At 46.4% G+C, this 71,398-nt stretch overlaps 3 protein-coding genes and 3 non-coding genes across 6 annotated transcripts; all 6 read left to right on the forward strand.

Moving 5' to 3' along the window:
• The first annotated feature begins 10,258 nt into the window (after positions 1-10,258).
• On the forward strand, positions 10,259-12,841 carry LOC123187859 (transcription factor BHLH062). Its single transcript, XM_044599823.1, has 5 exons — positions 10,259-10,438; positions 10,518-10,607; positions 11,129-11,244; positions 11,644-11,771; positions 12,206-12,841. Exons 2-5 carry the CDS (start codon positions 10,555-10,557, stop codon positions 12,671-12,673), a joined length of 765 nt encoding a protein of 254 aa, XP_044455758.1. The 5' UTR covers positions 10,259-10,438; positions 10,518-10,554; the 3' UTR covers positions 12,674-12,841.
• Positions 12,842-14,873: 2,032 nt separating this feature from the next.
• Positions 14,874-18,446, forward strand: LOC123187860 (40S ribosomal protein S9-2). Its single transcript, XM_044599824.1, has 3 exons — positions 14,874-15,038; positions 15,598-15,979; positions 17,975-18,446. Exons 1-3 carry the CDS (start codon positions 15,011-15,013, stop codon positions 18,150-18,152), a joined length of 588 nt encoding a protein of 195 aa, XP_044455759.1. The 5' UTR covers positions 14,874-15,010; the 3' UTR covers positions 18,153-18,446.
• LOC123038506 (small nucleolar RNA Z161/Z228) lies at positions 16,299-16,388 on the forward strand. Its single transcript, XR_006417894.1, has one exon. It is a non-coding gene; the product is annotated as a small nucleolar RNA Z161/Z228 (small nucleolar RNA).
• On the forward strand, positions 17,189-17,276 carry LOC123038505 (small nucleolar RNA Z161/Z228). The gene has a single exon (XR_006417893.1). It is a non-coding gene; the product is annotated as a small nucleolar RNA Z161/Z228 (small nucleolar RNA).
• Positions 17,510-17,592, forward strand: LOC123038507 (small nucleolar RNA Z162). Its single transcript, XR_006417895.1, has one exon. It is a non-coding gene; the product is annotated as a small nucleolar RNA Z162 (small nucleolar RNA).
• Positions 18,447-62,223: 43,777 nt separating the features above from the next.
• LOC123191575 (UDP-glycosyltransferase 89B2-like) lies at positions 62,224-63,720 on the forward strand. Its single transcript, XM_044604255.1, has 2 exons — positions 62,224-62,743; positions 62,833-63,720. Exons 1-2 carry the CDS (start codon positions 62,232-62,234, stop codon positions 63,686-63,688), a joined length of 1,368 nt encoding a protein of 455 aa, XP_044460190.1. The 5' UTR covers positions 62,224-62,231; the 3' UTR covers positions 63,689-63,720.
• Positions 63,721-71,398: the final 7,678 nt, after the last annotated feature.

Below are 71,398 nucleotides of genomic sequence, written 5' to 3' on the forward strand. Positions count from 1 at the left end.
TTCATGTACAAAGTTTTTCCATCCGAGCTACGGTTTATTTTATATTAATTTTAAAAGATTTAATTCATTTTTAGGATTTATTTAATTATTTAAATTCAACATTATCCAGAACAGTGCATGCTGACGTCAGCATGACATCAGCATGACGTCAGCGGGTCAACTGGTCGGTTGACTAGTCAAACAGACAGGTGGGTCCAGTGGGACCCACATGTCATTGTCTGATAACTAATTAACCAGGTTAATTAGTTTAGTTAACAGATTAGTTATGTTAATTAACAGTAGTTAATTAGTTTAATTAGTTACTAGGTTAATTAAACACAATTAATTTAATTAATTAATTAATAATTTTATTTATTATTATTTTTATTCTTTTACTTATTTATCTTCTTTAATCCTTTTTTTTAAACGTTCAGGGGGCGTGGGGCCCCTCTTGTCAGTGGCTCAGAGATCGGGCGCGGGTTAACGGGGGCGAAGCAGGGAGGCCGATCGGGCACAGCCACGGGCGAGTGTGAGCACGGCCGGAGAGGGAGGCGATGCGCGGGTGCGCGCGTCGGGCGTGGCCGGCGCGGCACGAGCGCAGCTAGGCCGTGGCCATGGTGGGGGGGGGAGCCGCGGGATGCGGTGGCTGCTTCACGGAGAGAGGAGGACGACCGGGGGTTGCTCACCCGCGTTGAAGGGAAGGCCCGATGCAGGGGGTACGCGATGGCGGGGTGAGGTGGCAGCGACGGCGAACGGCGTTGGCGTCGGGGCGTCGTTGGGGAGGAGGACGGGGACGGTTGCATCCCGGCGGTGAGGCGGCGTCAGCGCGGTCGACGAGCGACGGGCGCAGCGTCAGCAGGCGTTGGCCTACGAGGAGGACGTGGCGGGGGCTTGACGGATGAGCTGCGAGGCGTAGGTGGCAGCCCACAGGCGCGAGCGTGCTCGCCGGGGTCGCGGGGAGCCGCGGTGGACGCGACCGAGACGGCGAGGCACCGGCACGGCAGTGGTGGCGGAGGCGGGCACCGGTCGACGAGGGGACTCCGACGTGGGGAGCAAGGCGAGGGGAGGCCGGATCCGCGACGGGGCCTCCGGGATCCGTCCATCTCCAGCGAGGAGGCGGCTTGGCGCGGTCGACGCGGGCTCCGGGCGACGACGGACGGCATCGGGCGGGTGCAGGGCGAGTGGCGGTGTCGAGGGACGAGCGGGGCGATGGGGCGATGGGATCGGGGGGTTGCCCCGATCCAGATCGGGGAAGGGCGAGAGGGAGGAGTGGGACGAGTGGGGGGATCGGGGGAGCAGTGGGGGTTAGGGTTTCGGTCAGTGGACCGAGGGGGTTAAGTGGGGTGGCCGGCTGGGCCTGGTGGGTTGGCCCAGTGGGGTTGATGGCCTGCTGGGCCAGAGCCCCGGGGGGTTCTTTTCTTGTTGTTAGTTTTCTTTTCTGTTTTGTCTTTGTTTCCTATTGTTTTATTTTTTGTGTAAAATATATATACTTGGCATCTAATTTAGTAATTCAATTTAGGCCATTGTCACAAAAAGTCAAGTCCTCGAATAATTTAGTTTGACATTTATTAATTAGAAAAGGTATTTAAATAACTATTTATGCGGCTGTTTTATTCATCTGATAGTATTTAAACATTTTATAAAAGTGGGGTTTCTTCACCACAATTATCTATGCAATATTTGGTTCACTCCGAACATTTTAGTTTTAATATTTGAAAACTTTTATTGTTTGCCTATTTTTGAATTTGAATTTGAATCGGTTTCGAACTAACTCGAGATTAGCAACTATAAACGAGGTGACGTGGCACCATTAGCAGAGGATCACTGTAGCTTAATTACCCGGGCGTCACAATGATATTCCTGAACTGATTTTGAGACAGACATGAGCAGATGACGTCCTTCGCCGTGAGGTTGTGAAGAGTGTACTTGCGAATGTCATCTGCTTCCGCCATCTTGCACAGATCGGTCAGACCAATCTCAGTGACGGTCCACAGCTCGCTGTTCATCGCCATGAGGCGCTTCTTCATCATGGCCTTCCACTTGGGATACTCATGACCGTCAAAGATGGGGCATGTCACTTTCTTCATACCTGCGGTCGACATAACTAAAACTCCAGGTGGTTAAACCAAAATCACACAGAACAAGGGAGTACCTCGCTCTGATACCAATTGAAAGTGCGTTATATCGACTAGTGGGGGGTGAATAGGTGATTTTTATGTAATTCTTCACCGAGGAATTTGCCGGTGAGGAAATTCCTTAGCGAAGAACTACTAGCAGTGGAATAAGTACTCAAAAGTAAACATAACAAAATACAAGCATAGTCATCATGATGAAATTAAGACAGGCACAGAGTACAGGAAGCGTAAGCACAGGATAACACAGGATGAAGACAAACAGACTGAAGAAATTGAACTGAGGAAATTGAGAAAGTCTTCAGTCAAAGTCTTCAAACACAGATATGAACAAACACACAACACAGTTATGAGGAAATGAAAGAGTTGAGGGAATAGAACCAGTAAGCTTGGTGAAGACAATGATTTGGTAGACCAGTTCCAACTGCTGTCTCAGTTGTACGTCCGGTTGGAGCGGCTGAGTATCTAAACTCAAGGACACACAGTCCCGGACACCCAGTCCTGAACACGCAGCTCAGGACACCAAGTCCTCACCGTATTCTCCTTGAACTAAGGTCACACAGACCTCGTCCGATCACTCGTGGTAAGTCTTCAGGTGACTTCCGAACCTTCACAAACTTGGTCACTCGGCGATCCACAATTCCTCTTGGATGCTCTTGACCATGACGCCTAACCGTCTGAAAGAAGCACAGTCTTCAAAGGTAACAAGCATCGGATCCACGCAGGATCAATCTCTTCAGTGATGCTCAATCACTTGGGGTTTGTAGGTGTTTGGGTTTGGGTCTTTCCTCACTTGATGATTTTCGCTCAAAGTCCTCGGAGGATGGGCTGCTCTCAAATGACAAGTGTCCATTTCTCTCGGAGCAGCCAACCAGCTAGTGGTTGTAGGGGGCGGCTATTTATAGCCTAGGAAGCAGCCCGACATGATAAGACATAAATGTCCTTCAATGATATGACCGTTAGGTGGATAGATATTTTGGGACAGTTGGCGCATAGCACAACAACGGTCGGAATTTTGAGTAGCAAAATCCTCAGGGCTATCATTTTCCTCACTGTGTAGGCAATCCGCACTGGCGAATTCCTAACTCCTCAGTCAGAACAAATTCCTCAGAGACCAGAAGAACTTCATCTCTGTCACTTAAGAATATGACTGGACTGTATGAGATTTCCAATGGCTTCACTCGAAGGGATTGGTAGGTGTAGGATTTTGAGTTGAGCATCACATGGAAATTTTTCCTTAGTATTTCCTCGACCCCCTTTAACAGTACGGTGTTTCCTATGACTCAAGAAAGAGAAAATTAAACTACGAAAACAAAAGTCTTCACGCTTCATGTTCCTCGAATGAATACCAAGTCTTCAAGGTCACACCAATTTCTTCACTTTCAAATTCTTCAGAAAGTCTTCAGAGATCCAAAGTCTTCAGTCGAAGAACTTCATTTTTGGACTCTAACTTGCATGATTTGAATGGAACTAACCCGGGCTAACGCTGTTTTCAGCAGAATTGCCATGGTGTTATTTATGTGCAGAAACAAAAGTTCTCGGAATGACCTAAAACTCCACGGAGCGTCTTTTTGGAAATAATAAAAAATACTGGAAAAAGATCAAGACCAGGGGGCCCACACCCTAGCCACGAGGGTGGGGGGCGCGCCCCCTACCTCATGGGCCCCCCGGAGCTCCTCCGACCTCAACTCCAACTCTATATATTTGCTTTCGGGGAGAAAAAAATCAGAGAGAAGGATTCATCGTGTTTTACGATACGGAGCCGCCACCAAGCCCTAAAACCTCTCGGGAGGGCTGATCTGGAGTCCATTCGGGGCTCCGGAGAGGGGAATCCGTCGCCATCGTCATCATCAACCATCCTCCATCATCAATTTCTTGATGCTCACTGCCGTGCGTGAGTAATTCCATCGTAGGCTTGCTGGACGGTGATGGGTTGGATGCGATTTATCATGTAATCGAGTTAGTTTTGTTAGGGTTTGATCCCTAGTATCCACTATGTTCTGAGATTGATGTTGCTATGACTTTGCTATGCTTAATGCTTGTCACTAGGGCCCGAGTGCCATGATTTCAGATCTGAACCTATTATGTTTTCATCAATGTATGAGAGTTCTTGATCCTATCTCGCAAGTCTATAGTCACCTACTATGTGTTATGATCCGGCAACCCCGAAGTGACAATAATCGGGACCACTCCCAGTGATGATCGTAGTTTGAGGAGTTCATGTATTCACTATGTGTTAATGATTTGGCCCGGTACTCTATTAAAAGGAGGCCTTAATATCCCTTAGTTTCCAATTGGACCCCGCTGCCACGGGAGGGTAGGACAAAAGATGTCATGCAAGTTCTTTCCATAAGCACGTATGACTATATTCAGAATACATGCCTACATTACATTGATGAATTGGAGCCAGTTCTGTGTCACCCTAGGTTATGACTGTTACATGATCGATCGCATCCGGCATAATTCTCTATCACCGATCCATTGCCTACGAGCTTTTCATATATCGTTCTTTGCTTATTTACTTTTTAGTTGCTATTGTTATCATCACTATAAAACACCAGAAATATTACTTCTGCTACCGTTACCTTTTACCACCGTTACCACTACTATCATATTACTTTGCTACTAAACACTTTGTTGCAGATATTGAGTTTCCAGGTGTGGTTGAATTGACAACTCAGCTGCTAATACTTGAGAATATTCTTTGGCTCCCCTTGTGTCGAATCAATAAATTTGGGTTGAATACTCTACCCTCGAAAACTGTTGCAATCCCCTATACTTGTGGGTTATCATCCACCCAAGGTGATATTTGGAACGCACCTTGGTGTGCTTCCAATATTTTGTTGCCAATTAGTCTTTCCCGGTGATCGCATCAAGAGAGATATCTTGTCATGTTAGGACAAGCGAAACATCCTCATCGTGCTTAAAGTTGCTTGCGTGAATTGCCTTCTTCTTCGAGCAGCCAACGACCTCCAATTGATCGAAATCGGTATCTTGGCCGGACTGATGATTAAAAAGCAAAAACAATGTGCCAGCTAAATCAACATCACGTGTCCCAGACTAATACATAATCGCATTAAGAAATGATTCTTCATTGAAGGCCAACCCTCCAAATTCATAAAATCTTCGCTATATCACACACATTGCGCATTTTCCAACTATTTTCCATGTTCACCTCACATTTATGTTGGGTAACGTAGCAGAAATTCAAAATTTTCCTACGTATCACCAAGATCTATCTATGGAGAGACCAGCAACGAGTAGAAGGAGAGGAGAGTTTGCATCTACATACCCTTGTAGATCGCTAAGCGGAAGCGTTCAAGTGAACGGGGTTGATGGAGTCGTACTCGTCGTGATTCAGATCACCGATGATCCTAGTGCCGAACGGACGGCACCTCCGCGTTCAACACACGTACAGCCCGGTGACGTCTCCCACGCCTTGATCCAGCAAGGAGAGAGGGAGAGGTTGAGGAAGACTCCATCCAACAGCAGCACAACGGCGTGGTGGTGGTGGTGGAGGAGCGTGGCAATCCCGCAGGGCTTCGCCAAGCACCTACCGGAGAGGAGATGTGTCACGGGAGGGAGAGGGAGGCAACCAAAGGCCTTAGGTATGATTGCTCCTCCTTTTCCCCACTATATATAGGGCCAAGGGAGAGGGGGGAGGCGCAGCCTTGCCCCCTCCTCCAAGGAAGGGGTGCGGCTAAGGATGGGGAGGAGTCCATCCTCCCCAAGGCACCTCGGAGGTGCCTTCCCCCTTTAGGACTCTTCCCTTTTTCCTTTATCTTGGCGCATGGGCCTCTAGGGGCTGGTGCCCTTGGCCCATGTAGGCCAAGGTGCACCCCCTACAGCCCATGTGGCCCCCCGGGGCAGGTGGCCCCACCCGGTGGGCCCCCGGGACCCTTCCGGTGGTCCCGGTACAATACCGATGACCCCGAAACTTGTCCCGATTGCCGAAACAGGACTTCCTATATATAAATCTTTACCTCCGGACCATTCCGGAACTCCTCGTGACGTCCGGGATCTTATCCGGGACTCCGAACAACATTCGGTAACCACATACAAGCTTCCTTTATAACCCTAGCGTCATCGAACCTTAAGTGTGTAGACCCTACGGGTTCGGGAGACATGCAGACATGACCGAGACGTTCTCCGGTCAATAACCAACAGCGGGATATGGATACCCATGTTGGCTCCCACATGTTCCACGATGATCTCATCGGATGAACCACGATGTCAAGGACTCAATCGATCCCGTATACAATTCCCTTTGTCTAGCGGTATTTTACTTGCCCGAGATTCGATCGTCGGTATCCAATACCTTGTTCAATCTCGTTACCGGCAAGTCACTTTACTCGTTCCGTAACACATCATCCCGTGATCAACTCCTTGGTCACATTGCGCATATGATGATGTCCTACCGAGTGGGCCCAGAGATACCTCTCCGTTTACACGGAGTGACAAATCCCAGTCTTGATCCGCATAAAACAATAGATACTTTCGGAGATACCTGTAGTGCACCTTTATAGTCACCCAGTTACGTTGTGACGTTTGATACACCCAAGGCACTCCTACGGTATCCAGGAGTTACACGATCTCATGGTCAAAAGGAAGAGATACTTGACATTGGCAAAGCTCTAGCAAACGAACTACACGATCTTTGTGCTAGTCTTAGGATTGGGTCTTGTCCATCACATCATTCTCCTAATGATGTGATCCCGTTTATCAACGACATCCAATGTCCATAGCCAGGAAACCATGACTATCTGTTGATCACAACGAGCTAGTCAACTAGAGGCTCACTAGGGACATATTGTGGTCTATGTATTCACACGTGTATTACGTTTTCCGGATAATACAGTTATAGCATGAATAAAAGACAATTATCATGAACAAGGAAATATAATAATAATACTTTTATTATTGCCTCTAGGGCATATTTCCAACAATTTAATCAAACAAAAACCGAATACAAGGAAAATGATTGATCTTTATACCTCATCATTGTATCTTGTGCGGCATATGACTGTAAAGGTGACCCAATTTTGCCTCTGGAGCGAAGCGAGGTGGGGGAGGGTCGCGGGCACCTACTTTCCCCGTCTTCTTCCTCTACCCCTTTTGGCACATGTGGGGGGATGCCGCCGCCTTCATGCAACATCATATGCATTGTCACCACTTTGCCAAACTCTTCAGCGGTAATGTGGACGAGGTGTTGGCCTAGGCGGAGGCGGCCGGCCGTCAAAGGCACATGAGCTTCCGGAGGAATGGAATCCTGCTCGAAAACAATGGAATCATACGCGAGGGTCGAGGTGCCATCCAAGCCATCACCGACCATGACTAGGGAAGGTCGAAAGCGGTGCTATGACGTGGGAGTGGAGGCAGCACAAGCGGGAAGAGTAGCGGGAGGGGAAGATGTGATTTGCGTCAAGCCGTATTCTGGATGGAGCGCGCTCCAACCCTCCCCCCTCAATGCCAAATACGGAGGCTTGCAGGCTCATCTTGGAGCGTGATTCAAACATTATGATGATCGAGGGCGGAATGGCGACTCTGCTAGTGTCCTTTTCGATCAAAATCATGATAGTGGTGGTTATAATGGTGATTGACCAATATGGAGGCTCTACTAGAGTTGCTCTAAGCCCACCATAGCCCCTTGTAAAAAACTGAGAACAAATTATGTAGTACCAAAAGGCGCATTTTCTTGCATTGTATATTTCATTCTATCTCTCGCTCTCTCTAGGTTTTTTTCCATTTTCAAGATTGAATAAGTGAAGTCATACTTTGGCGGTGCGGCGAGGAAATGAACATGGCTTGGAACTTCTAAAAAAGGTATCATTTGACGTGTTGGCAATGGTACATGTATCAGAGTTTAGAGGGACCCGTGGATTCCTAGGGGACCTTTGTTTGGTTCTATCATGCTAAAAATGACGATGCAAACTTAATAGAGTCTCCGATTTTCTGGACATTAATGGAACTTGGAGAGTGGAATTATTGAACCAACACTTTATTGCCGTGGGTGTGTTGGCTATCCGTAAAATTCGCACGTCCACTTATTAGCAAGAGATTTTATTGCTTGGCAGCCAGATTCCAGAGGTTGCTTCAGCGTCCGCAGTGCCTATAAGCTCGCAATGGAACAACATGAAGAGACCTTCTCGGTGGGGTTTTTTCTAGTTCTAATCCCAATGGTGATAGAAGTTTTTGGAACTTAATCTGGCGTGCCACAGTTCCACATCGCATGCGATCACATGCATGAAAAAGGTTGGGGCAGGTGCACTGTCGACCATGCAATGTAAATGGGCGCGACATATACCCCGGCAGGCCTCCTGCTTGTTGTGTGGCGCTGCTATTGATGACACATCTCATGCATTGCTTACATGTGACATGGCGACTGCACTTTGAGATTCCACGGGCGAGATTTTGCCAATACCACCGAAGGAACATGTGGCGAATACAAGTCCGGAATGTCTGCTGCATCTGTTAGCCATGCAAGATAGCACTGCTAGAGATATGATTCTGATGTTGCTATGGAGAGTGTGGAATCCTCCGAATGACCTTACACATGGAAAATCTATTCCGCCGACCGAAGTTTCAGGTGACTCTTTGAACAATTATTTGAACTCCATACGAGATGTGAAGGTCCCGAGTGTCGAGGACATGTTAAAGGGCAAGACCCTTATGGATGCTCCCGTTCTGGTGCGGGTAGGGATACCGAAGCCGACTGAGCCGTTTTGGTCTTTGCCTTCGCCCAGCTGGCTCGCCCTCTCAGTGGATGGCTCCTTCTCCTTGGAGGATGGGTTCGCTCGAGCGGGTAAGATCCTTCGTGAAAACAATGGTGGTGTTATCCCTGCAGCTCATCACGTGCTCTTCTTTAGGAACAATGCACTGGAGGCAGAAATGCTAGCAATGCAAGATGGAATGGCCTTGGCAATTCAATGCTCTAATCTCCCTATTTTGGTGCAGTCCGACTTGGTGGGCTCTGTCTCTCTCTTTATTGTCAAAATATCCCTTGTCAAATCGTCTTGTGGTCACTTGTTAGAGGAGATTAAGTTGCTCATGTTGAAGCATGAGTTTGTTTCAGTTAAGATAGCCCGCTACAAAATAGAGTTTCTCTCTGTCTTGATAATTAGGCTCGCATGGCTCTCAGTACCGCTTGTTGGTTATAGTGAGGACCGCCTTTTATTCTAGATCTTGTCTCAGCGGACTGTAATCTCAGTGCTTTGGGATAAAATTCTTTTACCCTCGCAGAAAGAAAGTCATACTAAATTTCTTATGGTAATTCTACCGAGCGAACGTGCTCCAGTGATTCTGTGTGCACCCCTTGATTCAACAAGCGGTCGCACGCGTGCCATGATCACAACGATGCATGATATCATCAAAAATCGATCGCATTGCACATGCGGATGAGTCATGCAAAATTTGAAAGATCGAGAAATGGTTGGGATGGTTGGCAAGGGAGAACATGGAGTTTCTTAGCTCGGGTTCAGTAAAAAAAACATTAAAAAATATTTCAAGTGCTTGCAAAGCTTTATCATGGAATTACATCCGCGGAAGTCATGGCAAAAAATAAAATAATTGATGCTCCGAAGATGCTATTTTCAAAAGCATTTTGAAGCACTGATTTTATCTTTTTTGTCGGGACTTCCACAAATGTGATATGCCGATGAAAATTTGCAAGCACTCGAAACATTTATTGATGTTTGCCCACAAAAAAAAAATCAGAATTGTATTTTTTTGATTTTACTGTTCATGCCAAGAGCATTTGAGCGTAGATTAGGACTTTCGTAGTAATTCCTTTCTGTTTTCTTTCTTTAACCTTCGGTATATAAAATTCGCACGGGATCACGAGGCCGGATGCCACCGGGCACGCGCGAGCACGTGGCGGGATCCAGGTCGGACCGGATAAACTAGGCGCGGGGCCAGCGGCGCCACGCCGCCCACCCGCCGCTGGGTCCGGAGGCTCGTGCCCACCACGGCACCGCGCCCTCGCCCTCGCCCGCCACGGCGCCAAGGTGCGAAGTCCACGCAGCAGCACGCGCGGCCGAACGGTGCCGTCCACGCGCCCCGCCCCATCGCCATCCTCCTTTCCCCGCCCCACGGTTCGGCTACGCTACACGACGTCCCCAATCACACGGCGGGTCGCTTTCTCCCTCCGCCCCCGGCTTCTCCCCCCCGTTGGACGATCCGCCCGTCGTCCTCCCCCTACTTAGCTTCCCCTCCCCGTCTCTCCCCCTCTTCCTCCCCCTTTCACCTCGAGCGATCACGGAGAGGAGAACCACAGGTAGACGAGCCCCTCGCGCCCCCAAATCCTCGGCCCTTCCCCGCTTCAATTGGAGGTAATCGTCGTGATTGATCGTTTTGGCGCTGGGTCGGGCCGTGTGGAGGAACTGACGGAGCTCGTGCTTGGTTTTACAGTCGCAGGGGAGGTACCGGATCGAGCTTCCCGGTCGGCATGGTGCCCAGGGACATGGTGAATGCCCCCGCCGAGAGGCTGCACGACCAAGGGTGAGTTCTGGGGCCTGTAAATTTTTTTTTCAGTCTCGGGGAGAGGAACAAGAAAATGAACTGGCCCGCAGATGGAATTCCAGAGCAAAAGGAATTCTAGAGCGATTTTTACCCTGTAGAATTGGTTCGAGCACCATCTTTTTCAATAAAGTCTTGGCGAGTGATATGGAAATACTGAAACCCACATGACTTCATATTCAACCTTGAAGTAGAGGAACCAAGCACTGGATTTTTGCCCTGAACAATCATTGTTTCTGAGATTATAAACTGCTTGCAAGTTGTAGCATCCATTCCATTGGTAATCACGTGGCCGCGGAAGAAGTAATTCGGTGTGGCTTCTTGTGTTTCTGATTTCGTGAGCTACAAATTTGATGTGTGCAATAGCGCTCACCGTGGTTGGTGCCTTATGATCCTGAAAACTCCTACCACTTCATGGTGAACCACCGCAAAGATAAAACTGCCCCGTACAATTCTGATACCACCTGACTGTGTTCTTCCACTGATGTTTGAATATTGTGCAGGTCTGTCGTGAACAGGAAGTGTGAGAAGGTGCCAAAGAAAATCCATAAGTCGGAGAGGGAGAAACGGAAGCGAGGCACGCAGAATGACCTCTTTAATGAGCTGGGAGCCATGCTAGGTATGTGTATATATATCTTACTAGTACAAAGCAGCAAGCTGCAACAACATGATTTCTGGTGCCACTACCGCGTTTGGAAGTTTCTTTATATGAGCTTGTGGGGTGGTTATCTCTATGTAAAACTTAGCATGCTGGTAGAGCTCTTGGGTCATCCAAATGCTAGGCTGATTTTATTAGGATAATAAAGCAAGATCACAGATTCAACATCTAGCAAATAGCTTGTATTCACACAATAGCCTGAGTTTTGACCTTTCACTATGCAAGGCAAATTTACATCTGAGTGCATATATGTCACGACTTTCTCCCCATGTGTCTGATTAGTTTGTATCAAATCTACAGCCCCATCCTTTTGGATATGCATTAATACTTTCTAAAACAATGCAAACATCTCCTTTTCAGAACCAGACAGGCAGAACAACGGGAAGGCATGTGTATTGGGTGACACTACACGGATACTGAAGGATTTAGTTTCACAAGTGGAATCTCTTCGGAAGGAGAATAGCACACTGAAGAATGAATCTCATTATGTAAGACCTTTTGAATAGAGCAACTCTATTCAGCAATTTGATGATTTGTGTCTATTATATCATGGATATGAAAATGTTAGTACATATTCTTGTGCTGAGATTCCTTTAGAATAGGAAACCAATCCCATCCTTTAACATTTATGGCTTCATGCCCAGTAACATTATTTATGAACAAATAAGAACTACTCCCTCTGTTCCTAAATATAAGCCTTTTTAGAGATTCCAACACGGACTATGTATACGGAGCAAAATGAGTGAATCTACACTCTAAAATACGTCTATATATATACGTACATAGTCTGTATTGAAATTCTAAAAAGGCTTATATTTAGAAATGGAGGGAGTAATTTACACTATTATCACTGCTCAGATAATACACTTCCTCAGCACTTCATCACTGATGCATTTCCTACTTTCCTCATGATATGAAACAGGTTGTGTTGGAGAGAAATGAACTGCGTGATGACAACAGCATGCTTCGCAATGAAATCCTGGAGCTTCAGAACAAGCTTAGAATGCGTCTGCAGAGCAACCCTATTTGGAGCCAGGATACTACTACAAGATCAGCCGTTGCAGTACCTTATCCCACAAGCGGAGTGTTCCCAGTACAGCATTCGCCACATTCACCAGTCATCACCTCGACAGCACTTTCTCTGCATCCCGTAATCACTGAGCAATGCTATGCTGCCCCACCACGAGAGCTGCAGCTCTTCCCGGAAGCTTCATCTGCATCCACTGAAGACAGCGAACTGTCACAAGACCAGGGGATTTCCAATAGTGTGACGCCGCCCCAGGCACGGTACCCAACACCAGCGGTGATGTCACCAGTAAACGAATTCCCAATCCTTCCAAGGATGGGAGAGGAGCAACAATATAGTAGTGGCACTAGTGAGGAGGTTTAAGTACATAACACAATTTGCTTCACCGTTTGTGAAGTTTCTGTAGTGTGAGTGGAGTGTGTTTCTGTGCAACAGATACATACGCAGATGTGCATGTAAACTCCAATCTGTCTCCGAATCTTTATCTTAACGGGTTAAATAGGTGATAATAAAAACTGCTTTACCCCTGAATCTTGTATCTGATAACTGCACATGTATGGATTGCTCTTCAGCAAAAATCAGTCGAGATGATGATACCGTTGTTAGTCACCTGTGCATAAGTATATTTTCGAATCGACAGTCCGACCTTGTGATCAATTGGTGGTCGCTGCTTCAGTTCAGCAAGGTTAGATATCTTAGGAAGACACATCAATGGAGCTGCAGCCCGCTTCTTTCCTGTCCGTGACCATTTTCTGCCCTTGTGAATCCCTGATCTGTGCTATTTCATCCCAACGGCCTTCCATTGCGTATGCGTTCGACAGCAGAATGGTATCAGACGGATGGTAATTGCCCATGGCGTCCAACCGTGCCTGCACCATCCTCCCCAGCTCGACATTGCCATGAACTCTGCAGGCTGCAAGTAAAGTTCTCCATCCCATAGCGTCGCCATGGGACGACAAACTTCTTATAAGCTCATACGCTTCATCCAATCGCCCCGCCTTTCCGAGGAGATCGATGATGCAGCCATAGTGTTCGGTGTGGGGAGACATACCATATTTCCGGACCATGCTCTCGAGGTGCTTCTTCCCTTCAAACACTAACCCGCCATGGCTACAAGCATTGAGCACCGCAAGAAAGGTAACCTCGTTAGGAGTGACACCGACTTGCTGCATCGAGTGAAACAGGGATATCGCGGCATCTGACTGCCCATTAACCCCCAACCCCATGATCATCGCAGTCCATGCCATCACATCCCTGTCGCGCATTGCATAAAAGACTGCAATCGCCTCCTTGGGGTACCCACACTTGAAGTACATATCCACGAGCGATGTTCCTAGTGCAGTGTCAAGCTCAAGGCCAAGCTCCAGCGCAAGCTCATGGATGTGACGACCGGGTACGATTGCCCCCGATGCTCCACACGCAGAGAGCACACCCACAAGAGTCCCTGTGTTTGGTTTCAGTCCCTCCTGTCTCATCCTATCCACCAAGCCCATTGCCTCCTCAATTTGCCCCGCCTTTGCGCAACTATCCACCATGCAATTATACAGCACCAAGTCCCTCCTCGTCGCCTCTTCGAAGACCTTCTTTGCGCATCCAATATCCCCTTTCCTAGAATACATCCCCTCCATTGCTGCCGCCACCTTGACATCCTTGCAGAACCCTGTCTTGACGCTGAACCCATGCACTGACTCCCCTCGCCACCCGCACGCAACCAAGGCGACCACCGCCGTCGGACTGACATCCACACCACAGCACATCATAGCCCTGAACACCTCCACCGCCGCACTGATCTCTCCGGTTCTGGCATAGCTCCCGATCATCGTGTTCCACGACACGGTGTCCCTCTCAGGCATTTCATCGAATATCCTCCGCGCGTCCCCCATGCTCCCTATGCAGCAGTAGAAGTGGCACAGCACGTTCCCCAGGCCCACGACGCCGGAGAACCCGAACCGCAGCAGGAGCGCATGGACCTGCCGCCCGAGCGAGGCCGCCGCGTCGTCGCCGGAGTTCTTGGCGCAGAGCGCGACGAGCGGCTGGAAGGCGAACTCGTCCAGCGCGGGGAGGCGCGCGCGGGCGGAGGCGAGGACGGCGAGGGACGCGGAGGCGGCCGGGGAGAAGGAGGGCGAGGCGGAGAGCGCGCGGAGGAGGGCCGTGTGGTGGAAGAGGGTGGGGCACGGAATGGCGGCGAAGAGGGAGAGCGCGTAGGGCAGCGGCGCGAGCGGGGACGCGAGCAGCCTGGCGGTCGGGAGCGCGTGGTGCGGGAAGAGCGAGACCTTGAGCATGGCCGCGTGGAGCTGGAGCAGGTGCGCCGGCCGCGTCGCCGACCTGAGCAGCGCCGTGATCGTGGTGACCAGCGGCTTCCCCGGCGACGGCCGCGGCATGGCTCGGCCGTCGCGCGCGCGGACGCGCGGTGAGGTGTTTTTTCCCCCCCTGTGAGTGCGCCCCGTTCGCTGCTTCGAGTTCACGGCCTTATTACGCGGGGTGGGCCGCGTGTGTCTGCCTCGCCGTTAAAGGCTCACTAGGGCTTGCATAAGCAAAGAGGGCCAAAGTCCAAAGCCCGGCCCATCAGACAGAACTAGGTTTAGCCCTCCCCTATATAATATCGCCTCGTCCTCTCGGCCGCCACTCTCCACCGATCCCCTCACCCCCACCGGCGGCGCACAGCCCGACGACCCGAGCGATCCTGCGGAGGCGGCAGCCATGGTGCACGTCAACTTCTACCGCAACTGTAAGGCCCCCTCTACGCACCCACCCATGTCGTCGTAATGCGCGCCGCGTATGCTGAACGGCGTCTCTCTCTCTGGGCCGATCCAAATTTGCTTTTCTAGTTTCATGAGGCAGCGTCTGTTGGTGTCTGGTATAGGATCGCAAATGCTTAGTTTCGTTCCCGTTTCCGGTTTTGATCGGATGAACTCGACGCTCTGTACCCTGTGGCGAAGAAGATTTGTAGACTAGCCTGGTACGGAGCAGATTTGGTTCTAAAACGAGAGATTTTGGTTATGTTCTTATTTGTAGTTGAAATTTATGTTCTTAAACTTGAGATATTTCTGTTATCTTGTGACACTTCACTCGGTTTAGTCTAATGCGGCTTCCATTGCGTATAGTTTAGTCTTTGATGCGAGATAATTAGCACGAGTTGTGCTTTTAATACATATTCGTCTCCTGCTTGACGTCTAAGTGTTTAAGCCATGCCATTTCCACTCGATATTTCACTGTTATGTGCTTGTGTTGTATCTGATTGTTGTTTTTGGGTCTTACAAGTGTCTTACGATTTTGTTGTGGTGCAGATGGGAAGACCTTCAAGAAGCCAAGGCGTCCGTATGAGAAGGAGCGTCTTGACGCTGAGCTGAAGCTGGTTGGGGAGTACGGTCTGCGGGCCAAGCGTGAGCTCTACCGTGTGCAGTACGCCCTCAGCCGCATCCGAAATGCTGCCAGGGAGCTGCTCACCCTGGATGAGAAGAACCCCCGCCGTATCTTTGAGGGTGCAGCGCTCCTCCGCCGCATGAACCGCTACGGTCTTCTCACTGAGGAACAGAACAAGCTTGATTATGTGCTTGCCCTCACTGTTGACAACTTCCTCCAGCGCCGTCTCCAGACCATCGTCTTCAAGAATGGCATGGCCAAGTCAATCCATCATGCTCGTGTCCTTATCAGACAGCGCCACATCAGGTTAGCTATCCACACTCACCCATCTCTTCATGCATGTTGAAATTTACAGGGCTACTAGTTTATCCTGTCATGCAATATCATTCAGCACTCACCTGGGAATCATTTATCCACAATGAGATATGTACCTATGTTGTTGTAGCCAACAGTTTTGTGCTTCACTATAATATCATCATAGATCATATGCATAAGTTTGTTTGGATGCAGTTTGGTAATTTAGATGATAGTTTTCTATATTTGTTGCTGATATTGTTATACATTTTTTGGCTGGTGGGTCTCTACTGATTCTATACACATGACTTGTGCCTATTCATTTTGGATAGGGCATATGATGAGAAACTGTATGCAAACTCATGACGGTCGTCTAAGATACTTTGTGTATAATGTTGCAATCATATTTTCTCTGATGTCCCTTGTTCTTGATCTCTGGGGTATGCTACCCATGATGGATCATTTTGTGTGACTTGCTTGTCTTACTGTAATCATGTCCTAGTTTAATTTTGAGCTTTGCAATCTTATTCTTCTGGAAAAGTAACACAATCTGAAAATTTCTGAGTTTCAGAATGTCTGTTCAAATCTATTAAGGTTGTGGTTGATTTACTCTTCCATGGTTTAGTTGCTAATATATCTATTTGGGCTTCTTATTTGAGAGGATAGATCAAAACATTACACACAGTGTCCTGTTCATATTAACTCTAATAATTGTTGTAGATCTTTCTGTTGCTAACTTGTTATGTCCTTGTCATTCTGAGTGCTCTATTTGGCTGCTAAGCTCTTTATTTTGTCTGATATTTTGTTTTCTTCTTCTTCAGCTTGATAGCTTCATTTTCTGTTGGTTAGTTGACTTCATATACCAGCCTTTACTTTTTCTGCTGACAACATGAAGCAACTGGCTCTGAATCAGTTAGCTTTTGTGAATGAACATGCCTGGGTAACCTTGGCTGTTGATCTGAACTTGTAAATCCCTTGTTGCTCTTAAAGGTTTGAACAACATGATTTTCCTTGTTTTTGTTTATTGATATTCATCACTCTTGAACCAATCCTTGTAAACTGTAGTAGTGGCAGACCTGAAGATGATGATTTATAGATCATGCTTGATAATTGTGAGGTTGCCTATGTCTGTAGGTTTATATTAGTCAGTTTGGTTCCAGTTTTTTTTTGCCAATATTTGTACATTTTTGGCTGGTCAATCTGTACTGATTGAAGGATACAGGACATATGATGAGAAACTTATGTCACTCACGACGGTCGTCTGAGACACTTTGTGTGTAATGTTGCAATCAAATATTCTCTGATGTCCTTGCCTTTTCAGATTTGCGATCTTATTCTGGAAAATGATTTCAATCTGAAATTCTCAGTTTCAGAATATCTATTCGAATTTATGAAGGTTATAGGTGAACTCTTCCATGGTTTATTTGCTAATAGATCTTTTTTGGGCAATCTTATTTTGAGTGGATTGATCAGTGCTTAGGGAGTTATTTTTCATATCACCTCTTTTGTAGTTCTGTTAAAATATCCACAGTACATGTTTTTGAGGGCACAATGAGGAGTTAATATATCTCTACTGAGGTTGGAAGACCAATGACTCTTTATGTCCTTTTCATTCTGAGTGCCCTATTTTGCTGCTAACCTCTTTATTTTGATTGATATATGCTGTTTTTCTTCAGCTTTATTTGTGTTGGTCTTTGTCTACCAGCCTTTTCATTTTCTTCTCTGAACAGTTAGCTTTTGTGAATGAACATGTCTTGGTAACATTGGCCTAAATTTTGTTTAATTGTATTCTTAATTTCCATTTGTTGTTAAACTTCTAACTCACTTGTTGTCTTGAAGGTTTGAACAACATAATTTCCTTGTTATACTTTGAACATTTTCATCACTCTTGTCTTGAGATCCTTGACTACTGTAGATGTGAGGCATATCATATATAATGATCAGCACTTGGTGTTTCTTTAGTGCTGTTTTTATCCATTGATGATCTTACTGTTGTATATGTTCCAGGGTTGGAAAGCAGCTCGTCAACATTCCTTCTTTCATGGTGAGGGTGGACACTGAGAAACACGTCGACTTCTCGCTCACCAGCCCCCTGGGTGGTGGCCAACCTGGAAGAGTGAAGCGGAAGAACCAGAAGAAGGCCTCAGGTGGTGGTGGTGATGACGGCGAGGAGGAGGAAGACTAAGCGCCCAGCCTCACCCGCATAACTTCCGTTGCAGAAATGTTGAGATTGCCTTGTGGAACTTGCAACGTGAAATGATTCAAACTTTGGTTCGTTCTTAGAAACTTAGTGGTGTAGAGCTTTCGTTGCTTCAGCTATCGATTCTAAAATTAAACTTATGGTTGTCAGTTTTGCTTGGTTAGTGACCACCGAGCATAAGAAGTGAACTCAGTGAGGCTGCTTCGTTTTTTGTGAACCAAACGTATCTTGTTTATCGATTTGACAAGCCTGGTTCTGAGTTATTTTACTCTGCATGAAGTGTTACTGTTGTCCTTGCTATCCTTCTCTTTTGTCTGATTGGCTAGGTTGGTGTGTCGACCGAATGATCAGAATAAGTGCTATATAGTACTCTTTCCAAGGCTATAATTCCAATTGTAGTATTAATAACAATTTTGTACTGTATTGTGGACGTTTATTGAAACTGCTACCAAGTGTCCATGACCAAGCCGCCTTAAAGCACAAAACTATATAAAATCCATGGATCTCAGCCGAAAAGTTCCTAGGGTTCATCTAGGCGTGGAGTTTCTGAATGTCCATGTCCGCTGCCATCTGGGCAGCACGACAGGGAAGAGGGAGGTGACATGCGCCATCTCGGAAGGATCATTAAACCAGATCATTAAGATCATTAAGCGCAACCATAAGTTCGTTTAGCTAGCTTGAAATGTTAGACCGATAAATGGGCTTCAACAGGATTAAGCGGGCCATGTCTTCGTCGTCACTTGATGTATCGTCCTGTCACTCCTCCATATAAATGATAACCGATGTTGCAATGATCTGCGCATCAGCGATTTTTTTACCTTCCCGCGTGTGGCTTCTGTGGGCCAAAGAGCATATAAACCCTGGATTACCATCGACCTCTCTTGCCCCGTGGCTTCTGTGGGTCATGGCATCATCCATCTCGAAAGTGCACTCCGAGGGCCTGCTGAAACAGGTGGGATCGTCCCCTGAGCTCCCAATTCCGAGCACAAATATCTCCAAAAAGGTACCGAGTGAGGACATTGCCCAAAACCTGTGATATAATGTCTCTCCCTACTACTTGTATCCCATGGAGCAAGCCATCCTTTGTGGTTGACGACCGTCAAAGAAGGTTCGTGTCATCCGGTCTTCACGGGATTCTTTGCCATGCATAGGTTGTCAGAATTGCTATTCTATTGTACAATTCTACGATTTTACAATCAAAACTAGCCCTTCCGATTCTACGATTTTGGTTAGTACAGTCTACGTTTTTACGATTCTGATAGTTAAGATTGTATAATTTGTGATTCTACCATCAGAGCTTCGATCCGATTCAGAATTACAATTATGACAACCTTGGTTGACTTAACTGTGCACCGTCCTAAAAATAATAATTAGAAAACATAATCGCCTTCAACATCGACCTTACCAACAGAGGGCAAAAAGGGCCTCCCTTTCGATTTGGAAAGAGCACCCCGAGAATAATATTGAGCCGTTCTTCAAATTCAAAGGTGAATGCCGATGCAACAATATAGGATTAACGAAGAACCTCAAAGCAAGTTTGCGTTCACCACAAAACGTCATATCTGATTTGGCCAAACATAGATCCACAATTGTTTTCCCTTTCATCTCCATGACCCTAAAAGAGGTGAGGAACAAGGCCATCATAAGCCTGATCCAGCCGTACGACAAGTTTACTAGGGGTCCCATCGGGTCCACCACTTGCAATCACATATTTCTCCATAGAAAATAACTAAGCTAAGGGGCGTGCGCCTTGAAACACCGCTAGAGAGCGCCGGAGTGAAACCCCACAACAACATAGCGCCACAAATGGTGAGGCCATCGGAGGAGGAAGGGAGGGGTGCCGGAGCACCCTCAACGACTCCCAAGGAGGAGAGATAAAGGGAAGGGGAATAAGCCTACTTTCCTGTTTCCGAACCTATCATCGCTTATTACTTGCCTTGTTTCTACAATAATCATTGCTTAACTCATGTTAGATGATAGATTAGAGCATGGTCAATAATGTAGCCGGTTGGTGGCTATAGAGAGGGAACTGGATCCTCTAACATTAAGAAGGAAAGTTAGAGAAGCTACAATTAGATGCCAAGCCATGTAAAGTTTTTATGAAAAAATATTCATAGAATAGGTTCGCTCTTAGATAGGCTCCAAGTACTCCCTCCGGTCCTTTTTAGTTCGCATATAAGATTTGACTGAAGTCAAGCCTCATAAAGTTTGACCAACTTTATAGAAAAAAGTACTAACATTCACAATCTGAAATCAATATTAATAGATGTGTCATGATTTAAAGTTTCATATTGTATAACTTTAGCATGTCAGATGTTGATATTTTTTCATATAAGTACGGTCAATTTTTGTGAATTTTGACTTCAAAGAATTTTAATATGCAGAGTAAAAAGGACTGGAGGGAGTATTTAGTATTTTCATGAACAATGCATAAGATTGGAAGTGAACTATATGCATACTACTTTTTCCCGATCCATGTGCCATAGCAGAGAATAAGAGGCCACTCCAGACTCTATCATTTCTTCTCACTCTTCCAAATAAGATTTTATGGAATGAAAAGTCTTGTAGCCTACTGATTAGGCTTTATTAGACTTGCTTTTAGAGCATGGTTAATAGTATAATCAAACTGCTGGCTATATGATCTTGTCACATCATCTGTAGTCGAGCTTATAGCCGGCAAGTACAATAATTGCGTGTAAATATGTACTACTTTATTGATACATGGTCTATCTCTCACTCTCATAAAGAATCTAGGAGCACATGCTACAACCGGTTATTAATAAGTAGTTCGCTTTTCTTCTCTCTCTTCTTCTCTCGTCTTTATCTCATAAAAAATATATTTAAAGTCTTACAGCCCGCCTACATCATCTTATTGTACTTGCTCTTATCACATTTATCATACTAAGAGCATCTACAGTCAGACTTGGCAAATCTGACCCCTCAAACACCTACGGATGCGCCCGGGCGCGTCCGCAGACAGTGACCGATCACGCCTCAAATAATCCATTACACAACCGGATACCTTAAATTAGGAACCTCAAATCCATACTATTACATGCAACACAAACCTAATCTTAAGCGAAGCCCGTCCAACTCCGCCGCTCCCATGTCCGGCGGCTGGCTGCGCTCCCCAGAGTGTTTGTCCGTTCGTCGGCGAGTAGAGTAGGACATGGGGCAGAAGCCGACTCACGAAACTCAATGCGTCACCGTCTCCCATGCTCTACACTTTCTCGTCGGAGCCCGGAACCCTGACGCTGTCAGTGGACGACAGATCGATGATGGACCCATCCTAGGATGAGCCGACGACATCCCCCATGATGCAGTTGCAGCACCCGGACTAGTGCACAGCATGGGACACCGAAGAATGCGACTTCGCCACGCCAACGTCCACTGCTGCCTCGCACGGCGGGCACGGCGGGCCATGTTTGCGTCAGACGACGCCCATGGTGCGTCATGCTGCTCAGCCCTCCAACGGAGGGGCGCGTCCGCCACTGCTTTCGGACACCAGACGAACCGCACCGCCTCCGATGAGGCAGCGATGCCACATGCCACGGCGGATCCATGCGTCATTTGGGCGGACGCAATGGATTCCCGACAGAAGGAGTCCGAGATCTGCCGTCGGGCGGCCTCCTCACGGGAGCGGCGGCGGAGCGCAAGGCGGACGGTCATCTCCTCCTCGGGGCCACGTGGGATGAGCTTAGACTCGACGGATCTGGAGGTGTTGGGCTCGGATCCGCTGGCTGCCATGCCGAAGCAGTCCGGAGGGCGCGGATAGGAGCTTCGATGGCGGATGGGAGTGGAATAAAGTGGCTAGTGTTTGGTTCTAGAAGTGGGTGAAGAGGAATATACATGGGGCTGGGTGGGTCAGCGTGGACCGGGTCCAATGTGACGAACGCCCACATATCCATCTCAGATTTGGGCTGGATATGAGGGTTAGCCCGGACATTTGTGCCCCGTTTGAAGCTTCCGTCTGAGTTGGTTTTTTGTGATCGATCACTAACTGGATTGTCTGTTTGGACGTATGAGACGGGTTTGAGGCGTCTAGCTGTATATGCTCTGAGCAGTGAGCTACGTAGTGCATAGTTACCATATAAATAATAAAAAATCAAGGAGTTTGGTTTAGTTAATTAGCTCGTGGTTTGCGTGGATAAGGACATGTTTCGCTTGAATCCACTGCACAGCCTGAACAGATTCGCTACGAGGGTCACGCCTTTCGATGGAAAGTGGAAGAAATATTGTTTGTTGCAGAAAGTGATCTTTTATTTTGTTATTATGCAGGAACAATAATGACAGTGCCAAAAAAAATCTAAGAGCATTTGGCTAACGTTTTAGAAGATTCCTTGCAAAAATAAAACTCGCAAATATAATTTCTTTAACACAGTATCGACATAGACGCTTATATATGCACGCATACACTTATTCTTATTATAACACACATTCTACTCCTATAAGCACCTTTAAAAAATCGAGTCGGCATATTATCTTGAGATTGAGGAAGTCACTAAAGGCGCCTTGTAGTCAATGGGAATTTTTCCTCACACTAAATGTGCATAGCTGAAAGTACTGAAATAAATTCAAGAATAAATGTGAGCACCAGGCCATGAACTTTGATGGGTTGGGAATACCACTTCCACATAAGGGCATATCCAATAGCAATCCGTAAATTTCCTCCCCTCATCCGTCCGCAGACATGGATGCGAGAGGCCGCCGTCCAACCGTAGCCGCATACACCCGGTTTTCTTTATCTTTTTAAATGCACACGATCAAATAGCCGCATACATAGGGTACATACGTTCAAGTAGCCGCATGCAGTAGTACTTCAAAATTTAAAAAGTTCAAATATTACATCCCAACATTGTTTTCCCCTTTAACCGCCCATTGATACTCAATCAGATTTTCGTTCAGCTGCTCGCGAGTTCGTCAATGCCGAATTTGTTGATGCATTTAAATAAACTCTTTAGATATGGCCGGATTCTGGTCTGGAAGTTGGATAGGATCACCCATGTTCTCAAATTCTAGTGCCGCGGCATCATCGCCACCCTCATCCTCAACGAACATGTTGTGCATGATCACAGAACATGTCATGACCTCCCACAAGGCCTCCGGGTCCCATTGTTTAGCAGGTCCACGAACAATCGCAAAATGGACCTGCAGAACTCCAAATGCTCTCTCGGCATCCTTTCTAGCTGCTTCTTGTGTTTGGGAAAAATGAACCTTTTTCTGGCCAACTAGGTTAGAGATGGTACTGACAAAAGTAGCCCACGGTGGGTAGATACAATCAACCAGATAGTATCCTATATTGTACTCATGCTCATTGAAAATATAGTAGCAAGGAAGAACTTTTCCTTCAATCAGCCTCGCGAACAACGATGATCACTGCAGCACATTGATGTCATTGTTCGACCTGGAATGCCAAAAAAAGCATGCCAAATCCAAAGATTTTGTGATGGAACTGCTTCAAGAATTATGGTGGGCTTCTTAACACGACCCTGATATTTCCCTTGTAAAGCCTTCAGATAGTTCTTCCATTTTCAATGCATGCAGTCAAGAGATACAAGCAAACCCGGCCACCCTCCTGCTTCTCAGATTGCTAAGAGCCTCTCGATGTCTGCCAGAGGTTGATAGAGGCAAGGGTGTCCCAATCTTTCGATGAGATGATAACTATCGATTTGGTGGAGACGACTTTGACGATCCGACTACAAACATGCAAGACGTCGCGCCTTAGCAATCGCTAAATGATACGTCTCCAACGTATCTACTTTTCCAAACACTGTTGCCCTTCTTTTGGACTCTAACTTGCATGATTTGAATGGAACTAACCCGGACTGACGCTGTTTTTAGCAGAATTACCATGGTGTTATTTATGTGCAGGAGCAAACGTTCTCGGAATGACCTGAAACTTCATGGAGCCACTTTTCAGAAAATAAGAAAAATACCTGCAAAAGATGAAGCCAGGGGCCCACCACCTTGCCACGAGGGTGGAGGGGCGCGCCTGCCCCCTAGGGCGCGCCCCCTACCTCGTGGCCCCCCTGTTGCGTCTTCGACTCCAACTCCTACTCCATATATTGAGTTTCGGGGAGAAAAAATCAGAGAGAAGAAATCATCGCATTTTACGATACGGAGCCGTCGCCAAGCCCTAAAACCTCTCGGGAGGGCTGATCTGGAGTCCGTTCGGGGCTCCGAAGAGGGGAATCCGTCGCCATCGTCATCATCAACCATCCTCCATCACCAATTTCATGATGCTCACCGCCGTGCGTGAGTAATTCCATCGTAGGCTTGCTGGACGGTGATGGGTTGGATGGGATCTATCATGTAATCGAGTTAGTTTTGTTAGGATTTGATCCCTAGTATCCACTATGTTCTGAGATTGATGTTGCTATGACTTTGCTATGCTTAATGCTTGTCAGTAGGGCCCGAGTGCCATGATTTCAGATCTGAACCTATTATGTTTTCATCAATATATGAGTGTTCTTGATCCTATCTTGCAAGTCTATAGTCACCTATTATGTGTTATGATCCGTTAACCCCGAAGTGACAATAATCGGGATACTTACCGGTGATGACCGTAGTTTGAGGAGTTCATGTATTCACTATGTGTTAATGCTTTGTTCCGGTACTCTATTAAAAGGAGGCCTTAATATCCCTTAGTTTCCGTAAGGACCCTGCTGCCACGGGAGGGTAGGACAAAAGATGTCATGCAAGTTCTTTTCCATAAGCACGTATGACTATATTCGGAATACATGCCTACATTATATCAATGAACTGGAGCTAGTTTTGTGTCACCCTAGGTTATGACTGTTACATGATGAACCGCATCCGGCATAATTCTCCATCACTGATCCATTGCCTACGAGCTTTCCATATATTGTTCTTCGCTTATTTACTTTCCCGTTGCTATTGCTATCATCACTACAAAATACCAAAAACATTACTTTTACTACTGTTACCTTTTGCTACCGTTACCACTACTATCATATTACTTTGCTACTAAACACTTTGCTGCAGATATTAAGTTTCCAGGTGTGGTTGAATTGACAACTCAGCTGCTAATGCTTGAGAATATTATTTGGCTCCCCTTGTGTCGAATCAACAAATTTGGGTTGAATACTCTACCCTCGAAAACTGTTGCGATCCCCTATACTTGTGGGTTATCAAGACTATTTTCTGGCGCCGTTGCCGGGGAGCATAGCTCTATTCTTTGAGTCACTTGGGATATATATCTGCTTATCATTATGAAAAACTTGAGAGATCCAAAAACCAAGATCTATCCCTCAACTACGAGGGGAGGTAAGGAACTGCCATCTAGCTCTGCACTTGATTCACCTTTTGTTATGAGTAAGTTTGCGACACCTACACCTGCTTCTGCCATTCGTTCTGACATGTGGCATGTTATTGATGATGCCACTTCTGCTATGCATGATACTTATGATGAAACTACCTCTATGTCTGATACTACTGTGCCACTTAGTGATTTCCATGATGAACAAATTGCTAGAGCTAGAGAAATTGAAAATATTGAATCTGATGATACTGATGAAAGTGATGATGAAGAATCACTTGTTATTCCTAAGGGTTATGTTTTTGATCAAGAAGCTTCTTTCGCTATCTTGGCTTGTGAAAATAGAAATGAACTAAAAGGTTATTAACTAAATGGAGTAAGCAATCTCTAAGTGCTAGAATGAAACCTGATCCTGGTTTTGCTACTTCACCTATCTGTGTTACTGATAAGGATTATGAATTCTCTGTTGATCCTGATATAATTACTTTAGTTGAATCTGATCATTTTCATGGTTATGAATCTGAAACAGTTGTGGCACATCTTACTAAATTGAATGATATAGCTACCCTGTGTACTAAAGATGAGAGAACTCGTTACTTTTATATCCTTAAAATATTTCCGTTCTCATTAAAGGGTGATGCTAAGATATGATTTAATTCTCTTGATCCTGGTTGTGTGCGTAGTCCCTAGGATATGATTTATTACTTCTTTGCTAAGTATTTCCCTGCTCATAGGAAACAAGCTGATTTAAGATATATATATATATATATATATATATATATATATACATATATATATATATAATTTTGTGCAAATTGAAGAAGAGAGTCTCCCACAAGCTTGGGAGAGGCTTCTCCAATTACTTAATGCTTTGCCTGATCATCCTCTTAAGAAAAATGAAATACTTGATATCTTTTATAATGGACTAACTGATGCCTCCAGAGATTACCTGGATAGTTGTGCTGGTTCTGTTTTCAGGGAAAGAACACCGGATGAAGCTGAAATTCTATTGAACAATATGTTAACAAATGAAAATAATTGGACACCTCCGGAGCCAATTCTTGAGCCTATTCCTAAACCAACTCCGAAGAAGAGGGGTATTCTATTTCTCAGTCCTGAAAGATATGCAAGAGGCAAAGAAATCTATGAAAGAAAAGGGTATTAAAGCTGAAGATGTTAAGAATTTACCTCCTATTGAAGAAAAACATGGTCTTAATTTACCGCCTGTTGAAGAAACATATAATCCAAATCCTTCTCCTATTGAAGAAACTCATGATCTTGATAACCCGACACAGGTAGTAAAGGTAAATTCTCTCTACAGATATGATAAAGTTGAAATCCCATTTACTAAATTTGCTAGCCCATGCTTAGATGAGTTTGATAAATTTATGGCTAAGCAAGAAGATTTTAATGCTTATTTTGGTAGACAATTGAAATACAATTCAAATATGCTTGAACACTTGGGTGATTATATGGCTAATGTCAAAGGTGAACTTAAACTTATTAGTAAACATGCTTCTATGGTTACCACTCAAGTAGAACAAGTACTTAAAGCTCAAAATGATTTGCTCAATGAATTGAATAGTAAAGATAATGATAATGTTGTTAGAGTGGCTACTAGAACTGGTAGAATGACTCAGGAAGCTTTGTATCCTGAAGGCCACCCTAAGAGAATTGAGCAAGATTCTTAGAGAAATAATATAGATGTGTTGGAGATATGCCCTAGAGGCAATCATGTATGATGATATTTCCTATGTGTTTATGAATAAAGATAGTCCTTGGACATTATCAATGATGTGTATCAGCAAGTACGTGACTTGTTTGTGGGACTATGCATTGTATGATGACTGTCCTAAAAGGTCCCTAGTCGAAAGGGCTGTGTGGACGCGCAGCCAACTAGACTAGCATATGACACGGTTGATGGCTTGGTATCACTAGCCATGGAGCATTGGATGCTAACCGGATAATATGGACTTGGAAGGATCTGGTTGGATTCGACGTAGTCGGATCCGAGTCGAGATAAGGTCCAAGTCGGACAGACCCAACTATGAGACGCAGCGATATGTCATCTGTGAGTCTCTAGTACAACTTATGTTCTATGTCCTAAGACCTGAGCTGACGCATGTACTCAGGATGGTGACAGACTTGCTTTGGTTCGACCAAACGCTACTCCGTAACTGGGTAGTTATAAAGGTAGGTTTCGGGTTTGTCCAGAACCATGCTGCGAGACGTGGTCGAGCAAGATGGGATTTGCCCCTCCGATCAGGAGAGATATACTCTGGGCCCCTCGTGTGATCCGACCAGGATAAGCATGGCCATGCAACAAGGATTATGAGATAATCCGGTTTGTGGTCGGCATCACTGGAACGAGAAAGAGGTCGGGCTAGCACAAGGATGACAGACTCGCCTTGAGCTCGACAACATATATCGTGTGGCAAAAGGAATGGAAGTGTGATGTACAGGTTCGCTAACCAGCTTCATAGTCTGCTTGGTGTTCGGCATGCCTTGCTAGAGGCCGCTACCAACCGTGCAGTTTGGAGGTGATCCGAACTGCGACCAAGCCGACTTGAACCTAAGGGGTCACGCGCTTAAGGGAAGGAACCTACGAGGTCGGATCAAAGGACACTGGTCGGATGTGATCCGAACTGTATTCCGATTGTGGCCGAGTAGACTTATGGGCTTTAGGGTCCGTGCGAGGCCCAAGTGTTGAGCCCGTGACGAACGCCTATATATATAGTGGAGGTGCGGCACACTCAGTAGTTGATCGCTTCGGCGCTGTCACTAGGGTTTGCATGTGTTGCGAATAGACACCTCCACTCGCTGCCGGTTGTGTGATCGGACCTAGCAGTCCGCCGCACGATGTTCCTCCTGCACGCGCGGATACCGTTAGAGGCGGTGCACTTGCGCCCCCCGGCGAACCTGTACGTGGCAACCGACCACCGGCTCTGCGAGGGAGATCGGACGAGGAGGAGACGATCCACGCGGACGCTCTGCCCCAACTCTTCTTCCGCTGCACGGCACTGCGCGTCTAGTGGTAATGAACTGTGATCCATCTCCCGTAGCACGTTCTTGGTTGTTATGCGCGTAAGAAATTTTAATTTACAGTCGACGCGCCCTACCGTAGATCCCAACAAGATGCACCTAGTTCTTCTAAAAAGAAGAAAAAGAAAAATGATAGGACTTTGCATGCTTCTAGTGATCCTATTGTTGAAACACCTGAGAATCCAAATGATATTTCTATTTCTGATGATGAAACACAATCTGGTAATGAACCTGAAACTAGTGGTAATATTAATGATAATGTTCATGATGATGCTCAACCTAGTAATGATAATGATATAGAAACTAAACCTGCTGTTGATCTTGATAACCCACAATCAAAGAATCAACGTTATGATAGGAAAGATTTTGTTGCTAGGAAACATGGTAAAGAAAGAGAGCCTTGGGTTTAGAAACCCATGCCTTTTCCTCCCAAACCATCCAAGAAAAAGGATGATGAGGATTTTGAGCGCTTTGCTGAAATGATTAGACCTATCTTTTTGCGTATGCGATTAACCGATATGCTCAAAACCAATTCTTATGCTAAGTACATGAAAGATATTATTACAAATAAAAGAAAGATACCGGAACCTAAAATTTCCACCATGCTTGCTAATTATACTTTTAAGGGTGGAATACCAAAGAAACTTGGAGATCCAGGAGTACCCACTATACCATGCTCCATTAAAAGAAATTATGTTAAAACTGCTTTATGTGATCTTGGAGCCGGTGTTAGTGTTATGCCTCTCTCTTTATATCGTAGACTTGACTTGAATAAGTTGACACCTACTGAAATATCTTTGCAAATGGCTGGTAAATCAACTGCTATACCTGTCGGTATTTGTGAGGATGTGCCTCTTGTAGTTGCAAACGTTACTATTTTAACGGACTTTGTTATTCTTGATATTCCCGAGGACGATAGTATGTCTATTATTCTTGGAAGACCCTTTTTGAATACTGCAGGGGCTGTTATTGATTGCACTAATGGCAATGTCACTTTTCATGTTAATGGTAATGAGCATATGGTACACTTTCCGAGGTAACAATCTCAAGTTCATAGTATCAACTCCATTGGAAAAATTCCATCGATTATATTTGGAGGTTTTGAATTTCCTCTTCCTACTGTCAAGAAGAAATATGATATTCTTATTATTGGGGATGTGCATATCCCCGTTGAGGTAACATAGTGTTATTCAAAATTTCTCCGGTTACATGTTATTCGGAATGAGTTCGTTAACAAGACTTGATCAACCTTGTTAGAGGATTCCTTTTGATAATCATGAGATGGATGAAACTAGAAGGCACAACCTTCTGTACCCTCCTTTTACTTTCTGTTATTTATATTAGATAAAATGAAAATAAATATTTTTCTGTCTGTTATCTGATTATCCATGCAATATAAAAATACCTTAAAAATAAAAGTTCTCCAAATGCCCTGAAATTTAAATATGATTTTTTTCTAGAATATTTGAGAATATTTGGCACTGAGAACACAGCAGGGGGGCCAACCACGTGCCCATGAGGGTGGAGGGCGCGCCCTACCCCCCTGGGCGTGCCCCTGCCTCGTGGGCCCACGGTGGCCCTCCTCCACTTATCCTTTCATCCACACACTTCATCTTCATCCCACAAACACGAATATCCAGCTCAAGCACGAGTTCTAGCTCATTTTGCTGCCATTTTCGATCTCCTTGCTCAAAGCACCTCTCACAAAACTGCTTGGGGAGATTGTTTCTTGATATGTGATTCCTCCATTGGTCCAACTAGTTTTTGAGTTAATACCACTTCTAGTACATAAACTTGTCCTGGTGGGAACAAGTTCATACAAGAATTAAAAAACCCCCCATAAAAGTAGTACACAAACTTTTGCTAGCGGAACATTTTAGTCCATTTCCGTCTATTCTGCCGGTGCACGGTCTCTGCTGTTATAACGTTCGCTGATATGGAACCGGCTCCATTTGTCAGTGTCGCACACAAAAGAATAAAATAGTACGCAGCCAGATTCGAAACGAAGACCTCGCGCACTCAGTCTGCTTGTCAAAACTGCAACGCGCTAAACACTCTAACAAAAAACACTTGTTGTACAAATTGGAGCTGCAACCTTTATAATCTTTTATTCACGTACAGTTTACACTCATAATTTTTTCTTAAATACGAAGAGCTGTATTCTCCACTAAAGATACGTTTAGTGCTCCATTTGAGTATGTATGCTTCAAGTTTGAGCCAGGGTTTCTTGTACACGAGCCAAACCACGATGCCGCTGTTCACTAGCTTCGATATATGAACCACTGGCATATATTCAACGACTGAGACCAAATAACCGGGCCAACTAACATAGCTATATTTTTGTGCTGGCAACATTGAGCAGATCCGTCATCCCGCCGATACAGTCACTATCCCACAACACAACACTGTCCCCTTCACAGGAGGCGAGGCAGACCGGGGATGATGTCAGTGGGAGGCAGAGAAACCCTGGTTTTGGGGTGGCGGCCACTGTAGGGAATCATTTTCTCATAATTCACCATCAGTAACCATAAATCATTGGTTGTGTGGATCATTCGATGTAGAGGCACAATTGGGCCGCCTCTTCTTCCGGCGTGGCATCGAAGTAGCAGGGAGGCGCGCTCACCCACTCACGGATCTCGTCGGTCCACGATTAGGTCTCCTCCGGCCAAGAGGGGGGGGGGAGGGGGTGACCGCTTGCATGTGAGAGTTGGATCGTGCTCCGGCTCCGGCTCGGCCTTGAGCTCGACGATGGGCGGCGCCGACAGCGGTGGCGGCACGAACAAGGGTGCCTAGATAGAGCCCCCCACCGCGGACAAAAGGGCTTGCTCCATCCCATCCCAATGGTCGTCCTCCTTGAGTCGGCTCGTCTCCAGCGCGTGCTGCAAGGCCTCCTCGAGGGCGGCTTGGTACTCCGCCTCCTCTTCCTCCGGCTCTACCCTAAGGGGCGGCGGTGGAAACAGGGGGTTCATGTGGACGCTTCGCCGTTGTTGCTCCTCGTGTTCGAGGGCAAATCAGGCCTCCCAGTTGGGAGAGTCGGTGGCATACTCGGGCATTCGCCGCTGTGCTGGTGTGAGCTGCGCCTAGCGCCTGCGCACCTCCTCATCGTGCGCTCGCTGTGACCGCGGAATCACCGGCACCGGGATCTGTTACAGATCGAGGTGTCAGTGGCGTGACAGTGTCACGTCAGGGTAAGGCAACGACTGCCTATAATCCTAGCGCCACCATGTTTGGTGCACCGGGATGTGCAGACGCTGCCGACCTGAGTGGGAACGCGTCGGTGGTGGAGGAGGAGGGGGAGGAGGAGCACGGGAGGATGAGGCGCCGGGGGTGCCCTTGCCCTTGTCGCTGCCGGAGCTGTTGCCGAAGAGGCCCATTGCTAGGGTTTAGGTTGTCGCCGACGAGGAAGCACGAAGGGGGTGGTGGGGGCCAGATGTGGACGGAAGTGGATGAGGCCGCCCCCTTCCCCGCACACGTGGGTTAAGAAACAACGTTTTCACTGGCTGACTAGTGCACCCGGTGTCTGTGGTCGTCATAAATTAGATGACGGGCGATAGTTGCGTGGCCGCCAAGTGGGACCGCGACGGACACCGAGGGGACATGCGGCGCGTCCGCTTTGCGTCCGTGCCGATGCATTTCAGGCACAATTTTGGGCCGGAAATGGGTTCATGCAGACGCGAAGCGAACGGTTTTTCGAAATGGGTCGGTGCGTTGGGCCGGTTTTTTTGTCTGCGACGACCCAAACAGACATGGGTTGCCTCGTTGGAGTTGCTCTTAGGCCCACAAAAAATATTTTTATTAAATAGGAGTACGTATTTCTTTTAGGTATACCGATCAGTGATCGGTTGAAGTGTTCTCGTGCCGTGCGCGACCAAAGACTATAAGATGTGCAGCTCTGTTTGGATTGACTCGCGCCTTATGTTCGGGTGGTTAGCGCGCTGCTAGTTGCAAGCTAACTTGTGCGCGAGGTTTGCAGTTCGAAACCCCTCAGCTCGCTATTTTGTTGTTTTGGTTTATTCTTTCTTTGTGACACTGACATACGGGCCCGGTTTCACGTCATCAACTGTAGAAGCACGTTATAACGGCAGGAGATGATGCACCGGCAGAATAGACGGAAATGGACTAAAATGTTCTGTTAGCAAAGTTGTTGTACTACTTTTGTGGGGTTTTTTAGTTCTTGTATGAACTTGTTCCCACCAGGACAAGTTTATGTATTAGAAGTGGTATTAACTCTTAGTTTTTGTTCTAGTGCTTTATTCATTGCAAATTTTTGCTGCTTAGGTGACCCTATTCTTGAGCTTGCATGTCAAATTTATATGGTCAAAAGTAGTTTTGATGCATGATATAGGCCCTAGGCACTTGTAGGAGTAGTTGCTATCAATATTATTGAGTTTGGTTTACTTTTATTTTGAAGTTACTAAAAATTTCAGAATTTTTCAGAAAATGATGAAGAGACTATTGAGGGGCTCATCGAGTCAAAGCTCGAAGGAAAAGGCACTGAAGTCTAAGTATAATTTGCCGTGCACCGCGGAGGTTCGGGCGTGTGAATGGCCTTCCGAGGATTTCTTGAGAGCAGCCGATATTTATGAAGATTTTCATGAGTTGGCTAAGAATGCAGGCCTCACCGCTTTCCTCCACGACCAATGCGATCAGTATCTCTTACTCACAAATACCTTTGTGCAAAACTTTCATTTTCATTCTAGGAATTCGCCACCTACAGTGGAGTTTCATTTATATGATGAACATAAGGAGATGTCACTTTATGATTTTTGTCGGATTTGTTTGGTCCCTTTTGAGGGCAAGACATAAGAACCACATCATGATGATGTGGAGGGGTTTATTGATACTATCACTGTAGGGGAAACTAGGAAGGTTTCCGATGCACGAATCACTAGCATACATTTTCCTATTTTACGTTAGTTTGCATTATTTGCTAGTCGTTGCTTAATTAGACGCGGAAACTGTGGAAACCTTAGTATCCCTGATATCATTATTCTACTCCACGGTTTATATAGTGATAACACTTTTAGTATGGGCGGCATTATTGCTAAACGGTTAAGTCTGAATCGTACCAAAGGCCCCATCTTTGGAGGCATCTATGCTTCACGCCTAGCTGCACATTTTAACATACCTATTAGGCATTTTGAGAAGGAAGAAAAGGTGCTGCCTCGTGTTTATCTAGATTATAAAAGTATGGTGGCACATGATTTTATTGTTAAGAATAGGGAAGGAGAGCTTAAATATCAATTGTTCTTTAATAAACACCATCATGAGACTATTGCCCTGCCTGCTCCTTCTTTGTTTGATTTATTTGTAGGCACGTACCTTGTACCGTTGAAGGCTATTCACGCCTACCGGAACCCTGCACCAGCCGAGGAGCCAGAGTCGGAACCACAAGTTGATCCTCCACGACAGTCTAATTACCAGTGGGATCCGGAGATGATTGTCAGCCAGTGGCAATTGGAGTCTTCGTCTTCTTCATCTCACTACGACCCGAACTACTATTATGGATATCCGCCAGGCCAGCCGTGGCCATAGACCAACTTAGGCCAAAACCTAAGCTTGGGGGAGTACGTATTTCCCACCGACATTACATTTATGTTCACACACTCATTGCTATATGTCGGTGCTCATACTTTTTCATTGTATCATCCATGCTAGTTTACTTTCCTTTTTATGCTTTCTTCTTGTGTGTTTAATAAACCTTAAGAAAAACCCAAAAAATTAGTTGTAGATTTTAGTTAGTTTAATTTCCATGCTTGTAGTAGTAATTAAAAAGAAAACCCAAAAAGATTTCCTGTTCTTCTTTTGCTTGTTGGGAGCTTTCCTGTGTAAATAGTTTTATTTCTTTCCTTTTCTTTGGGGGTCGATAGGAGAAGACCATAATTAAATTGTTGAAGTGGCTCTTATATGCATACTTGTTGATTTGATAAAAGAGCCCATATTGCCTTGTCTTTTCCTGTTTATTGAATGCTTGCAGATTCCATCTTAGTCCAATGCACGTGCACTATTATTATTATTCACACTATTCGGTCGTGCAAGTGAAAGGCAATTATGATGTTATATGATGGACTGGCTGAGATGAGAAAAGCTAGTATGAACTCGACCTCTTTTGTTTTTGTAAATATGATTAGTTTATCGTTCCTGATTCAGCCTATTATAAATAAACATGTTTGCAATGACAACTAGAGATCATAGTTTCTTATGCCATGCTTGATTAGCTATGAGTCATAATGGTTTACCTTGCGTGCCAACATGCTATTAAAATGGTTATGATGTTGTATGATAGGGTGGTATCCTCCTCTGAATGATTTAAGTGACTTGACTTGGCGCATGTTCACGCATGTAGTTGAAACAAAATCAACATAGCCTTCACGATATTTATGTTCATGGTGGATTATATCCTACTCATGCTTGCATCCGGTGTTGATTAATTTTAATGCATGTTCATGACTGTTGTCGCTCTCTAGCTGGTCGCTTCCCAGTCTTTTGCTAGCCTTCACCTGTACTAAGCGGGAATAATGTTTGTGCATCCAAACTCCTTAAACCCCAAAGTTATTCCACATGAATCCACTATACTGTGACGTCCCGAGACCGTTGCGCCAGGTGTCTTCCAGTTATTCGCTGTCATTGCCATGTCATTTGCTTGCATGTTGCATTTCATCATGTCATCATGTGCATTGCATCATCTGTTTTTGATATCTGCATCCGTCTGGGTTCCCCCAGTTCCGTCCGTTGTCCGTTATGAGCCCAACCACACTTGCACGCGCCCGCGGCACGTCCGAAATATTATTTTATAGGTGGCCGGAAAATGTTCTCAGAATGGGATGAGAGTTGGCATGCGGTGTTGTTATAGTGTTCTGCCAAGTTTCATCGCATTCGGAGTTCATTTGATAGCCCAACCATTACACTATAGCGGCAGTATAGCCGGTCTATCGTCGGGCGTTTTCGGTCTCCGGAAACAGTCGCCGGACCTCTCCTCTTCTCTCTTCTCAGAACTTTGCCTTCTGCACTACCTCTCACCACCAGGCCCTATCTATCCTCTCTCGTCAGCCCGCGGACCTCCTCCTGCGCGCGTCCAAAATCTGTCCCGGACCCGACCCGGACTGTCGCCATCGTTGTGTCCGGATCATCCCCAAACATCTACAAAACGTCACCGTTTTCTTATTTGGACTCCCTACCTATTCTTTATTCTCTCGACCGTCCGATTTCGATCGGAGGGACCAAATGGCCATATGCCTAGCCCACTGCTATATATTCAGATGAAACCCTAGGCCTAGCTATCCCATCCATCAAATCCTCCCCCGCCGCCGCCACTGTCATTCTCCCACCTCGGGATCCCCTTCGCACCAACCAGCCACCACCAAACTGCCAAATCCATCGCTCCACACAAACTAGAGCCCGCACCCATGGTCCAAATCCTCCCCGACCAGCCTCCTCATTCCTCGGGATCGAGCCTGAGGCAACGAGCGCTGCTCCTGATTCCCTCGATCTCGTGTCTCTCTCCAACACCCTCGCTCGATCTGGACTAGGAGGGCCCCGAGCTCCTCGACCACCGCCTCGCGCGCCCGATCCTCGAGCCGCCTCCTCTGCCTCGTTCCCGAAGCCGTTGGCGCTGAGCTCCCCCTTGCGCCGCCGTGCACCTCGCGCCCCGAGCACCTCGTCGCTGCTGCCCAAACAACCGCCGGCAACCAGCAGGTTACCAGCGCCGCGCCCCTGCCTCTATTTTTCTTCTCCACTGAGGCCCTCTCTCTCTTTCCTCAACTCTCTCTCGTCTTTAGGGACCCCATGACGCCGCCGCAGACCCGGCCATGGAGCCATGGATACTGCCCTGCAGCTCTGTAGCCAAGACCGTGCGCCCTCTCCGTCCGGAGTTCCTGCTGCCGCCATCGTTGTTCGACGCCAGCGCCTCGACTCTTCGAACCATGGACGAACGCCTCACACCGAGTCCGCCGCCATCGCCCCGTTCTTCTTCAAGCCGTGGTCGTGCTGCCGCAGAAGTGCCGCCATGGATGCTCGAACCTCCCTCTGCTTCCCGCGTGGGATGACCCCAGTGCCGCGCCCCTGCTTTGCCTCGCCGGCAGCAAGCTCCGCCACGCCAAGTCCGCCGCCGTTCCCGAGTCTCCGGATGCCATGGACTTCCTCCACCGCTCAATGCTGCCACGGGACACCGGCGCCCCCAACCTCCTCATCGCCCGCACGCCAACAGGTCCCCTGCCTCGCCGCCCTATGCTTGGATCCGGCCGTCCCCGCGCCGTCACGACCCTGCAGAGACGTGCCCAAGACCCATCTGCGTCGCCGTTCAAGTCCCAGCACTGCCTCGTTCTTCTTCCTGGAGCGAGAGTAGCCACCTGCATCGTCTGAAGCCGCCCGCGTTCCCCTCTGTCTTCTTCCTGTCGAACAGAGGAACCGCTGCCTCGCTCGCCCGTGTTGACCCCGTCCCAGCGCGCTTCCAGTCCAGCAAGGCCCAACCGCTAGATCCGGCCCAGCGTGGTGAGGGCACCCCGCGTCCCTCTTTTTTTCTCTTTCCCTCCTGTTGGGTCAGCCATCCTGTTGTGTTTCGGCCCAGTGTGTTTTTTCCCTGCTGTGATTTTGTCTTTTATCTAGAGATTTACCGGTTTTACAGAAAAGCCCTTCAAGTCCATGCATTTAATAACTTTATAACCATGCATCACATGTAAAAACTTTATATATGAAAGTTGCTTAGAATCTTGTCTAGTTTCATAATATGCCCCTTTCACCCATGTTCGAAATGTTTAAAATGCTGTTTGATTAAATTTACTCCTATGCCATGCTAAAATGCTTTATTTCATAACTAAATAACCATAACTCGGTTTGTAACAAACTTTATATGTAAATGGGGTAGAAAAATGCCTAGTTTAACATGGTGGCCTCACTTTGCATGTTTAACAACTATAAAATATGGTTTAGGGCAGAACAGTACCATAACCAAAATATGCACATGAGGAGTTTCCAGACTTGTTGTTTGTCGTTCCGGCCTCATTTAAACTTTCCTAGATAGGTAGTTTTCATTTGCTTCACCCTCTTGCCATGTTTAACAACATTTAATATTGTTGGGTACATAAACGAGCTAAATAACTTGAATGTGGTGTTTCGTCAATATGCAACGGAGTTGCATATTGAGCTCCACTTAATTTGTAGGATTGCTTGTGCACTTTGCCATGCCATGCCCTCTTTAAATCGGACATGCATCATACTTGGTTGTGCATCATGCCATGTTATGTGGTGGTTGTTTACTATGTTTGTTTGCTTCTTTCCGGTGTTGCTTCGTCGGGTTGGTTCCGATAACGTCGTGTTGTGAGGATTCGTTCGGCTACGTCCGTTTGTCTTCCTCATGGACTCGTTCTTCTTCCTTGCGGGATTTCAGGCAAGATGACCATACCCTCGAAATCACTTCTATCTTTGCTTGCTAGTTGCTCGCTCTTTTTGCTATGCCTATGCTGCGATACCTACCACTTGCTTATCATGCCTCCCATATTGTTGAACCAAGCCCCTAACCCACCTTGTCCTAGCAAACCGTTGTTTGGCTATGTTACCACTTTGCTCAGCCCCTCTTATAGCGTTGTTAGTTGCAGGTGAAGATTGAAGTTTGTTCCTTGTTGGAACATGGAGATGTTGTTCCTTGTTGGAACATGTTTACTTGTTGGGATATCACAATATCTCTTAACTAATTAATGCATCTATATACTTGGTAAAGGGTGGAAGGCTCGGCCTTATGCCTGGTGTTTTGTTCCACTCTTGCCGCCCTAGTTTCCGTCATATCGGTGTTATGTTCCCAGATTTTGCGTTCCTTACGCGGCTGGGTTATAATGGGAACCCCTTGACAGTTCGCCTTGAATAAAACTCCTCCAGCAATGCCCAACCTTGGTTTTACCATTTGCCACCTAGCCTTTTCTTTCCCTTGGGTTCTGCAGACTCAAGGGTCATCTTTATTTTAACCCCCCCGGGCCAGTGCTCCTCTGAGTGTTGGTCCGAAATGGGCAGCCTGCGGGGCCACCTCGGGGCAACTCGAGGGTTGGTTTTAATCGTAGCTTGACCTATCTGAGTGTGCCCTAAGAACAAGATATGTGCAGCTCCTATCGGGATTTGTCGGCACATTCGGGCGGTGTTGCTGGACTTGTTTTACCATTGTCAAGGATGTCTTGTAACCGGGATTCTGAGCCTGATCGGGTCTTCCCGCTAGAAGGAATATCCTTCGTTGACCGTGAGAGCTTGTGATGGGCTAAGTTGGGACTCCCATGCAGGGATTTGAACTTTCGAAAGCCGTGCCCGCGTTTATGGGAAGATGGGAATTTGTTAATGTCCGGTTGTAGAAAACCTGAAGTTGACCTTAATTAAAATACGTCAACCGCGTGTGTAACCGTGATGGTCTCTTTTTGGCGGAGTCCGGGAAGTGAACACGGTGTTGGAGTTATGTTTGACGTAGGTTGTTTTAGGATCACTTCTTGATCATAGTTGTTCGACCGTGCTTTTGCCTTCTCTTCTCGCTCTCTTTTGCGTATGTTAGCCACTATATATGCTAGTCGCTTGCTGCAGCTCCACCTCATACCTTTTACCCTTCCTATAAGCTTAAATAGTCTTGATCGCGAGGGTGTGAGATTGCTGAGTCCATGTGACTCACAGATACTTCCAAAACCAGCTTGCAGGTGCCGTTGAACTGTGCAGATGACGCAACCAAGCTCAAGGAGGAGCTCGATGAAGATCTTGTCCTTTTGTGTTGTTTCGTTCTAGTTGATCAGTAGTGGAGCCTAGTTGGGGTCGATCGGGGATCTGTGTAGCATTTGGGGTAGTCTTCTTTTTATTTTGGTTCCGTAGTCGGACCTTGTGTGTATCTGGATGATGTAATGCTTTATTCTTGTATTTGTGTGAAGTGGAGATTGTAAGCCAACTATGTATCTTTTCCCTTATGTATTACATGAGTTGTGTGGAGATTACCTCACTTGCGACATTGCTTTCAATGCGGTTATGCCTCTAAGTCATGCTTTGACACGTGGGAGATATAGCCGCATTGAGGGCATGACAAGTTGGTATCAGAGCCTTCCCCGACCTTAGGAGCCCCCTACTTGATCGAATCACTGGCGTTATTGAGTCTAGAAATGTTTTGAGTCATTTAGGAATTATATATATCGGAGAGTTAGGACTTCTTTTTACTCCTCAGTCCCTTCGTCGCTCTGGTGAGGCATCCTGACGTAGAGTTTTGACTCTTCTCTTCTCAAATTTCACTAAAAAAATTTAGGATCACGCGGGTATCTTGGAATCGTTCTGATGGTTTTGTGACGAGAACATTGTTCTTGGTGCCTCCTGTCATTTAGGGGTTGTGGCAGTGTCCCGAGGAGTTGAGCTCCAAGGTGTTGTCGTCACAATTTTATCGTTGCAGTTCTGGAATACCTGAGTTTAGGTTCGCCGACATCGAAAATCTCTTTTATGCAGTTGTTGGTGAGATAACCTCGACGCCACCTAGTACTGGGGCGGGAGTTCGGGAGTATCGCCATAACTCGTATAACAGATGCTTTCCGAAGGTTGAGGTAGACGATTTCCGAAGGTTTCTTGGTTATGTGTTGAAGGATGGATACAGCTGGATGTAGGATTTGCTAGTTTTGGGTGAGATATTATGCTTCCCCTGTATCCCCAACACCTGATTGCATAACCGGAAAATTTCGGGAGTTTATAAGTGGGAATTCAAGTAGCTCTTAGGATATCTTTTCGACAGATGTATGATACGAAATTGGGGTTCGACGTCTAGTGGTCCGCCTATTCACGGTTGGTTTTACAGTGGTCTCGTTGTGTCTTAAAGAGTCCTTGGCTATGCTGACTCGGGGACGCTTCGTATGTCATGTGCACTGCCTTGTACATGATGGTGCTGTACGATCGAGCCCGTGTAGGCCCCACCACAAAAACTTCGGACGAAATCTCTATCATATGTTTGTTCCGGCTTATTTTGCAAGATAATCCTTGTTTTGTTTTGAGTTGTGGTATCCGAGTTGCTTCGAAGTCAAATGTTGATTCCATACCTTTCCTAAGTGGTGTTCTCATATTTCTATGTAAATACTAATCCTTTTCGATAATCGAGATCATCATGCCAATCCTTTTCAACCGGCGTGTTTCTCTTCAAGTGGATCCAATCATTTCAACATCCGCAAGATCAACTCAAGTCTTCTCAACGGTGTTTGTTTCATTCGTCTCCAAGTTGCCTTTGTTTTCCCGCCCACCCTCCCCTTTTTTTCTTCAAGGATTATTAATTCTTAAAAACTATCCATCTTATTCATGTGAAGCCTCTTCTTTTTTTCAATCAATGTTCTTACCCGGTGATGCTCATGAAGATTTTAATGGAGTTTCTAGTTCACCATTATTCATTCTTTTTCTTCTCCGGTGGAACCAAGTCAAGCTTTGTGGATCATATCCTTTTTCCTCGTTTCAAATACCTTTTATTACCGGTGCACCTCTTTATCATTCACCTCTCGCTATTCATTTGTTCCGGAGTGCTCAAGATATCTCGAAGATTCGTGTTTCCACTCTGCATTCGTTCAAGATCTTTCGAGGATGTTACCTCATTCAAGCCATTTATTTCAACCAGCGCAATCTATCTTCTAAATCATTCAACGGTGTTTTTTTTGAGTGGGCCCTAACCCACAGGTCTTTTCCCAGGATCTTACCTAACTCTTCTTATTTTTTTTCCTGGAGCTATCCTCAATTTCTTTTCTAAAGTTTGACATAAGAATGAATTGTCATCAGTCATATGTATTTTCGTCAAGATCTTTCAAATTCTTTTCATCAATGGCTCAACCTTTTCTATTCTTCATTCCGGAGTGTCTAAACAATTCTTGGTGGTGTTTCCCGTCGTCATTCTCAGTTTTTGAAGACCGAAGAGGAGTTTCTTTTAAATATTGCCTCATTCTCTGCCATCCTCTCATAATTGTTTTCGGTTGTGTGATTTTTTCACCCATCCGGAGCAATTCAAGATTCTGTTCAATTCGATTCATCCGGAGCCCATCATTTCAGAAGACTTATTCATTCTCAGCTTTCAGCTCTCGTTCTCCAAATCTTACCGGTGCATCGTTCAAACATTCTCTTATCAGCTAGTGATCTTTTCGTTTTCATGTATCTACATTGTCTCAAGTATCTTCGTTCATTTCACAATTCTTACCCGGTGATTAATCCCTTTACTTTGTTCAATTTTTTTACAATTCATACGGCGGTTCGTTCAAGAGCTCTATTCGTGGGTTATCATATCAATTTATTTGTTGTTTCAACCCTTCCGGTGGTTCGTTGAAGACCTTCTCAAGTTTTGCGCTATATCTCTCTTAATCCTTGCTATGAGAATAAGTTGTGTGCCAAACCCATTTGTTTGTCATCAATCTAATTGGTGAAGGTTAAGCATAATATAATTCTTATTCCTGTTTCATCCATATGTTAATCTTTTCTTCCAGAGTTTGTTCACGATGATTAAATTCTTGGTTTCAAGTGCTCGTCTTTCTTTACCGGAGTTCCAAGCTCTTTCAATTATATCGTTTCAAAGATCCATCTAATCATTGCAAGAATTCACCTTGTGTTTCCAACTTCTCTCTCCTTTCGTTTGATCATCCCTTTGCTTACCGGAGTTCTTCACGGAGGTTATACATGATGGTTCTTCAAGGATTTAATTCCTTCTTGAAGTATTCATCAAGATTCTTTTCAGAGGAGTTCAAGCATTCTTCTTCTTGCTATCCGGAGTGCAAGTCTTTCTTCCATATCATTGGAGGTGGTTTTATGTCATTCTTGATTATTTGAGTTTGTGTTTCATGTTTCCCATGTTGTCAAGAATGAGGTATCTTAAATCCATCAATCTCTTTGTTGGAGTTATCTTGTGTCATGTTTCACCTAAAGCCTTCCCTAAGGATTGTTGCTACCTATGGCGCTTAAAATGACCAAAGTTCTTCATTTATCCTCCCGGTGAAATAAGTTTCTCGTCTCCTTGTTCTTATCAATCCAATTCTTTTTCCCGTGAGTGGCAGGTTGTCACCTCATAATTTGAGACGTATTCCATAAGACCATATCAAGCTTATTCTTTTCGTTGTTGGTTTTCCAACAACTCCGTTCTAGCATTTGTTGTAAGCGTGCTCTCTCAAGACCTTGTTTCCCTTCGTTCACTCCATTCCATTCTTACTTTTGTTCCGGAGGCATTGTGATGTTCATCTTTTCAACCCATAATCTCGTTTTGTCAAAGATCATGTTCTTTTAATGCCTATCCATTTAACCAGAGTGTTGTGCCCTTTTGCTCAAGTTCTTTTTGCTTTATCACACCTTGTACATATTGTTTTAACCGGAGTGCTTGCATGTACTTCTTGTCCTTTGCAACCTTTCTCTTGTGCCTTTTAACCTACAGGGCTCTCGTGATGTTCCTTGTTCCTCTTTTCTTAACGGAGTGCTTTGAACTTCGTTCATCCCTGTTGTATTCTTTTCTCGAGATGGCTTAACCTTTTCAAGGTTCTTTGGTTTCACTCGCTTGTCAAAGAAGCAACTTAGTTTTACATCTTCTCTTTCTCTTCTGTTTTCCCTCCGGTGCCATTCTAGATCTCGGGACGAGTCCTCTCGTAGTGGTGGAGTGTTGTGACGCCCCGAGACCGTTGCGCCAGGTGTCTTCCAGTTATTCGTTGTCATTGCCATGTCATTTGCTTGCGTGTTGCATTTCATCATGTCATCATGTGCATTGCATCATCTGTTTTTGATACCTGCATCCGTCCGGGTTCCCCCAGTTCCGTCCGTTATCCGTTCTGAGCCCAACCACACTTGCACGCGCCCGCGGCACGTCTGAAATATTATTTTGTAGGTGGCCGGAAAATGTTCTCATAATGGGATGAGAGTTGGCATGCGGTGTTCTTATAGTGTTAATAGGTCGCCTGCCAAGTTTCATCGCATTCGGAGTTCATTTGATAGCCCAACCGTTACACTATAGCGGCAGTATAGCCGGTCTATCGTCGGGCGTTTTCGGTCTACGGAAACAGTCGCCAGGCCTCTCCTCTTCTCTCTTCTCAGACCTTTGCCTTCTGCACTACCTCTCACCGCCAGGCCCTACCTAACCTCTCTCGTCAGCCCGCGGACCTCCTCCCGCGCGCATCTGAAATCTGTCCCGGACCCGACCCGGACTGTCGCCATCGTTGTGTCCGGATCATCCCCAAACATCTAGAAAACGTCACCATTTTATTATTTGGACTCCCTACCTATTCTCTATTCTCTTGACCGTCCGATTTCGATCGGAGGGACCAAATGACCATATGCCTAGCCCACTGCTATATATTCAGATGAAACCCTAGGCCTAGCTGTCCCATCCATCAAATCCTCCTCCGCCGCCGCCACTGTCATTCTCCCACCTCGGGATCCCCTTCGCACCAACCAGCCACCACCAAAACTTCCAAATCCATCGCTCCTCACAAACTAGAGCCCGCACCCATGGTCCAAATCCTCCCCGACCAGCCTCCTCATTCCTCGGGATCGAGCCCGAGGCAACGAGCGCTGCTCCTGATTCCCTCGATCTCGTGTCTCTCTCCAACACCCTCGCTCGATCTGGACTAGGAGGGCCCCGAGCTCCTCGACCACCGCCTCGCACGCCCGATCCTCGAGCCGCCTCCTCTGCCTCGTTCCCGAAGCCGTTGGCACCGAGCTCCCCCTTGCGCCGCCGTGCACCTCGCGTCCTGAGCACCTCGTCGATGCTGCCCAAACAACCGCCGGCGACCAGCAGGTTACCAGTGTCGCGCCCCTGCCTCTCTTTTTCTTCTCCATTGTGGCCCTCTCTCTCTCTTTCCCTCACCTCTCTCTCGTCTTCAGGGACCCCATGACGCCGCCGTAGACCCGGCCATGGAGCCATGGATACCGCCCTCTGCAGCTCTGTAGCCAAGACCGTGCGCCCTCGCCGTCCGGAGTTCCGGCTGCCGCCGTCGTCGTTCGAGGCCAGCGCCTCGCCTCTTCGAACCAGGGACGAACGCCTCGCACCGAGTCCGCCGCCATCGCCCCGTTCTTCTTCAAGCCGTGGTCGTGCTGCCGCAGAAGTGCCGCCATGGATGCTCGAACCTCCCTCTGCTTCCCGCGTGGGACGACCCCAGTCCCGCGCCCCTGCTTTGCCTCGCCGGCAGCAAGCTCCGCCACGCCAAGTCCGCCGCCGTTCCCGAGTCTCCGGATGCCATGGACTTCCTCCACCGCTCATCGCTGCCACGGGACACCGGCGCCCCCAACCTCCTCACCGCCCGCACGCCAACAGGTCCCCTGCCTCGCCGCCCTATGCTTGGATCCGGCCGTCCCCGCGCCGTCACGGCCCTGCAGAGACGTGCCCAAGACCCATCTGCGTCGCCGTTCAAGTCCCAGCACTGCCTCGTTCTTCTTCCTGGAGCGAGAGTAGCCACCTGCATCGTCTGAAGCCGCCCGCGTTCCCCTCTGTCTTCTTCCTGTCGAACAGAGGAACCGCTGCCTCGCTCGCCCGTGTTGACCCCGTCCCAGCGCGCTTCCAGTCCAGCAAGGCCCAACCGCTAGATCCGGCCCAGCGTGGTGAGGGCACCCCGCGCCCCTTTTTTATCTTTCCCTCCTGTTGGGTCAGCCATCCTATTGTGTTTCGTCCCAGTGTGTTTTTTTCCCTGCTGTGATTTTGTCTTTTATCTAGAGATTTACCGGTTTTACAGAAAAGCCCTTCAAGTCCATGCATTTAATAACTTTATAACCATGCATCACATGTAAAAACTTTATATATGAAAGTTGCTCAGAATCTTGTCTAGTTTCATAATATGCCCCCTTCACCTATGTTAGAAATGTTTAAAATGCTGTTTGATTAAATTTACTCCTATGCCATGCTAAAATGCTTTATTTCATAACTAAATAACCGTAACTCGGTTTGTAACAAACTTTATATGTAAATGGGGTAGAAAAATGCCTAGTTTAACATGGTGGCCTCACTTTGCATGTTTAACAACTATAAAATATGGTTTAGGGCAGAACAGTACCATAACCAAAATATGCACATGAGGAGTTTCCGGACTTGTTGTTTGTCGTTCCGGCCTCATTTAAACTTGCCTAGACAGGTAGTTTTCATTTGCTTCACCCTCTTGCCATGTTTAACAACATTTAATATTGTTGGGTACATAAACGAGATCGAGCTAAATAACTTGAACGTGGTGTTTCGTCAATATGCAACGGAGTTGCATATTGAGCTCCACTTAATTTGTAGGATTGCTTGTGCACTTTGCCATGCCATGCCCTCTTTAAACCGGACATGCATCATACTTGGTTGTGCATCATGCCATGTTATGTGGTGGTTGTTTACTATGTTTGTTTGCTTCTTTCTGGTGTTTCTTCGCTGGATTGGTTCTGATAACGTCGTGTTGTGAGGATTGGTTCGGCTACGTCCGTTTGTCTTCCTCATGGACTCGTTCTTCTTCCTTGCGGGATTTCAGGCAAGATGACCATACCCTCGAAATCACTTCTATCTTTGCTTGCTAGTTGCTTGCTCTTTTTGCTATGCCTATGCTGCGATACCTACCACTTGCTTATCATGCCTCCCATATTGTTGAACCAAGCCTCTAACCCACCTTGTCCTAGCAAACCGTTGTTTGGCTATGTTACCGCTTTGCTCAGCCCCTCTTATAGCGTTGTTAGTTGCAGGTGAAGATTGAAGTTTGTTCCTTGTTGGAACATGGAGATGTTGTTCCTTGTTGGAACATGTTTACTTGTTGGGATATCACAATATCTCTTAACTAATTAATGCATCTATATACTTGGTAAAGGGTGGAAGGCTCGGCCTTATGCCTGGTGTTTTGTTCCACTATTGCCGCCCTAGTTTCCGTCATATCGGTGTTATGTTCCCGGATTTTGCGTTCCTTACGCGGTTGGGTTATAATGGGAACCCCTTGACAGTTTGCCTTGAATAAAACTCCTCCAGCAATGCCCAACCTTGGTTTTACCATTTGCCACCTAGCCTTTTCTTTCCCTTGGGTTCTGCAGACTCAAGGGTCATCTTTATTTTACCCCCCGGGCCAGTGCTCCTCTGAGTGTTGGTTCGAAATGGGCAGCCTGCGGGGCCACCTCGGGGCAACTCGAGGGTTGGTTTTACTCATAGCTTGACCTATCTGAGTGTGCCCTGAGAACGAGATATGTGCAGCTCCTATCAGGATTTGTCGGCACATTCGGGCGGTGTTGCTGGACTTGTTTTACCATTGTCGAGGATGTCTTGTAACCAGGATTCCGAGACTGATCGGGTCTTCCCGCTAGAAGGAATATCCTTCATTAACCGTGAGAGCTTGTGATGGGTTAAGTTGGGACTCCCCTGCAGGGATTTGAACTTTCAAAAGCCGTGCCCGCAGTTATGGGCAGATGGGAATTTGTTAATGTCCGGTTGTAGAAAACCTGAAGTTGACCTTAATTAAAATACATCAACCGCGTGTGTAACCGTGATGGTCTCTTTCCGGTGGAGTCTGGGAAGTGAACACGGTGTTGGAGTTATGTTTGACGTAGGTTGTTTTAGGATGAGTAAAATGCATCATAAGTCCTAAAACTATCGGAGGTGTGTCAGTTTAGTCCTATAACTTTGAAACTGCACTTTTGGGTCCTAAAACTATCAGAGATGTGTCAGTTTAGTCCTATAACTTCGAAACTGCACTTTTGGGTCCTAAAACTATCAAAGGTGTGTCAGTTTAGTCCTATAACTTTGAAACAGTAGTTGTGGGTTCCAAAACTATGTAAGTTTCTTCCTCTTAGGTCCTAAGCTTGCATGGTTAGGATTGACCCACCAACGAGTCACTTGGAAATGCTTGGATTGTAGCCACGTTGACCTGACCCAATGGGCCCACCAGGTAAATATGCAAAAAAAACTAGAGCGTTGTCTCGCCTCATTATCACGCGCTCGTCTTCTCCCACGCACAGAATGCTCAGAGGCGACGGTACAGAGGCCATCAGTGGAATGATGGTTTGAGCTCCAGCGAGGAGAGTAGACCGGTCATCTCAGCCTCCCCCAACAGCAGCAGAACGACATGCCGCACAACGTCCAATTGCTACCCACCTATGGCTACTGCTAGGGTTGTGTCACTCTCGACGACCTCTGCGCCTGCTTTGCAGTTTCTACGCACTCCTCTGTGTCGCCCGACAGCTCACCACCTATGACCATGCTCGTGCCCAAACAACAGCCTGCACGGCCAACTCTACGGCAAGGGTGTCGGGGCAACGACGATATCATCAAACAGAGAGAGAGAGAGAGAGAGAGAGAGAGAGAGAGGTGGGATGGCGTACTCCATCCCAATTGGCTCGGGATCTCCCCGGCGGCCTCGCCGAGGGAGAGGAATGTCGTCCTTCATGCCGACTAGCTCGGGGTCTCCCCGATGGTCATGCCAAACCTCTCAGGGAGGCTACCGTGCAGGTGGTGGGCATGCAGGTTGCAGGACACACTGCAACGTGGAAGCGTATGTACCACTTTGGGGGATATAAACACATACAAAGGGCTCATTTGAAAAAATGCACCATGGATGGTGGCCATGCAAGATTAGGACCTCAGATGAACAAACATACATAGTTTTGAGACCCAAAACTGCAATTTTGAGGTTATGAGACTAAAAATGACACACCTCCAATAGTTTTAGGACCCAAAAGTGCAGTTTCGAAGTTATAGGACTAAACTGACATACTTCCGATAGTTTTAGGACCCAAAAGTGCAGTTTGAAATTTATAGGACTAAACTGACACACCTATGATAGTTTAAGGACTTGTGATGCATTTTACTCTTTTAGGATCACTACTTGATCATAGTTGTTCGATCGTGCTTTTGCCTTCTCTTCTCGCTCTCTTTTGCGTATGTTAGCCACTATATATGCTAGTCGCTTGCTGCAGGTCCACCTCATACCTTTTACCCTTCCTATAAGCTTAAATAGTCTTGATCGCGAGGGTGTGAGATTGCTGAGTCCCTGTGACTCACAGATACTTCCAAAACCAGCTTGCAGGTGCCGTTGAACCATGCAGATGACGCAACCAAGCTCAAGGAGGAGCTCGATGAAGATCTTGTCCTTTTGTGTTGTTTCGTTCTAGTTGATCAGTAGTGGAGCCCAGTTGGGGTCGATCGGGGATCTGTGTAGCATTTGGGGTAGTCTTCTTTTTATTTTGGTTCCGTAGTCAGACCTTGTGTGTATCTGGATGATGTAATGCTTTATTCTTGTATTTGTGTGAAGTGGCGATTGTAAGCCAACTATGTATCTTTTCCCTTATGTATTACATGGGTTGTGTGAAGATTACCTCACTTGCGACATTGCTTTCAATGCGGTTATGCCTCTAAGTCGTGCTTCGACATGTGGGACCTATAGCCGCATCGAGGGAGTGACATATACCTACCTATATACGGTATCTACCTGCCGTTCCAAGTAAATTTGTATGTGCCAAACTCTAAACCTTCAAATAAATATCCTGTTTTGTATACTCGAATAGCTCATGTATCAACTAGGGTTGTCTATATCTTCCATGTTAGGCGGGTTATTCTCAAGAGGAGTGGACTCCGCTCCTCACTCACGAGATAAATGGCTGGTCACCGGGATGCCCAGTCCCATGCTTTATGCAAACTAAATCAAAATAATTGCAAACAAAACTCCCCCTGGGACTCTTGTTAGTTGGAGGCACTCGTTGTTTCGAGCAAGCCATGGATTGATGCTTGTTGGTGGAAGGGGGAGTATAAACTTTACCATTCTGTTTGGGAACTGCCTATAATGTGTGTAGCATGGAAGATATCGCCATCTCTTGGTTGTTATGTTGACAATGAAAGTATACCGCTCAAAATATTGTTCACCTCTATTTCAAAACCGAGCTCTGGCACCTCTACAAATCCCTGCATCCCTCTGCGAAGGGCCTATCTATTTACTTTTATGTTGAGTCATCATCCTCTTATTAAAAAGCACGAGTTAGAGAACACCACTGTCATTTGTATTCGTTACTGTTAGTTTACATTGAGTATGACTTGACTGGATCTCTTTTACAATGAATTACAATGTCTAGTCAGTCCTTGGTCTTTAAAGGTGCTCTGCATTTATGTTCGCGGTCTCAGAAAGGGCTAGCGAGATACCATCTTGTTATATCATATTATGATTGTTTTGAGAAAGTGTTGTCATCCGAGATTTATTATTATGGCTCGCTAGTTGATTATGCTATTGATATGAGTAAACTTGAGACCTATGCGTTATTGCGAATGTGGTTAGTTATAATCTTTGCTGAAAACTTGAATGCTGACTTTACATATTTACAACAACAAGAGCAAATAGAGTTTGTAAAAGTTTTTCTTTATCACTTCAGTTTGTCAACTGAATTGCTTGAGGACAAGCAAAGGTTTAAGCTTGGGGGAGTTGATACGTCTCCAACGTATCTACTTTTCCAAACACTTCTGCCCTTGTTTTGGACTGTAACTTGCATGATTTGAATGGAACTAACCCGGACTGATGCTGTTTTCAGCAGAATTACCATGGTGTTATTTATGTGCAGGAGCAAACGTTCTCGGAATGACTTGAAACTTCACGGAGCCACTTTTCAGAAAATAAGAAAAATACCAGCAAAAGATGAAGGCCAGGGGCCCACCACCTTGCCACGAGGGTGGGGGGCGCCTGCCCTCCTAGGGCGCGCCCCCTACCTCGTGGGCCCCCTGCTGCGTCTCCGACTCCAACTCCATATATTGAGTTTCGGGGAGAAAAAATCAGAGAGAAGAAATCATCACGTTTTACGATACGGAGCCACCGCCAAGCCCTAAAACCTCCCGGGAGGGCTGATCTGGAGTCCGTCAGGGGCTCTGGAGAGGGGAATCCGTCGCCATCGTCATCATCAATCATCCTCCATCACCAATTTCATGATGCTCACCGCCGCGCGTGAGTAATTCCATCGCAGGCTTGCTGGACGGTGATGGGTTGGATGGGATCTATCATGTAATCGAGTTAGTTTTGTTAGGGTTTGATCCCTAGTATCCACTATGTTCTGAGATTGATGTTGCTATGACTTTGCTATGCTTAATGCTTGTCAGTAGGGCCCGAGTGCCATGATTTCAGATCTGAACCTATTATGTTTTCATCAATATATGAGTGTTCTTGATCCTATCTTGCAAGTCTATAGTCACCTATTATGTGTTATGATCCGTTAACCCCGAAGTGACAATAATCGGGATACTTACCGGTGATGACCGTAGTTTGAGGAGTTCATGTATTCACTATGTGTTAATGCTTTTTTCGGTACTCTATTAAAAGGAGGCCTTAATATCCCTTAGTTTCCGTAAGGACCCTGCTGCCACGGGAGGGTAGGACAAAAGATGTCATGCAACTTCTTTTCCGTAAGCACGTATGACTATATTCGGAATACATGCCTACATTATATCAATGAACTAGAGTTAGTTCTGTGACACCCTAGGTTATGACTGTTACATGATGAACCGCATCCGGCATAATTCTCCATCACTGATCCATTGCCTACGAGCTTTCCATATATTGTTCTTCGCTTATTTACTTTCCCGTTGCTATTGCTATCATCACTACAAAATACCAAAAACATTACTTTTACTACTGTTGCCTTTTGCTACCGTTACCACTACTATCATATTACTTTGCTACTGAACACTTTGCTGCAGATATTAAGTTTCCACGTGTGGTTGAATTGACAACTCAGCTGCTAATACTTGAGAATATTCTTTGGCTCCCCTTGTGTCGAATCAACAAATTTGGGTTGAGTACTCTACCCTTGAAAACTGTTGCGATCCCCTATACTTGTGGGTTATCACTAAACCAATCTCCTGAGGTTACTGACGATGCCGGAAGCACGGTCAGCCTAACCACGATGGTCTATTCCTGCAAGCAATCGAAGGACGAGCAAGAATATGATAAAGTAATCTGAATATTGCGAATATATATGAAGTATTGATAATGGTGGGCATCCGTAAGCGGTCTTGGTCTGGTCGTTGGACACAAACGAAGTGCACGAAGTTGCAATGGCTAACTTTTAACTAAACAAATCCCAAGGAAAAAAAGCTACTAGATGGATCTACTTATATAGGAGCAAGGGGTGGCGGCCAAGGAGGTGGGAGGACGTCCCAAGGCAGCCTAAAACTAACCCTAGGTCGTACAAGGCTCATGGGCCCAAGTGGAGGTGATGCAACACCTTTGAGCTTGTAGTTTGACTCGGATTCTGTTGCAACGTCAGATAGTTTCGTCCATAACTCAACGCTCCAGACGAATTTGAAGGTGAATCCAATTGTGTTGAAAAGAGCACGAAATCTACTTTCAAATAAAAAAAGAATCACCCAATTCGGAGTCCGTATGAAAAAGTTGTTGGCGTTTTGAGTCAGGTATGTCTGTGAAGTCCGAATCTGAATCCAGAACGTGAGAGACTTGGACTCTATCTTCTCTTAGCCCAAAAGTGACATGAGAGAACTTTTTTAATAGCACATAAACTTAGCTTTTTCCCTTATCTTCATATGTGGATTGTACAAATGTCCCATACACCTGCAATTAGACATGGCACAAAAGTTTGTGAAGTATTTTTGTCCTGGATGACATAAATAAATTATTGCATAGTTTGCATTAGAAATCAGCTCACAAAATACATGTATGCAATATTTTTGGTCGTATCGAAGGTATTCATGTCCTCATCATCCTCCCCTTCTTGAAAACAAAGCCGTCCTCGGCGTTGCTTAATCTGAAATGTGGCTAACAAAAGAGACAAGGTGTACATGTTGTATATGTATATGTCATCCATTTTTACTTCCCTTGGTTTTTGCACAAATGACACATGTATACATGAGTAATTTTCATAGTTCATAAAATTTGGAGCCGAAATATTATCACAAGAAGTAGAAGGCATGAAAATATTGCAACTCAGTTTGCACATATAAGTGAAGCTCTTATTCATATCAAAGGACTGACAATGTTCATCATTAAACCATCCCAACATTGGTGAATAAACCTTATTTGCATCAAATTTACATTCTACAACATGCTTAAATAAGCAAACATGCAATAAGTCATTTGACATATAATCATCACCAAGATTAGAGGTCATATCAAAATGATTAAACATTGGTTCTTTTGCATCAACAGTTAATTCAATGGGTGCACTCAAAATTGTTGGTATTTCAGTTGTTTGACCACATGATGCATTCATGACAGTAACAAGATTCTCTAAAATAGGTGGTGTGCTCAAATCAAGAGGTAACTCAACACATGATGCATTCAAGTTAACTAGGCATTCATCATTCTCATGTGAAGTTATATCAACAGTACCTTTACCGTTACCTTGTCGCAAAGACGCAGCTGATGTAGGTACGGACGTTGACAATGTACCATACTCTTGAGATGATGTCGCACTCATAATCCAAGGTGGGGCTGCTCTAGTAGGTGCAACGGTGGAGGAACCAACCGGCGGTGGTGAGCATGAACTGGAATAGTAGTTGTTGTAGTCTCCCAATGCATCCTCCCGTATCTGTCCCTCAAAGGTACAAGCATGAACATACATACCAGTAATGCAACAAGGAATATACTGAAATATTTCCTGAATATCATGGTTTAAACCATCAAAAAAAATCTATTCATTGTATCATCCTCAGATTCTTCTATGTCACAATGATGCATATAAGATTTGAACTCTTGGTAGTAAGCATGAACAGTGTTGTTGCCTTGTTTAAACTGTTGAAATTAGCGGAGCAATTCACGACGATAGTAAGGAGGGAAAAATTGTTGTCTCATTACATATTTCAAATCTTTCCATGTTGTGGGTTGGTTATCAATGTTTTTCTTACAATGCACACTCCACCAAACATAAGAAAAACCAGTAAATGCTCTAGTGGCAGATCATACTCGCTCAAGTTTAGAAAAGTCATGGTGATTAAAAACTTGTTCTACTTCAAGCTCCCAAGCTAGATAAATAGCAGGATTAAATCTACCCTCAAATGACGGTAAAAAGTTAACCTGACCATGTGCTTGTGTGTGTTGTCCCAACTCTCGTGATGGTGAAGATGTGTCCGTCGTCCAAGAACTTCTATCTCCGGAACCTGTCATGATTAGTAGAAACAAGAAACAAAATTCGAGAATAATGTTCCTATGAACTACTAGGATGTGGTTGTAAAGTTCTCACAGTAAAGCAAATATCAATATCTTACAAGTTCTTACCATGCGGCAGGTGGTGACAAGCAACGAGCGGTTTCAAATAACTCCAAAGATTGTGTAAAGCAATTGCCAGGGGAACGTACGTATACACGGTGTAGAAATATGTGGAGCTGGGTTGGCTATATATGGTAGCAAAATATTAGCAATAATCAATTCAGAGATGCAATGTTGAATAAACGCTCAACGATGGCACTGTGCTGGTCCTAGGCTAGACCGGACTAGAGACATGAGCCTAGAACACTAATGAGGTCACGGCGTAGCACAACTAGCAGCAGTGAATGATACTAAGTAGCTCTGTGATACGTCTCCGTCGTATCTATTTTTCCAAACACTTTTGCCCTTGTTTTGGACTCTAACTTGCATGATTTGAATGGAACAAACCCGGACTGACGCAGTTTTCAGCAGAATTACCATGGTGTTATTTATGTGCAGAAACAACTGTTTTCGGAATGACCTGAAACTTCACGGAGCAACTTTTTGGACAATATAAAAAATACCTGCAAAAGATGAAGGCCAGGGGGCCCACCACCTGTCCACGAGGGTGGGGGGTGCGCGTATCCCCCTAGGGCGCGCCCCCTACCTCGTGGGCCCCCTGGAGCTCCTCCGACTCCGACTCCAACTCTATATATTTGGTTTCGGGGAGAAAAAAATCAGAGAGAAGAATTCATCGCGTTTTACGATACAGAGCCGCCGACAGGCCCTAAAACCTCTCGGGAGGGCTGATCTGGAGTCCGTTCGGGGCTCCGGAGAGGGGAATCCATCGCCATCGTCATCATCAACCATCCTCCATCACCAATTTCATGATGTTCACTGCCATGCGTGAGTAATTCCATCATAGGCTTGCTGGACGGTGATGGGTTGGATGAGATCTATCATGTAATCGAGTTAGTTTTGTTAGGGTTTGATCCCTAGTATCCACTTTGTTCTGAGATTGATGTTGCTATGACTTTGCTATGCTTAATGCTTATCACTAGGGCCGAGTGCTATGATTTCAGATCTGAACCTATTATGTTTTCATCAATATATGACAGTTCTTGATCCTATCTTGCAAGTCTATAGTCACCTATTATGTGTTATGATCCGTTAACCCCGAAGTGACAATAATCGCGATACTTACCGGTGATGACCGTAGTTTGAGGAGTTCATGTATTCACTATGTGTTAATGCTTTGTTCCGGTACTCTATTAAAAGGAGGCCTTAATATCCCTTAGTTTCCGTAAGGACCCCGCTGCCACGGGAGGGTAGGACAAAAGATGTCATGCAAGTTCTTTTTCATAAGCACGTATGACTATATTCGGAATACATGCCTACATTATATCAATGAACTGGAGCTAGTTCTGTGTCACCCTAGGTTATGACTGTTACATGATGAACCGCATCCGGCATAATTCTCCATCACTGATCCATTGCCTACGAGTTTCCATATATTGTTCTTCGCTTATTTACTTTTTTGTTGCTATTGCTATCATCACTACAAAATACCAAAAACATTACTTTTACTACGGTTACCTTTTGCCACCGTTACCAGTACTATCATATTACTTTTCTACTAAATACTTTGCTGCAGATATTAAGTTTCCAGGTGTGGTTGAATTGACAACTCAGCTGCTAATACTTGAGAATATTCTTTGGCTCCCCTTGTGTCGAATCAATAAATTTGGGTTGAATACTCTACCCTCGAAAACTGTTGTGATCCCCTATACTTCTGGGTTATCACTCTATACAACAAGATATAAGTGAAGATCACAACAACAGTAAAGATAATGATAAAAAACAACTGGCAAGCAGGATATACAACAACTTTCTCTCAAACTTTTTTCTGGAAAAGTTTGTGCCAATTTTTTGATAATTTTTCTCAAGATTTGCACTAGCTCAAGCTTTCAAATGCAAAAAGAATCACTCAATTCCGAGTTGATATGAGGAGTCAAAAAATTCAAAAACTGGCATGAAAAACTGGAGTAAGCTGTGTTCATGCACTTCGGAGAGCAAAAATACCTATTTAGAAGACGATTTTGAGGTGCCAAATATTGAATAAGCTTCTGCAACTATTTAGATGCGGCTTGTCGCTAGCTTTCATTTAAGTGCTTGCAAAGCCAAAACGGACTTCGTATGAGGAAGTTATGCCTGTTTTTCTGAACAGTGCACAAAACAGATTCCAATCCGAATTCAACTACGAGATTGAGTCTAAATAGATCCGAATTTTGTTTTTTTCTTCTTTTTCTTTTACTCACACTTTTTTTACTTTTTTTCTCTTTTTTTCTCTCTCCCTCTTTCCAAAACAAACTAGATAAGACGCAGATTGGATCAAGCAAAGATGTGAACGATCTCAACTATGATTGTGACAATGAGCGATGGGTAGCACGTGGTGGAAATTGATGGATGGGTGGTGGACAGTTGAAGGGATAACAATGCAGCGGTGGCGTGACTAATGTGAACAGAACTCAAAACTCTAAACAAACTAGACACTAAGACGAGCAACTCGACACAATGATGCAACCGATAATTCAACTATGCAAGCAATGAAAAGAAAATTGCAAAGGCTCAGACTGGCTTGGACAAAGGATGAATTGATCTAACTTTTTTTGTGGCTTTTTCTTGGACAATAGGTAAGAAAATAAATCTAATCTAGGAAAAACTGAAATTCTCACCGAGCAACCTGAAAACAGATACCGCTTGATAGAGGCGAGGGTGTCCCGATCTTTCGATGAGATGATAACTATCAGTTTGGTGGAGACGAATTTGACGATCCGACTACAAACGTGCAAGACGTCGCGCCTTAGCAATCGCTAAACCAATCTCCTGAGGTTACTGACAATGCCGGAAGCACGGTCAGCCTGACCATGAAGGTCTATTCCTGCAAGCAATCGAAGAATGAGCAAGAATATGATCAAGCAATCTGAATATTGGGAATATATATGAAGTATTGATAATGGTGGGGATCCGTAAGCGGTCTTGGTCTGGTCGTTGGACACAAACGAACTACATGAAGTTGCAATGGCTAACTTTTAACTAAACAAATCCCAAGGAAAAAGCTACTAGATAGATCTACTTATATAGGAGCAAGGGGTGGAGGCCAAGGAGGTGGGAGGACGTCCCAAGGCAGCCTAAAACTAATCCTAGGTCGTACAAGGCTCACGTGCCCAAGTGGAGGTGGTGCAACACCTTTGGGCTTGTAATTTGACTCGGATTCTGCTGCAATGTCAGATTGTTTCGTCCATAACTCAACGCTCCGGACGAATTTAAAGGCGAATCCAATTGTGTTGGAAAGAGCACAAAATCTACGTTCAAACAAAAAAATAATCACCCAATTCGGAGTCCGTATGAAAAAGTTGTTGGCGTTTTGAGTCAGGTATGTCTGTGAAGTCCGGATCTGAATCCAGAATGTGAGAGACTTGGACTCTATCTTCTCTTGGCCCAAAAGTGACGTGAGAGAACTTTTTTAACAGCACATAAACTTCTCTTTTTCCCTTATCTTCATATGTGGAGTGTACAAATGACCCATACACCTGCAATTAGACATGACACAAAAGTTTGTGAAGTATTTTTGTCCTGAATGACATAAATAAATTATTGCATAGTTTGCATTAGAAATCACCTCACAAATATACATGTATGCAAAATTTTTGGTCGTATCCAAGGTAGTTGATACGTCTCCAACGTATCTATAATTTTTGATTGCTCCATGCTATATTATCTACTGTTTTGGACATTATTGGGCTTCATTATCCACTTTTATATTATTTTTGGGACTAACCTATTAACCGGAGGCCCAACCCAGAATTGCTGTTTTTTGCCTATTTCAGAGTTTCACAGAAAAGGAATATCAAACAGAGTCCAAACGGAATGAAACCTTGGGAACGTGATTTTCGGAACGAACATGATCCAGGAGACTTGGACCCTACATCTAGAAATAAAGGAGGAATCCAAGAGGTAGGGGGCGCGCCTACCCCCTCCCCCCCCCCAAGTGCGCCCTCCACCCTCGTGGGCCCCCTGTTCCTCCACCGACGTACTCCTTCCTCCTATATATACCTACGTACCCCCAAACGATCAGATACAGAGCCAAAAACCTAATTCCACCGCTGCAACCTTCTGTATCCACGAGATCCCATCTTGGGGCCTGTTCCGGAGCTCCGATGGAGGGGCATCCATCACGGAGGGCTTCTACATCAACACCATAGCCTCTCCGATGAAGTGTGAGTAGTTTACCTCAGACCTTCGGGTCCATAGTTATTAGCTAGATGGCTTCTTCTCTCTTTTTGGATCTCAATACAATGTTCTCCCCCTCTCTTGTGGAGATCTATTCGATGTAATCTTCTTTTTGCGGTGTGTTTGTTGAGACCGATGAATTGTGGGTTTATGATCAAGATTATCTATGATCAATATTTGAATATTCTCTGAATTCTTTTATGTATGATTGGTTATCTTTGCAAGTCTCTTTGAATTATCAGTTTGGTTTAGCCTACTAGATTTATCTTTCTTGCAATGGGAGAAGTGCTTAGCTTTGGGTTCAATCTTGCGGTGTCCTTTCCCAGTGACAGTAGGGGCAGCAAGGCACGTATTGTATTGTTTCCATCGAGGATAACAAGATGTTTTTTTTATCATATTGCATGAATTTGTCCCTCTACATCATGTCATCTTGCTTAAGGCGTTACTCTGTTTTCATTAACTTAATACTCTAGATGCATGCTGGATAGCGGTCGATGAGTGGAGTAATAGTAGTAGATGCAGGTAGGAGTCGGTCTACTTGTCTCGGACGTGATTCCTATATACATGATCATACCTAGATATTCTCATAACTATGCTCAATTCTGTCAATTGCTCAACAGTAATTCGTTCACCCACCGTAAAATACTTATGCTCTTGAGAGAAGCCACTAGTGAAACCTATGGCCCCCGGGTCTATCTTCATCATATTAATATTTCAATACTTAGTTATTTCCTTTGCTTTTTTACTTTGCTTTTATTTTACTTTGCATCTTTATCAAAAAAATACCAAAAATATTATCCTATCATATCTATCAGATCTCACTCTCGTAAGTGACCGTGAAGGGATTGACAACCCCTTATCACGTTGGTTGCGATGAGTTATTTGTTTTGTGCGGGTACGAGGGACTCGCGCGTAGCCTCCTACTGGATTGATACCTTAGTTCTTAAAAACTGAGGGAAATACTTACACTACTTTGCTGCATCATCCTTTCCTCTTCAAGGAAATCCAACGCAATGCTCAAGAGGTAGCAGTAGTCATGTCCTCATCCGAGGTGGTTCTCTTAGGTACCAAGGTCTGAACACCTCGATCACTATAGTTGCAAACATGACCATGGAAAACCTGACCATGACATCTCGTGCTCTCAGACATCCGTAGGTACTCGTCACATGAATCAGCGGCCGTTCCATATGCAAGCATCCGGAGTGTGGCCGTGCACTTCTAGTAACTGGCGAACCCAATCGTTCCCACGGCGTCCTTCTTCAGGATGAAGTAGTCATCACAGGACCAGACGCCATGGTACAAACGGTCGAAGACAGTCTTGCACATCCTAAAAGGCCAGCGAAAATGGTCAGCGAAGAGCCGAAGAGTGCGTCGGGGGCAAAGTAGTCGGCCATCGGTGTCAAAATGGCCACGCTCTCTGTTGCGGTTGAGCACTCGATGACCCTTTATCGAGCCCTTGAAACTAAGAACATACTCTTCTGCATGCTCCGCGTCTTTAAGGACCGCCTGCATCATCACCGTCTCATCCAAGTACTCCTCCTCGTCCGATGAGCCGTCAGACGACTCAACATACTGTTCGTATATGTACTCCAAATCGAAATCCATTGCTAGAAAGAAGGGAAAACTATTTTTAGCTCCAATGATTCATCGAACAGTTGCCGAGCATGGTGAGTATAACAGTAGCGGATGGTACCTGGCGGGGCGGTCAGAGAATAGAGGTTGAACAACGACGGAGGAGAAGCGGGGTGGAACCCTGCTGAAACGCTGGAGGTGAAGAAGACGTAGAGTTTCGGTAGAGGTGTGGCGTGGTGGCCGGGGTAGTGAAGCGGCGGCGAAGGCAAGAGAGAAAGAAGGAAGAAGAGAAAACAAGAAGGATGAAGCCGCGTGGTCCGAGAAGGGTTTTGGGTGGGCCGGGGGTGTTGGAGTCCTATGTGTTTGGTGTCCGGACTCCCGCAAAGCTTCCCATGTTTGTCGACGGTTTAGGAGAAAACACGTCCGGACCGCGACGCGGACCAATACATACCGGCGTTAGATGACTTCACTGGTCTATACAATGCGGTTTGGACGGATGTGGGTGGTTTGCGGGTCCGCTTTGAAGATGCTCTAACTATCCAATCACAGATTCGTTCGCATTACAAAATTTAAGAAGGTGTTCTTCGTACTACTTTGACCGTTGATGAATAGAGTGGATTTTTTAAAAAAAGAATAACAATTAAAAAGAAAGATGATGATCAGCATCAGACTCAGAGCATCTCCAACAGCTGCGCCAAACTAGCGCCGTGCCGCAAAATTGCCCGTTTTAGCGCGCGCGCAACTGGTATAGTTGCTCCAGCGGGCGCGCAAAAACAGTGCATGCGGCATATGTAGTTCAGCGCGCGGGCCGAAACTCAATCACGCATCGCTTATTTGCCGCGCCCGCTCCCGCGCGCCAGACTCTCGCGCGCTCGCTCGCAACTCCCACCCCCATCCAGCCGCGCCGCCGCCGCCGACCGCGCCACCCGACGACCGTTCCGGCGCTTCCCCGGCCTATCCCCGCCCCGCCGCGGCTTCTCCAGCCCCCCTCTAGTCCCGGCGCCCCTCGCGTGCGTCCGTCCTCCGACGAACAGTGCCCGCGCGCTTGCTGCCGCTCGGCGCCCGCAAGGTGTTCGACAAAACGCCAAGAAGGTATGTATTGCTCAAAAGTCATGAATTTCGTGCATGTTGATTGTAGTTTTTATATCATAGTATTGAACATTGTAGATGAGTTCATCGTATGATTCTTCTTAAGAAGAATTTGATATGGAAGAGGAGGAGGATCTTGCAATGATCCTAGCTATGCATATCAATAAAAAACCGAAGCATGGTTGTTCGGTTATGGTCGGCAGAAAATTTGGAGGGATATGATCGATGCCCACAACAAATTGATCAGACATTATTTTGCGGAGAATCCCACATACCCCGAGTCGTATTTTCATCGCCGGTTTAGGATGAGCACCGAGTTGTTCAGGCGCATTGCAGAGAAACTAGCGAGCCATGACCGCTTTTTTCAGCAAAGGAGGAATGTCGCCAGAGAGCTTGGGCATAGCACCTTTCAGAAGGTGACAGCCGCTTTGCGTATGTTGGCATACGGTATACCGGCTGACCTAGTTGATGATCACTTGGCTATGGGTGAGAGCCAAGCCATCATGTGTGTCAAGCGCTTCGCAGTCGGAATTGTGCAAGTGTTTGGCGAGGAGTATTTGAGATCTCCCAATGCTGAAGACGCCTCAAGGCTATTGGCGATGAACAAAGCTCGCAGCTTTCCTGGCATGCTTGGCTCAATAGATTGCATGCATTGGAGTTGGAAGAATTGTCCAAAGGCATGGCATGGGCAATTCCACGGCCAAAAAAAGGGTTCCACTATAATCCTTGAAGCGGTGGCCGATCAAGAGACTTGGATTTGGCATGCATTCTTTGGAATGCCTGGATCTTTGAACGACATCAATGTTGTCAACCGGTCACCACTGATGAATAAGATTGCAAATCGTGAGTTGCCACCGGTGCAGTTTGTAGCAAATGGCCGTACATACAACTATGGCTATTATCTAGCGGATGGCATCTATCCAAAGTGGCAAACCTTTGTCAAGCCGTTGAAAAAGCCAGAAGGTAAGAAAAATCTTGATTTCCACAATGCTCAGGCGGCGGCTAGAAAAGATATGGAGGGAGCTTTTGGGATTTTGCAAGCCCAATTTGCTATTGTGAGAGGACCGGCTAGATTTTGGGATCAGAAAATGCTTTGGTACATCATGCACGCTTGTGTGATCATGCATAACATGATCATCGAGAATGAGCGTGGCCAAGATGTAGACTACTCTCAGTATGAGCTCTTGGGACATCCCGTGCAAGTGCGACGGAGGACTGAAAGGGTGGCCCATTTTGTTGCCTCCTATCATGCCATTCGACGTCCCGCAGCGCATAATGATTTTCAGAAGGATCTAATTGAGGAGTGGTGGGCATGGAATGAACGACAAAGAGTATCATGATTTATGTGTTCGATATTGTATTGATAAACTATTTGTTATGTTTATTGCACTATTTGTTGTATTAAACAATAAACTGTTTGTTTGAGTTGTAATAATGAAATTGAACTATTTATTTTGATTTATTTTTGTTTGTGTTTGATCTTTTTGCTTCTGTTTTGGAATGCATATGTTGTTTGTGCGACAGTCGCGCACGCTGCTTTTTAACGCGGCTGCTGGAGCCAGCACTACGCGCCGCGCCAAACCAGGCGACCGGCGCGCGGCAAAGCAGTTTTTTGCGCGCGGCGCGTTCGGCGCCTGTTGGAGATGCTCTCACGAGTCATGCATGCGAACTCTTCTATTTAGCATGCAGATCTCTTCTTCTGTGCTTTGTTCTGAATTCTCGCACCTGCCCGTCGCCATGCCGTCGTCCATATACGCCGCACCACAGGCAAGCGCAAGCAACGGCGTTGGCAATGGCGACGGCAAGCCACACGTGCTTGTTGTCCCTTACCCGGCGCATGGTCACATGCTGCCTCTCCTCGACCTCGCGGCGCTGCTCACCGCACGGGGCCTCGCGCTCACCGTCGCCGTCACGGCAGGCAACGTCCCGCTCCTCGCGACATTCCTCGCAGCGTTCCCGTCAGTCGCCACCGTCGTTCTGCCTTTCCCTTCCTCGCCGTTCCTCCCGGCCGGGTGCGGCGAGAACACCAAGGACCTCCCGGCCGATCTCTTCCGCCCGTTCATGGCCTCCCTGGCGGCCCTCTCCGCGCCTCTCCTCTCCTGGTGCAAGTCCCAGCCCCGCGGCGTGACGGCCATCGTCTCCGACCTGTTCATGGGGTGGACACTCCCGCTCATCGAGGAGCTCGGCGTGCCGCACGTGGCCTTCTCGTGTGCCAACGTTCACTACCTCGCCACGACGCACTCCCTCTGGTGACGCATGCCGACGAGGCTCCGCCTCGACGACGCCGACGAGACTGTCACCTTCTCGGAGGCGCCCGGCTCGTCTAGCTTCCCTTGGCGCAGCCTGCCGTGGATGTTCAGGGTGCATGTGCCCGGCGACGAGGTGTCAGAGACGATCCGGCGGATCTTCCTATGGAATATAGAGAGCTCGTGCTTCATGGCAAACTCGTTCGTGACGCTCGAGGCGGCCTACGTGGAGCGCCCGCTCCCCGACCTGATGGCGAAGTGGGTGTTCGCGGTGGGCGCGCTGTCGGACGACGTGCGCAACTGCGACGAACATGGCGGGAAGCCAGCGATGGCCCCGGCGAAGGTGACCGCGTGGCTGGACGGGTTCGACGACGGCTCCGTCGTGTACGTCTGCTTCGGGTCGCAGCAGGCGCTGTCACCGGCGCAGGCGGCGTGAGTGGCCGGCGCTCTAGCGCTGGCTCGGTGGCTTTCGTCTGGGCGGTGAGGAGCGGCACCGTCGTGCCGGAGGGGTTCGAGGCCGCAGCCACGGCGGCGTCACGGGGCATGGCAATCCGCGGGTGGGCGCCGCAAGTGGAGATCCTGTGCCACCGCGCCGTGGGGTGGTTCCTCACGCACTGCGGGTGGAACTCGGTGCTCGAGGCGACCGCGGCCGGCGTGGCAATGCTCACGTGGCCGATGGGCGCCGACCAGTTCATCAACGCGTCGGTGCTTGCGGAGGCAGGCGTGGCGGTGCCGGTGGCAGAGGGCGCCGACGCCGTGCCAGACGCTGGAAAGATGGCGAGCGTCATCGCTGCAGCTGTCGCAAAGGAGGGGGAGTCCGTGAGAAAGCGTGCGGTGGAGCTCGGCCGGAAGGCGGCCACCGTGGTGGCGGAGGGCGGAACCTCGCACATTGATTTGGAAGAGTTGGTGCGTGTGCTCAGTGACGTCGACTACTACCTCCGTTCCTAAATATTTGTCTTTCTAGAGGTTTCAAATGGTGACTACATGCGGAGCAAAATGAGTGAATCTACAGTTCTACACTCTAAAATATATCCATATACATCCATATGTGATGACCATTTGAAATCTCTAGAAAGACAAATATTTAGAAACGGAGGGAGTAGTATTTATATTCCTTGTATTTTTTTGAACTTATATTCCTTGTATTTTCATTTCATTGTAGATGATGAATGTGTTTTTCTGGGACCGTCTATCCATAAGATACCTGAAAATAAATTTGCATCTTGGTCCTGCCAGCCATCTGGATCGGGGATGAACGGCCACATCTCCTTCCTCCTCCAACCGCATGTTCACCTTGTTCCTTCAATCGTGCAGCCTCCCTCCGATCCAGCCCTAACCGTCCGCCTCCGCCACCCGTGGCCGGCGGCTATCGCCACCCTGCCCTCCCCTCGACCTCCCCCCACCGCCGTGTCCGCCACCCTGGCCGTCCCTCTAAGCCTCACCGCACCAGTGAACAACTCCCACGATCCCCTGTGTTGGGTTTAGTCCCACATCGATTGTGGGAGAAGGAAGAACACGATTTATAAGGGCAGGGTATCCCCTCCTAACAGGCTAGTCTTTTGGGGGGAGAGGACCCAAGGCTTCTCATAAGTCGGTGTTGCTCTCCGGTTGGCCCTGGTTGACGCATGTGGGTCGGAACGCTTGTGATAGCGGACTCGGGATTGCGTAACAAGTGGTATCAGAGCAAGGTTCGATTTGAGGTTGCCGAAATTGATTTAGAGGTGATCCAGTTGGCGCAGCAGCGCGATACTCGGCAAGATCGGAAACAGCATTGGTGGCGTGTAGCGGCGGCTGGTATCGCGCTGGAGACGAGGACCAGCAGCGCTAGGGCATGCGGCGACTGAGTGCATCGTTGCATGATGGGCTGGTGGCTCCGTGCGGCATGTGGGCGAGAGGCCCAAGCGTGCCTAGCCTAAGGCCCAGGTGCAGCCAAGGCCTGAGGAGCCGAATGGCTGAAGAAGGCCTGGTGTGCAAGCGTGGCATGCGTGCGTTTGCCGGGATTGAGATGTGCGTTGCTATGCTCAAGGATGGTCAGATGTGAGATTTCTTTGGTTTAAAAAAAGAGGAGTTGCTAGGTCCAACGCATGTGCACAGGAGTAGTTGGGATGGATCATTCCGATCTGATTTTCTGCTGGGTGCATAGAGAAGTTAATATATCAAACATGGGTAAGATAATTTGCAAACATGGGATTTGTCTGTTCAAGTTTGCATGGAAGTTTTGCTAGGTTGGTTTGATCAGATGGTTTGGAGCGTGTGGACAAGCAACGGAGCGCGCAGACAAGTGTGTCGTCAGGATCATGCAGACACATGGTGTCAAGCAATGCACGGAGATGTGCGTGCGGACATGACGCAGGGTGGAGCATGATTGCAGTCGGATAATTCGGCTGGGTCGAACTGGATAGTCTGATGGATCGACGGGGATGTTGGTCAAAGCAGAAGACGGTGTGATTTCAGCGACAACGACATAGGAGCGTGATGCTGATGGTGGCCGACTTCTGAGGCGTGGAAACACGTGGTGCAGGCCTTAGGGCTTGTCCGGCTTCGACAGACTATAGCGCGAGGTTGATTCAAGACGGTGCACACAAGAGAGCTTGAAGTCGACAGGCGCAGGGCAGCATAGCGCAGCTACATGGAGTCATGTTGAAGGTGGAGCTGGAGTCTGATGGACGACTTTCACTCTATGCTGATGGAGGGGCTACAGCGTAAGAATTCGGAGAGTCGAAGCCTATTTCAGCGGGATAGCGAGAGACGCGTGGATCGGACTGGGTACCAATGGTCTGATGGAGACGTGATACTTGGCATCGGTAGGTGATGATCGGTGGTTCTCTGCAGTGGGGGTTGAGACAGTGTGGGCTAGCTACCCGGGAGACTCGACCAGGACAGCAGAGGCTCGACGCGGTGATAGCGGCGAGGCGTGCGGTAAGCACGGGACACAGCGACAGGCCAATGCACTGGTTGTCGGACATGTGGTCAAACAAAGTGTGCAGGGGGTGCTAAAGCAGTGTTGACGAGTACCAGATTCAAGTTGGTGACTGGGTCTATCGGTGCCGGTTGATGGACAGAAGTTGACCAGAGAATCTGAGAAAGTGATGGAAAGTCTGAAGTTGTCAAAATAGAGAGAGTACATGGCCGTATATTCTGTGGTGTTGGGTGCACATGGCAAAGTGCGGATGACAAGACAGAAGGAGGCGGAGTGCTATAGTTGTGGGACATGTCAAAGGGTATCCGCGAAAAAGGATGAGACAACTGCGAATTTGACTCAGGGTGACACAGGGCGACGGTGAAATTCCTTCAAATTTCAGAAAGGCGGTCAAGAAAGAGTGGTGATGTTGAGTTCGGGTAACTCTTATATGTGACGTCCAATATGCGAGTTGTTCATTTTCACGCAGCTAGTGGTCGGTGTGTGATGGCGTTGAGCGGATACTCCGGAAGTTAGGAGCACAAAGTAGAGTAATGAGAAACTTAATTCTCTGCTCGAGTGTAGACTGTGAAGATGATAAGAAGGGACTATAGTTGTAGGTGGAGTCACATGGAGTATGTGAGTAGCAGTGGTGCTCATGGCGTATCTCAAATCCAACGTACATGGAGGTTCGACGCATGGATGAATCTGAGGTGGTGAAGAATACTCGCCAAGGTGGAATTTGGTATCAGAGCTATCACTAGCATTTCGACCCACATGCATCAATCAGGCCCAACCAGAGAGCAACACCGACTTCGAAGTGAAGTTTCGCCTCTTAGTTTCTCTGCACAGAATAACACTGCATCTACCATATTAGCAGAGGTCAATATGTTGGAGCGGTGACCTCAAACGAAAGCTACAGTTCTACACATGTGACGTCGAAGCACCGTGACTCCATAGGTGTTGCACGCCTTCTGTTCGCCAAAGAAAATAAAAGGTGCGAGGTCCAATTGCTAAATTAAGCTATTCATACTATTTTGCTCATGTTGACTGTGCTGTTTTGGCTCAACATGATGCAGGCAATATTATTACGTGGAGATAGGGAAGATGGCCAAGCACACTAGCGGTTAGTGGCTAGTTTGTAACGCCCATGATGCGGCTATATCTCCCACGTGTCAAAGCATGACTTAGAGGCATAACCACATTGTAAGCAATGTCGCAAGTGGGGTAATCTTCACACAACCCATGTAATGAATAAGGAAAAGAGGTACATAGTTGGCTTACCCTCGCCACGTCACACAATAGCATAAATATCATTACATTCGTCCAGATACAATCAAGGTCTGACTACGGAACCAAGATAAAGAACAACTCCAAATGCAACAAAGTCCCCGATCGTCCCAACTGGGCACCACTACTGATTGTCTGGAAAGGAAACATAGTATCGTCCTGAGTCCTCATCGAACTCCCACTTAAGCTCAGTCGAATCTCCTGGAGCGGTATCATCGGCCCCTGCATCTGGTTTTGGAAGTAATCTGTGAGTCACGGGGACCCAACAATCTCACACCCTCGCGATCAAGACTATTTAAGCTTATAGGTAGATAAAAGGTATGAGGTGGAGCTACAGCAAGCACTAGCATATATGGTGGCTAACATACGCAAAAGAGAGCGAGAAGAGAAGGCAAAGGCACGATCGATAAACTATGATCAAGAAGTGATCCTAGAACAACCTACGTTCAAGCATAACACGAGACCGTGTTCTCTTCCCGGACTCCGCCGAAAAGAGACCATCACGGCCACACACTCTGTTGATTCATTTTAATTAAGTTAAGTTTAAGGTTTTCTACAACCGGACATTAACAAATTCCCATATGCCCATAACCGTGGGCACGGCTTTCGAAAGTTTAAATCCCTGCAGGGGTGTCCCAACTTAGCCCATCACAAGCTCTCATGGTCAACGAAGGATATTCCTTCTCCCAAGACAATCCGATCAGACTCGGAATCCCGGTTACAAGACATCTCGACAATGGTAAAACAAGTCCAGCAAGACCACCCGCTGTGCCGACAAATCCCGATAGGAGCTGCACATATCTCGTCCTCAGGGCACACCGGATAAGCTAAGCGTACGAGAGCCAACGTAACCCAAGTTGCCAAGGGACGGCCCCGCACGGTGCTCTAGGTTGGACCAATACTCAGAGGAGCACTTGCCCGGGGGTTTCAAATAAAGATGACCCTTGAGTCCGTGAAACCCAAGGGAAAAGGCTAGGTGGCGAATGGTAAAACCAAGGTTGGACCATGCTGGAGGAGTTTTATTCAAGGCGAACTGTCAAGGGGTTCCCATTATAACCCAACCGTGTAAGGAACGCAAAATCAAGGAACATAACACCGGTATGACGGAAACTAGGGCGGCAAGAGTGGAACAAAACACCAGGCATAAGGCTGAGCCTTCCACTCTTTACCAAGTGTATAGATGCATTAAAATAGACAAGATAATATAATGATATCCCAACAATAAACATGTTCCAACAAGGAACAAACTCCAATCTTCACCTGCAATTAACAACACTATAAAAGGGGCTGAGCAAAGCGGTAACATAGCCAAACAACGGTTTGCTAGGACAAGGTGGGTTAGAGGTTTGACATGGCAATATGGGAGGCATGATAAGCAAGTGGTAGGTATCGAAGCATAGTCATAGCAATAGAGCGAGCATCTAGCAAGCAAAGATAGAAGTGATTTCGAGGGTATGGTCATCTTGCCTGTAAAGTTCTCCGAGTTGACGTTAGCTTGATCCTCGTAAGTGTACTCAACAGGTTCCTCGATCACGTAATCGTCTCCCGGCTCTACCCAAGCAAGAACACAAGCAAAGGGAGACACAATCAACCACGTGCAATGCACAAACAACATGATGCAAAACATGTCATGATATGCGGGATGCGATATGCGATGCATATGCATGTTTCGGAAAGGAAAGATTGCACCTGGCCTCAACTTGGAAAACCAAGAGTGCCACTTGAATGATGAGTTCATTTTGGTCGAAATCGATATAAAGATCACCAGAATCGGATGCACGGTTTGCAAATGACAAGCAAAACAAATAATACACCGATCTGCGATTAACAGCACGAGGCCATCTAAATGCATCAGGAACAACAAGCTACTACACTCCAACATAACAACAAAATACATGGCAGTGATCCACTCAAGATGCTTGACAAAAAATGAACACTGAGCTACGGCTAATTCACTCAATAGCAGGTTCAAACAAGCATGGCAAAAGTGCAAAAGATATCAGGTTACAGACTTAGTGAAAATAACAACATGCCAGGAATTTAACATCAGGAAGGAACGTTTAGAGCAAGATAACAACATGCTACAGGAACATAGGCATGAAGCTACTCAAAGCATACAACAAAAGTCCCTTACTGACCATAAGCCAAGGACGTCGATAACTGCCACACGTGTGGCAGGAAAGGAGACGCACCACACGTCTCTAATGCAAATAGATTGCCACGTCATCGAATGCATGCATGCGAGAATCTTTTTGGATTTTCAGTTTTTAAAATGTTTTATCTCTTAAATGAAAAATCTGATTGAAGATCTGTTTTCACCATTAAATCCCTCGCGACGAGATCTTCAAAACTAGATCTCATATTGATATATTTTGGCAAAAAAAATTTGGGTTAAAAGTTGCCATGTCTATTGCACATGAATTGCCATGATATTTACACTGAAGTTGCCATGATATGTTTCAACTATTATCTTTTACATTTAAAAGTAAATTTTAACATATTATAAAATGGAGATTAACAAACTAGACTTGCCATGCACCATAAACTAAAATTGCCATGATACATGCACTTAAAATTGCCATGGTTCAATAAAAAATATTTTCATGGTCAAAGTACTGGAATTGCCATCATTGAAAAACTAAAATTGCCATAATCTACAAACTAAAAATGCCACATGGCCACTTTAGTTTAAGCACTATGGCAACTATAGTGTAAATATCATGGCAACTTCTGGGCAAAAAAAAATTCATCAAAACATATCAACATGGGGTCTAGATTTGAAGATCTCGTCGAGACGGATTTAATGGTGAAAATGGATTTTTAGTTCGCTTTTTTATTTAGGAGATAAAACATTTTTAAGCCGAAAACAAAAAAGATTTCTGCTGATGTCATCTAATCACCCACGCGTGTGGGCGTTAGTTTTTCCGTAAGACAAAAAGGATCAGAAAATACAATGGCAACCATGTGAACATAGCCACTTTCGTTAACAGATTCAGACTTAGTAGAAAACTGGAACATGGCAAAACAGATATTAAGTAGGCATGTTTACGAGCTCGATGCACTCACCACAAGGCATTGCATGACAAACTAAGCATACCCCCAACAAGTAGACATGGCATAGAAGCTAAACATGGCAAGAACAACCTCAAAGCATGCATGGATCAACTACAACAACCTTGGAAAAATTGCTTAACATGTAAACAATCTGCCGGGAACATTTTATAGCAAAAGTAGAGCTCGATTGAGTCATGCTAGGGTGCTCCATAATTGCAGACAAAGACATGGATGGGTAGAGCACCACAATATCTACAAAACATCCTTACTGATCATGCTCAAAAGAGGCATGGATCACTCTGTAGCAACATGAATACATGGCATAAAAATATTGACAGGGCAAAGGCTTAGAAGATTTCTATGTCCCTGAAATCAGCAACATTACGAGAGCTACTTTACATGCTTGTGCTAGTCACCATAGAGATCACAAAAATACATGGCGTACACCCCTGTAAAGATGGCATGGCATACTTCAAAACTCATGTAGGGCTCAAGTTCATAGGAGGCACACAACAATCATGGCAAAAATGACAAAAGTCCAATTACTGATAAGAATCTGAAACTAATATAAACTAGCACTCTTGCAATAGCATTTAGGGAATCAAGATGAACTCAAATGAACATGATGCAATGAGATGAAATGAAGTACTCGTCGAGACGAACAATTTGATATGCTACATGCCCAAAACGGAGTCACGGTTGCAGAGTTATGATGCGATGAAATATGCATAAAAATACTGAAACAGAGGAAAAAAGTCAACCCGATCCAGATCTAGGGTTTGCACGCGGATCGAGACGCTTGCCGGAGAGTCGCCGGAATCGTCGGGGAAGAAGAAAGCAGCGGCCGGCGGGTGAGGAAGAGGTGGCCGGAGCGGGCCCCGAGCGGCGCGGCGAGGACGGCGGCGCGGCGGCGGAAGTCAACGGCGGGGCGGCGACCGGGCGAGGAGGTCGACGACGACGGCGGTCGGCAACGGCGAGAGGAGGTGGGCGGTGTGGTTGTCCGGCGAGGAGGCGCGGCGTGGAGCGAGCTGGGCGGCGCAAGGCTTCGGGCCGGGGAGGGCCCGCGATGGGCTCCAGCGGGCCGCACGGTGGGAGGAGGTGTCCGGGCCACGTGTCATGCCCTGGTTGGGAGCGGACGGCGGCGGCGAGGCGTCCGGCGCGCGGAGAGGAGCGGGGCTAGGGTTTAGGGTGGTTTGGATCCGGAATTTCGAGGGAGGAGTGCCTTTTTATAGGTAGGAGGAGTTAGGAGGCTCCAAATTGAGCACGGTTTGCGGCCACACGATTGTGATCGAACGACCTAGATGATGGAGGGGGTTTAGGTGGGTTTTGGGCGACTTTGGAGGGATGTTGGGCTGCAACACACACGAGGCCTTCTCGGCTCCTCGGTTAACCGTTGGAGTATCAAACGAAGTCCA

The sequence above is a fragment of the Triticum aestivum genome, chromosome 2A (genome assembly GCF_018294505.1).
Source record: "Triticum aestivum cultivar Chinese Spring chromosome 2A, IWGSC CS RefSeq v2.1, whole genome shotgun sequence".
NCBI classification, from domain to species: domain Eukaryota; kingdom Viridiplantae; phylum Streptophyta; class Magnoliopsida; order Poales; family Poaceae; genus Triticum; species Triticum aestivum.

What these genes read in the sequence shown, in the direction of transcription:
- LOC123191575 (XM_044604255.1), top strand. Translation starts at nt 62,232, where the DNA reads ATGCCGTCGTCCATATACGCCGCACCACAGGCAAGCGCAAGCAACGGC. An exon ending in GCCACGACGCACTCCCTCTG is followed by an intron (nt 62,744 to 62,832) that starts GTGACGCATGCC and finishes GCTTCCCTTGGC; the next exon opens with GCAGCCTGCCGTGGATGTTC.
- LOC123187859 (XM_044599823.1), top strand. Translation starts at nt 10,555, where the DNA reads ATGGTGCCCAGGGACATGGTGAATGCCCCCGCCGAGAGGCTGCACGAC. An exon ending in GAGAGGCTGCACGACCAAGG is followed by an intron (nt 10,608 to 11,128) that starts GTGAGTTCTGGG and finishes AATATTGTGCAG; the next exon opens with GTCTGTCGTGAACAGGAAGT. An exon ending in TGAGCTGGGAGCCATGCTAG is followed by an intron (nt 11,245 to 11,643) that starts GTATGTGTATAT and finishes TCTCCTTTTCAG; the next exon opens with AACCAGACAGGCAGAACAAC.
- LOC123187860 (XM_044599824.1), top strand. Translation starts at nt 15,011, where the DNA reads ATGGTGCACGTCAACTTCTACCGCAACT. An exon ending in CGTCAACTTCTACCGCAACT is followed by an intron (nt 15,039 to 15,597) that starts GTAAGGCCCCCT and finishes GTTGTGGTGCAG; the next exon opens with ATGGGAAGACCTTCAAGAAG. An exon ending in ATCAGACAGCGCCACATCAG is followed by an intron (nt 15,980 to 17,974) that starts GTTAGCTATCCA and finishes TATATGTTCCAG; the next exon opens with GGTTGGAAAGCAGCTCGTCA.